At 35.8% G+C, this 70,655-nt stretch overlaps 6 protein-coding genes and 4 long non-coding RNA genes across 24 annotated transcripts; 6 read left to right on the top strand and 4 right to left on the bottom strand.

Moving 5' to 3' along the window:
* Positions 1–2,660: 2,660 nt before the first annotated feature.
* On the bottom strand, positions 2,661–5,645 carry LOC131629803 (protein OXIDATIVE STRESS 3 LIKE 1-like). Its single transcript, XM_058900605.1, has 2 exons — positions 5,183–5,645; positions 2,661–3,317 (listed from the first exon to the last, which is right to left on the bottom strand). The coding sequence occupies exons 1-2, from the start codon at positions 5,422–5,424 to the stop codon at positions 2,837–2,839; spliced, it is 723 nt and encodes a 240-aa protein (XP_058756588.1). The 5' UTR covers positions 5,425–5,645; the 3' UTR covers positions 2,661–2,836.
* A 7,783-nt stretch (positions 5,646–13,428) lies between these two features.
* LOC131601753 (uncharacterized) lies at positions 13,429–16,063 on the top strand. 4 transcript variants are annotated; one of them, XR_009283823.1, is made up of 6 exons: positions 13,429–13,916; positions 13,987–14,370; positions 14,588–14,636; positions 14,795–14,938; positions 15,102–15,214; positions 15,891–16,063. It is a non-coding gene; the product is annotated as an uncharacterized LOC131601753 (long non-coding RNA). The 4 variants fall into 4 exon arrangements; XR_009283812.1 differs by having other exon boundaries at positions 13,987–14,075; positions 14,234–14,636; positions 15,891–16,060; XR_009283810.1 differs by having other exon boundaries at positions 13,987–14,075; positions 14,237–14,636; positions 15,891–16,058.
* A 283-nt stretch (positions 16,064–16,346) lies between these two features.
* Positions 16,347–17,727, bottom strand: LOC131655261 (F-box/kelch-repeat protein At3g23880-like). The gene is made up of 2 exons (XM_058925186.1): positions 16,633–17,727; positions 16,347–16,352 (listed from the first exon to the last, which is right to left on the bottom strand). The coding sequence occupies exons 1-2, from the start codon at positions 17,590–17,592 to the stop codon at positions 16,347–16,349; spliced, it is 966 nt and encodes a 321-aa protein (XP_058781169.1). The 5' UTR covers positions 17,593–17,727.
* A 1,883-nt stretch (positions 17,728–19,610) lies between these two features.
* LOC131629808 (pro-cathepsin H) lies at positions 19,611–23,326 on the bottom strand. Its single transcript, XM_058900610.1, has 7 exons — positions 22,981–23,326; positions 22,785–22,900; positions 22,259–22,332; positions 21,487–21,751; positions 20,280–20,411; positions 19,970–20,105; positions 19,611–19,877 (listed from the first exon to the last, which is right to left on the bottom strand). The coding sequence occupies exons 1-7, from the start codon at positions 23,270–23,272 to the stop codon at positions 19,840–19,842; spliced, it is 1,053 nt and encodes a 350-aa protein (XP_058756593.1). The 5' UTR covers positions 23,273–23,326; the 3' UTR covers positions 19,611–19,839.
* Positions 23,327–24,371: 1,045 nt separating this feature from the next.
* On the top strand, positions 24,372–25,061 carry LOC131601761 (uncharacterized). Its single transcript, XR_009283825.1, has 3 exons — positions 24,372–24,787; positions 24,889–24,934; positions 25,030–25,061. It is a non-coding gene; the product is annotated as an uncharacterized LOC131601761 (long non-coding RNA).
* Positions 25,062–25,334: 273 nt separating this feature from the next.
* Positions 25,335–26,618, top strand: LOC131655357 (uncharacterized). Its single transcript, XM_058925270.1, has one exon. The coding sequence runs from the start codon at positions 25,335–25,337 to the stop codon at positions 26,616–26,618; it is 1,284 nt and encodes a 427-aa protein (XP_058781253.1).
* A 4,116-nt stretch (positions 26,619–30,734) lies between these two features.
* LOC131601766 (uncharacterized) lies at positions 30,735–35,233 on the top strand. Of its 12 annotated transcripts, none has more exons than XR_009283852.1 (11): positions 30,735–30,837; positions 30,947–31,014; positions 31,302–31,343; positions 31,455–32,093; positions 32,180–32,405; positions 32,519–32,645; positions 32,770–32,953; positions 33,092–33,133; positions 33,211–33,573; positions 34,433–34,623; positions 34,729–35,233. It is a non-coding gene; the product is annotated as an uncharacterized LOC131601766 (long non-coding RNA). The 12 variants fall into 12 exon arrangements; XR_009283848.1 differs by lacking the exons at positions 30,735–30,837; positions 30,947–31,014 and having other exon boundaries at positions 31,098–31,343; positions 31,455–31,631; positions 31,754–31,802; positions 31,906–32,093; XR_009283840.1 differs by lacking the exons at positions 30,735–30,837; positions 30,947–31,014 and having other exon boundaries at positions 31,103–31,343; positions 31,455–31,631; positions 31,754–31,802; positions 32,007–32,093.
* Positions 35,234–45,184: 9,951 nt separating this feature from the next.
* On the top strand, positions 45,185–46,408 carry LOC131655559 (protein MAIN-LIKE 1-like). Its single transcript, XM_058925432.1, has 3 exons — positions 45,185–45,215; positions 45,451–45,647; positions 45,725–46,408. The coding sequence occupies exons 1-3, from the start codon at positions 45,185–45,187 to the stop codon at positions 46,406–46,408; spliced, it is 912 nt and encodes a 303-aa protein (XP_058781415.1).
* Positions 46,409–48,185: 1,777 nt separating this feature from the next.
* LOC131601810 (uncharacterized) lies at positions 48,186–49,322 on the top strand. Its single transcript, XR_009283866.1, has 2 exons — positions 48,186–48,362; positions 48,882–49,322. It is a non-coding gene; the product is annotated as an uncharacterized LOC131601810 (long non-coding RNA).
* A 1,302-nt stretch (positions 49,323–50,624) lies between these two features.
* LOC131601802 (putative F-box protein At1g58310) lies at positions 50,625–52,366 on the bottom strand. The gene is made up of 2 exons (XM_058873699.1): positions 51,446–52,366; positions 50,625–51,032 (listed from the first exon to the last, which is right to left on the bottom strand). The coding sequence occupies exons 1-2, from the start codon at positions 52,355–52,357 to the stop codon at positions 50,856–50,858; spliced, it is 1,089 nt and encodes a 362-aa protein (XP_058729682.1). The 5' UTR covers positions 52,358–52,366; the 3' UTR covers positions 50,625–50,855.
* Between the last annotated feature and the right edge of the window lie 18,289 nt (positions 52,367–70,655).

Below are 70,655 nucleotides of genomic sequence, written 5' to 3' on the forward strand. Positions count from 1 at the left end.
AGGCAGCGAGCTTTATCTCCTATGATAGAAGAACTCGAAGTAACACCATATATATCAGATAGAATATCCTATTAGATACCTGAATCATCTAACATCATCTGCCACCTCCACTTACCCAAAAAGGCCAATTTAGCCAACCGGAGATCATAAACACCAAAACCCGCAAGTTTCTTAGGCTTACACGCATCAGAACACCTAACCTACACGATCTTAGATCCTCCTCTAACATCACCCCAAATAAATCTCCTTTTAATTTTCACAATCTTCTTCCAAACCTTAACAAGCATCTTTATAATATATATATATATATATATATATATATATATATATATATATATATATATATATATATATATATATATATATATATATATATATATACACATATATATATATATATGACATTACGAAGAGAATTGAGAAGGATCACTCTTTCTCCTAAGCATATATACTTATGCCTCCATGAGTGAAGTCGTCTAGTGATGAGATATTAACAAAGAATTCCCACGTAGAAGACACACATGCAAATATATATGTGTTTGATGACGCTTATTACTTATATTAATACATGTTCTGGACTGGCCAAAGGCCCAATTGACCAAGGTCTAATCCATCTCAAATCCATTCAACTTAACCTAAAGTATAAAACAGTTCACATGCTAAGAGCAAGGTACAATCTTTGATCTTCAATTTTATTATATTCATATTGAACAGACTTGGGCGTTGGAGCACTAACAATGCATGTCCAGTTCACGTTATCGTAAAGGAGATCAGAGTCATTGTTCAAGATCACGACTAATCCTACTATCTACCTTTCTAGTTCCTAAGCGGAGCTAGAGCATCCATTTGTGGTTCCCAAACAGAACAAAGGCTCCATATACGGGAAACGACTTCTGATTCGTGTATTTTCCACAAAAATCATGTTTTCTTCACAACACCATCGAGCAAAATCGATGCTCTGAGTCTAAATTCTCGCGATTTCAGATCAAAATCTCCAATTTACCAATTCTTAACCTCCATAAGTTACCGAATCAAGAATAAATTGACTTTCAATTCCTACATTCTCGCCAAATCTGAAATTACCTTTTAGTTTCATTGCTCGTAGCCTTCTCAGATCTCACAATCAAGGAGCGCTCAGAAGAAAAATCAAATATCTATCTTAGCCGATTCGACCGACCATATTCTCAATCACGACTCTTTGAAATCCGGATATTTAATTTTCTCAAAAACTCTGCAAAGTGGCAAAAGGAATGATATGAAAGTAGGACGTAGGGTTGCTTTGAGACCCGAAGGCTATGTCTATGAAGATCGCCTTTAAAAGATGATTTAAATGCTAGACTTCCACCAGAAGACACTTCCCGCCCTTAAGGTGCAATACGAATGATGGACTTCCCCTAAAAGATCCTTGTCTTTCTAAGGGACAATATAAATACTAAACTTGGATAGGAATATTCCCAATAGAGTGAAAAGCAACAACTTAGAATCTCGTCTGAGGGATTCAACTTATAGTCTCTCCTGAGGGACTCAAGTTTAAGTCTCTCCTGAGGGACTCAACTTAAAGTCTCTCATGAAGGACTTAACTTAAAATCTCTCCCAAAGGATTCATCTTTAAGTCTCTCTTAAGGAACTCGACTTAGAGTCTCGTATGAGAAACTCAACTTAGAATCTCGCTAAGGGACTCAATAATGAGTCTCGTTTGAGGGACTCAACTTAAAGTCTCGTCAAAGAAACTCAGGCTAAAGTATCACTTGAGAGACTAAACTTTAAGTCTTATCTAAGAGACTCAACTTAGAGTATCGCCCAAGAGATTCAATTTAAAGTATCGTCTGAGAGACTCAACTTTAAGTATCGCCTAAGAGACTCAACTTAAAGTTTCATACTTCATAAAGACTCTGTGCTTGAGGAACTGTGTATCTATATGAGTGTAAAGTCTCCCCCCCCCCCCTTAAGAGGGGACACCAGAACTCTCGCAGGATAGGCAATGTGGCATGTCGCCCATGCGAGAGATTCCCTAACTATCCATTTATCAGAGCGGGCACTTGTTTCTCGGTTATATTGTTGTTCCCAGTATTGCTCGCCTAATTCGTGAGAGCATGAGGAGTGATGTGTCCCAATCCACAACGGTATAGGAGAGGGAGTCAAAAGAAAAAGAAAAATATTCTCTTGAATAATAGGAAATTAACTGTCCACTTCTCACATTTTTTAGAGTGGTTATTATTCTCTCAGAGCCTAAGGTCCAAACCCATGAATTTCTTATCAGTACCTCAAACTTGAAATTAAAGGGATCCAATTCGTTACAAAAAATACCACATATTGAGTTTCTCACCATCCTTGTGTGAATTTGCTCTATCAGCACAACAATCCTAAAAATCTCAAATAGTCCGCGGTAAATAATTTTAGCAAGTATATTTCTAAATTCAAATGTACATTTATGGTGTCTTTTTACAAGCCAATAGCCAACACCACCAATATCACTGAAGGATTAAAACGTTATTGAAAATTTAATGATTTGAAAGCTACTACAAAAGAATCAGCAACCAAGAAAGATTCAACCACCATAAAGGAGGAAGTGCTACTTTGCGTTTTGCCATTATCTTCAAGATCAAATTCGTTCATGTTTTGAATGTTGTAATAACATATTTGAATGGCAATGAAACCAATTAAGAAAGTTGACATAAATTGTCTATGTTAATAAGTAGGCTTTTCAGATTCATAATATACAACACCCTACTCAAAAGTATGTTTATGGCGAGTTCACATGGATAACACTCTCAAATACAAAACAAATTCATAAACTCCATTGCTAGCAACTAAAAAGTGAAATTCCTATCAAAATTCAGTGCACTTTATTGTCTTTGTTTCCACTACAAATAGCCAAACCAGCCAAATCATGACCCTCAGCAACAGAGTTCAGATCAGACCAAGAATACGAGCGCAAAGGCAGATCCCGCTTGGGAGGACTAGGACGAGGACGTGCAGCATTTGCTAGAGGATGACGAGGAGGAAGTGGACAAGGAGGAGATATTGACCTAGAATTTGAACTCTTCCCCTCATCACTACTGTCAGCGTTGGAACTCAGATTGAGACAAGATGTTCGTCGGCCTAAGTTAGAAGTTCGCTTTGAGTTTGATATTCCACCAACATTCGCATAACTGCGGCTCCTTCCGATTAATAAGTTTCTTGCTAGTGAATCCTTTCGTTTTTTAGCATAAGGATCTTCTGCTTTTACTATCTCTTGAACACATGTTGCACCTGCTGCTTCTGCTAAGTTTGTGAATGATTTTGATTTGCCAATATAAAAGTTGGATATGCCTTTCCTGAATCACACAACAGAAAGATGTGAAAGTTGAAACACAAATGTTCTTGACTAAAATTGTAACTTTTTCTGGTTACTTTTATCGGTCAAATTACTAAATATATTCAAACATAAATTCTAACATTTCATAGAAAGGAGACACGTTGTAAGGAGAGTAAAGACCTATGCAATGGTCCTTTAGATAATTAATTTCTGTCTGTCTTTCTGCATTTATTGAACCTAACACAAATGACAAATCTATATGGCAGCAACCACCATATGAACGTGTGGACCTGTTCTATTATCAAACTTCTCATATTTAGAGGATATCCATATCCTTAGGAATAAATAATGAAATGTATTTGGATACAAAGTGTCTAGATGCATTTGATCAAGAGAAATGCAAAAGGTGAAGAAGGAAATGTATGAGTATTTAATATAGAGTCCAGATGCATCTGTTTTCAAAGTATTAGTCCCTACCTCTCAAATATAAACCTCTCATTTGAAAAAAAAAATTGTATCTTATATAAGTCTCTATACAAATTACTACTGCATATATTTATTTTTTCCAAACACATCCCTCAGTAGTTAGTATTCATTCATAAATGATAGATGAAAAGTTAAATTAGAGTTTTTTTTTTAAGTTGTTGATTTATAAATATCAACAATTTGTTTATACTCATTAATATACAAATATAAATAAATGATGCGCCAAATACTGAATTTTTGACCGACATTTTAATCTCATTTAATTCAACTATGACCGCTAAAATTTATGTTCAAATGTATTTTTGGTCTTATTTTTAAAAGTTTAAATTTAAATCACTCCATTTTAGAAACAATGTTTAGACGGACAAATTTAATAGAACATGTCAACAAAACTGTTCCTAAAATATGACATCGATATAATTTCTCCACTTTCATGTCTGCAAAATCCACTCCAAAATAAGTTGGAATTAAATCTCATAAAAAATTGAAGCAAAAAACAAATCCTTAAAATAAAGATATAAAAACTTTAATTTTGTGAAAATAGAAAACCAAAACTACATTTAAACTTTAAATTTAGAGCCAAATATTAAATATGAATGGGCAAGTTGGATATCCATCCTTCCTATCCACTCAAAGTTGAACAAGTTGAGTAAAATTAATGCAGTCAATCCACTTGCAAGCCGTCAAAATTAACCGTTTTTCACCCGGTGGATTGGACGCGGTTATGGGGATCGAACAGTGGTCTTTCCTACTAAATTCAGTCAATTACCACTAATCCAACTAACAATGGATAGCATCATTTATTTTTCTAAAGATAGTTTGTCAAACAAAACCTCTCTTTATAAAACTCAACTTGATTTGTAATAATGAATGATGAGTAGTAGTAGTATTAATTAAAATTCTCCTAAGAAGCATGTGTTAACTTGCTTTCTTAAATAATTTCAATATAATAAAATTTATACAGAAATAGAAGACAAATGGATCTACAAGCTGCCCCTCAACAGAAATAGAATAAAAATTTGAGACACAATATTTCAGGATCTAATAATAGAGAGGTTCCACAACTTGATGGAATTTTTCTTATATTAACCAAAAGTACCCCCACAATCTAGATGCTTTTTTTCTGTCCAATAAAAACCTAGATACTCTTTCCCTTAATCCTCCCACTAACACCAACAGTAACAGGACAACAACATGTCATAGCTAATCAAAACAAAACACATAACCTAATCAACAATTCCTATAAACCACAAGTAAATAACCGAACACCCAGGGGTAAAACAGTAAATCCACAAACCATATTTTGTAGTACTTCTGATTATTTCATACTTCATGAAAACAGATGCTAATAAAATCAATAATCCAAAAAAATCTAAAAAAAAAACAAAAAAAACTTACTTGACTGGTAAACCTTCCTCCAAATCATTCATAGTATCCAAACCGCTTTTCTTCTCAACTTCACCGGAATCATCCAGTTCCCGGTCAGAACAATCTTCCGACGAGTCACTGTTCCTCCCTAGCGAAGAGTGCGACGATCCACAAGAATCAGAATCAGAATCCTCCTCCGGGAAATCCTGATCGCAGATCGATCCATAATCAGCAAAGCTGGATCTTCCGATGGTATCAAGAGACAGCGGCATCGTTTTGTGAGAGAAAGAAGAAGAGTATTGGATTATGCTGTGTGAATGGAAATGAAGATGAAAAGACGCAGTAACAACAAAAGAAAGAGTTGTGGTTTTGTGGATATAAATATCTGGTTAGTGGCACATGGGTATCGGAATTTTTTATTCTACTGTAGCTAAAGGGAATAGTGATTGGTGAATATTTTTTTAATGTAAAGTTTTTGGATTAAATTTTATAGGAATTGTCGTGGGAAATAGTTAAAGAATAAAAAAAGAGGTGGGTGGCAGGACACCTTATCCTCATTGAATTTAATATTTGTAATTGAATGAAAGTAAATGAAAATGGTTTAAAAGACAAAAGATTATCTGTTTGGGAGAAAACAATATTTTTTTTATCTTTTCTGTTTTTCAGAGTAGATGTTTCTAGTGATGGCTGATAATTGAGTGGCTGTGGACCGTTCGATTGGAGTTGATGTTAAATGGGTTTGATGGAGAACCCGCACCTATGGGTTTCTCTCCTCACCCACCACTTTTTGTTGTTAGTAGAAAGAGATTAGGGAAGTTGAGTTGAATTTCTCATTAGGTTTCAACATTTACTTCGATTTCAATATCTATCATATAAGAAAGTTAAATGTTCTTGAAATACCAATTTTACCCTTATTGTCAATACTCAACAATGAACCTATCCACGTGGACACCTCTGCTTTACAATGTTTTGAAAATGATATTTTTCTATTATTTGGGTGGTAACCAAGTAGACTTGCTTTGTTTTCTATCATATGTTTTCATTCCCAATGTTTCCTCTTGCTCAAAACCTCCTCTCTAACCACACAACTCTCTTCTACCATTCTCTCTCATCCAACAAATCTCATCACTTTCATCTCTAATACTCTTTCATCTCTCATACTAATTTTTTTAACAAATCCTCATCTCTAGCATCTCTCACTAATGTTTCTCTTAACTTAAATCCAATTTCTTTTTCTCCTTCATTTTGACATATTTTTCCCCTTTTGTTTTTTTTCAGGTCGAAGATAGATCTGAATATTTTAGGTGCAGATTTATGTTCTTGAGGTTTAGTCTTTCTTCATCATAAAGTATGATTTAAGCGTCCAATTTTATTTTTTTTGGTGTTGGTTAAAGTTTATCTTTATAGAATTTGTTACAAATTTTTATATCTTTCTCTTTCAAAATTTAAAATTGATTTGATATTTCATTAATTGAAGCTCATGTCTTTGTATGTCTTCTATTTTCTTCTTCAGATCTAGAAAATATTTTGCATGTGAAGGCAATAATAGATCTCTCATTTCGTAGCTTGTCTTCACCTGTGTTGGCTTTAGAGAAGAATGAGTTTCTCCTTTTGTAACAACATTGTACTATCAAGAAAAAGAAAGAAAATTAATTGAAAAATGGTTTCATTTTCAAGATCATAACTTTTTTTTAAATACATTCTGTCTATTTTTCATTTCACTTCTATCTATTTTTCATATTTGACAAAAATGTAAATATTCTTTATTAGTGAGATTATAATATCATATTAATTATATTTATTTATCTCTCATTAATATATATAATTAAGAATGATATTTCTAAAATGTCAATGTCACTACAGGGAATTGTCTTACACCAACGATTTCTTAATTATAGAGACAACAAATAAATATGTAGGTATATATCACATATAACTACATGATCCGAAGGGTGATCAGAAACAGAAAGTGGACCAGGGACGTCTGCATGGTGTTGATAAAGAGAAGGGGGTGTATCTGCAAGGCACTCCGACGAGCAAGTAAGTAGGAGCACAGATACATGAGAGTGTTTCAAGGGTTTAAAATTTTGTTACCTGACCCTCAAATGAGAGGGTTTTTATATTGTCCCCCAGCGCTTGGCCGTTGGTCCATGTTTTGGGCTAGATTGTGGATTTAGGCCCAAAATACATGACTGCCCGGATTCTAGGAGTATGTCTAGGAATCCTGAGAGGTTGCCTAAAACTAGTTGTTGATCGGGCAGAGATGTGTTTCTGGTCGACAGGGAGGCTTAACGAGCAGGATCCTACTCGTCTCCTTGGAGCAGAGCATCTGCCTTGTTTCAGGCAAGGAGACCGAGCTGGTCGAGTGTAGCGAGCTGCACCGTCCTCGGCACAAGAGGGGGAAGGAGCCCGACCGTAGGGAAATGGAGGTAACTTCTTCCATGCCCCTAGGTGATTGAGCCAAGACTATCGGGTGGTCCTGGGAGTAGGAGCGAAATGGGCCATGCCTAGTCATTGGGCCAGTCCGAAACAGAAAAGAAAATGGACATCAAAAGGGAAGTCAAATTTCCAGAATTTGAAGGTTTTGATTGGGGGAAAAGGTGAGAGAAGCTCCAAAGGTAGTGATCAAGGCAACAACACCAAGAGAAGGGACAAGAGTAACTTAAAATGTTACAATTGCCAGAGATGTGGTCATTTCACAAGAGATTGTAACGCAGAACGAAAGGAAAGTCAAAGCGATCAGGCTAAGGTTGCTCGACAATAAGTTGATGATGATAATACGCTTCTTGTGATGATCACAGAGGAAAATTATGGTAGTAGTAAGGTTCTGGACAGTAGTAGTAGCAACTGTAAGATGCAGGGTAGCAACTGCAATAGCTTGAAAGTGCTGCAAAAATGTGTCGGGAGCAAAACATTATGGTAATGGTTCAAGATGGATTCCAAGTCAGTGATGAATAATACTTGGATTCTGGTTATTCAACACACATGATAGGTAGAAAGGATTGGTTTGTCAAAATCAATCAAGCCACGAAGAATAAAGTGATAATCGCGAATGACACCACTTTAGTGGCCGACGGGGTCGGTGATGTTTTGATCATGAGAAGGGATGTTGTTCATTCTGTGATCCAAGATGTGCTATACATTCCTAGAATTAAATTTAATCTCTTGAGTATTGCCTAATTGCTTGAGAAGGATTACACGATTTGCATGGAAAATAAGATTTTGCGCGTTTTGGACCGAAACGGGGTTTTAGTCCTTAAAGCTCTTATGGTTGCCATTAGAACCTTCAATATGTAGTTGAAGGTGATGGATCATAGGTGCCTTGCTACATCAGCAAGTTGTTAAGAGTGGTTGCGGCACTACCGTCTTGGACATCTAAATTTTTGAGACCTCGACGCATTACATAGGATTGGTATGGTAACCGGGTTGCCAAGAATTAATGTTCCAGCTGAGATGTGTAAAAAGTGTGTGCAAGGGAAGCAACACAAAGGTAGCTCCAGCAAATATGCGGGTCATAGGACCAAATGTCACCTTGAGGTGGTGTACTATGACGTGTGTGGTCCAATGCAAGTCAACTCGTATGGTGGCAATCGATACTTAGTCACGTTTATCGATGATTTCAGTAGGAAGATATGGACCTACCTTATCAAGAGGAAATGAGGTGTATGATGTATTAAAGAAGTTCGAGTCTATGGTTGAGCGGCAAAGTGGTCACAAAATCAAAATTCTCAAAACAGATGGTGAAGGTGAGTATACCTCGAATGAGTTTGCGAATTATTATGATGAGGAGGGTATAGTGCGTGAGGTTGTGCCACCTTATACGCCTTAAAATAATGGTGTTACTGAGAGGAAAAATCATTCGATATTGAATATGGTTTGTAGCATGTTGAAGGGTTAAAGCTTGTCGATGGAATTGTGGGATGAAGCCGTTTTCTACAGCCACCTTTTTGTTGAATAGGTGCCCTACAAAGAAGCTGGACAAAGTGGCTTCAGAAGAGGTATTGAGTGGATTTAAACCAAGTTTAAGTCATTTGAAAGTTTTCGGTTCAGTTGCGTTTCGACACATTTCGGGACAGCTTCAAAAGAAGTTGGATGACAAAGGAGAATTGATTCTGCTTGTTGGCTACCACCCTACCGGAGGCTACAAGTTGTTTGATGTGAAGAGTATGAATATTGTGAATTATTTTGGGACAGTGAGATTAACAATGATGGTGATCTCATTCACTTTGCACCTATGGTCGAATATGAGGCTGTTAGCACGGAGAAGACATTAAGCGATCTAAAGTGGTTGTGTGCGATGAAAGAAGAGCTGGAATTGATCGAGAAGAATAGCACTTGGGAGTTGGTTGATTTACCATAATGAAAGAAGGCAATAGGTGTGAGATGGGTCTATAAGGTGAAGGCAAATCTAAAAGACGAAATTGCCAAGTATAAGGCTCGACTTGTTGCGAAGGGATTTTTGCAAAGAGAAGGTATAGACTTTGATGAAGTATTCGCACCAGTTGCTAGGTTGGAAACTATTAAACTAGTTGTTGGCATTGCTAATTTCAACAATTGGTCGATGTCTCAAATGCATGTGAAATCCACATTTTGAACGGTCCACTTTGAAGAGGAAGTCTATGTAGAATAACCATCAAGTTTTGTTGTTACAAATCAAGAGGGAATGGTCTACAAGTTGAAGAAGGCACTCTATGGTTTGAAACAAGCTCCAAGAGCTTGGAACAAACGCATAGATGGTTTCCTTATCGATGTTGGCTTCAAGAGGTGTGTTTCGGAGCATAGTGGATATGTGAAGATGGATGCGAGCAAAGATGTGATAATACTTTGCTTATATGTGGATGATTTGTTGATCACGGGAAATGATGAGTTGAGCATTTCTAAGTTTAAGAGTGAGCTTATGGTGGAGTTAGAAATGAGTAACCTTGGTATCATTACTTACTTTCTTGGCATAAAGTTCCACAAGTCAAAATTGAGACTACTTATGCATCAAAGAAAGTATGCACTTGAGATATTGAAGAGGTGTGATATGGATCATTGCAATGCTGACAATACACTGGCTGATGCAAGGTTACACTTGTCTAAAAGTGATGATGATCAGGATGTGGATCCAATGCAATATAGGAGATTGATTGGATCGTTACGTTATTTATGCAATACACCGCCAGATTTGGCATTTAATGTCGGTATTGCGAGTAGATTCATGGAGAGCACGAAGGTTTCTCACTTGACAGCAGTTAAGAGAATTCTAAGATACGTCAAATGTACTCTTGGTTGCGGTATTTTGTTTCCTGCAGCTGACACGGGCAGAAAATGTGAATTGATCGGTTACACAAATTCCAATTGGTGCAAAGATAAGGACGATCGAAAGTCTACGAATGGTTATGTCTTTATGTTCAGAGGAGCACCAATCTCTTGGTGTTCTAAGAAGGAACTTATTATAGCACTCTCTTCTTGCGAGGTCGGGTATATCGTGGTGTCGTTGTGTGCGTTCAGATTGTGTGGCTCGTGAATCTGCTAGAAGAGTTGGGAAACAAGGTAGAGGAAATTGTCATACTCTTGGTTCATAACGTTTCAACTATTAGTCTTGCTAAGAATCCCATAGCACATGGGAGAAGCAAGCATATTGAGACGAGATTTCATTACTTGAGGGATCTGGTGTGTGTAGGCCAATTGCAATTAGGATACTGTCAAAGCGAAGAACAAGTTGGGAATTCGTTAACGAAAGGTGTAACAAATGTGGTTTTCCAGAAGCTAGTGACAAGTTTAGGCATGAAGAACTTTGAGCATTTGAATTAAGGTGTTGTATTGAAGTCCTTGATAATTCAAATGCAATGTGAAAGCTTTTGAGACCGTTTTGTGAAAAGCAACTTATTTGAAAAGTACTTCTAGAAATCTGGAAATTCAAAGTTGCGTTGTGGAAATCGATTACCCAGTTTGAGAAAATCGATTTACTAAAGCTTTTTCAGTTTTCTGGTTTAATTTTTTTGTGGAAATCGATTACACAGTTTCGGGGAATTGGTTTCCTACGCGACATTTTGAAATTTTAGTTGATTTATGGGTCTGTTATGGTTCCAAGTTGTAATGTTTTAGTATCCTATAAATACCCTCATGTACTTGGTTTGAAGCTAATGCCATTTGACATAATTTTCCTCAATTGCTCTCTCTACCTCAGTATCTCATATTTCTCCATCTTCTCAAATTCTCTATTTTCTCCATTGATTCACCTACAAGTTTTGTGCTTGTTCTAACATAAATATATGGGAAAAACTCAAATGTATGAACAATCTTCTAGAAGCCATTTCGTATTCACTCTTCGAATATATGATATAAACGAGTTGTTTGGATCCATCTAACGTGCACCAAATTGTGACTTATTATCTCCTTTTTCTGTTAGAGCATTGAACAACAAGTACAAGGTATTCTAAATTAAACCTCATTGATCTCGTTGGGAGTGAACGTCTTTCAAGGGGTGGCTCGATCGGGTACCGATTGAAAGGAACTCAAGTGTATAAAACAATATGATATTATAAGGGGTAAAGATGTTGCAATATATAATCTATTCCACTTCCTAATTTCATGATTAATAGCGAATTTGGACCGGAAGCTGTTCAATTCGCATTTTATGTTTCTAACACAAAACAATAAGGACAAGTATATTTTACATGTTTCTTTTTTTTTTATATTAGCAAGGGCTGAATTGAGAGAGTACTAGGGATACTCTAACCCGCTTACAAAACCGAGAAACAAAGCTCGGGGAACCTACCAACTGAAACTTAGCGAATAAACATCAGAGGATCTTTACAGAACTCGTAAAAGTTACATTTGGTAGTAGAAATGTTTCCAATCTAAAACCACCCCTTTAGCAAGGTTTTGAAGGTTCCGTGTCTGTTAATTTACAGTGTCATGTGGAATGCAACAGAGAGTTGGCAAAAAGCCTCTCTAGAATTCTTGTAGCTACTTTTAAAATTTTGCATTTTATCCCAACTTATTTTACTAATTCACTGTTTTTAATTGGTTAAAATTCATATAGACCTAAATAAATTTATATGGGATTGGGATGCACCTTATTTGTGAAGATGATTTGTTGGGGATGAATGTGAATTTCAATTTTAATTAAAGAGACTATTTCTAAAGTGTTAGAGAATTTTTATCTATTCATTTGGATGATTAGTATTGGAAAGTTCTTCCAATTTTAGAAATCATTCAATTACAAATGGATGCATTAAGATATAAATGTTTCTACTTCTACTAGCAACTATACTAAATTATAAAAAGAAAAACATTAACAAGGAGAGGAAGGTGGCACGTTGCTAGTTGTGGAGTGAGTGCAGTGGGCCGGCAAGGCCTTTTCCTTCATTTAAGAATAAGAAACACATGGATTATGCCTCGTGTCTTGCACCGTTAAGGTAACACATACACATCCACATGTTTTTCTCCCCGACTGTCAACGCGTAAGATGTAAACACATTGTATGAGCTAGAAAGAGGAAAAGTGAAGTATGCTATGGAGTAATAAATTTATAGAGATAGACTAAAAATAAAGTGTGAATAGATGTAAGATAATACTATAAGATGTACACATGGTTGTTGCACGCTAATAAATGGTCATGAACATATGATTTATCTGTCAATGACAATTTCACAACCAACTACTCCTATTCTCAAGCTTAAAGTTTCTTGAGATGGAGAGCTCAGCACCAGGTATTTTGTTTTCAACATAATTATTCAGCACAAGGTATCAAACATTAACATGGTGACATGACAAAACCTCTAACAAATAAATAAATAAAAGTAACTAGAATTTATCAAACTGTAGAATCAATCAACCATTAATTAACAATGATACGTGACAGCACCCCATTTGCATAACCAAGGTGATACCAAACTCTCCACACAAACTTCTGAGGTGTAATTAGAATTAATAGATCTAAAAGTACCATTTATAAAATTGTAAGTAATAAACTCGCACACACTACTAAAAATAAGACATTTGGTTAAAGGAATTTACATCAGGTTTTAAGATATATGATGTGAAAAATATTTATTAAAGAATTTTACATCATATACTTATTTCCAATGATGTAAAAAGTATTTGATTTAGGAAAAAATATAACAAGGTGGCAGTTTGGTAAATAAAATGAAATTTTGTTATAAAGGATTTTACATCGGGCCTAGATTTACACTGATGTGAAAAGTCCATTAATGAAAAAATAAAACACGGTGGCAGTTTGGTAAATAGAAGAAATTTTGTTATATTTGGACCTTTACATTGGGCTTTTACTAAACCGAAGTGAAATCCCCCCCTGTTAAACGAAAACCCTAAATCATGAAATCATGTTTTCACTGTTTCCAAACAGAAGAACAAAAGCTGCGTCGATTCGAGAAGACGGACCAGCCACCGCACAAACGCTGCGCCGATTTCGTTTTTTCACTGAAATATCACGTCCGATTCCGTTTCAGACCACAGTTCCGACGACAGACCAGCCACCGCTAAAACGCTGCGCCGGCCACCCTCGTCATCGATTTCATTTGCCGACACAAACACCGCCGCGAACCCTTCTACGATCCCCACACCAAGCTGCAGATCCGACGGGCTTCTCACACCATCCAGATCGTCGACAACCACTGTGATATCACCGTAGAACTGCGACCCTCTCCGTCTCCTTACACGACGTGAAATCCAGCCTCCCACGGACGCTGACGTAAATCCGACCCGGATCTCCACCAATTTCACCGTAGAGCTTTTGTCGGTCACGTGCACGCAGGTATGCTTACTTTGTAAATTTTACTTTCCAATCATAATTGAGTCTCAACTAACTCTTGTGTAATTTACAGAAACGCGTATATAATTTAAAATTAGATCCTTGCGGTGCTGTTCATACAATAATTGGTGATGGAGGGAACAAAGAAGGCTTAGCTCATAAGTAAGCCTGATTATATTCTCTTAATCATTATTACACCATAAAAGATATTGAGGTTGCTTTCAAATTCAACCTTTGAGTTTTCTTTATCCCTTTTATTGTGCCGTTTAAGATTCTTAGATAATTCTTAAGATTTGTACGGCTGTGTCGTTGATGTTTAGCAGGTATATAGATCCACCTCCAAAGTGGTCAGAATTTCGTGAAGCAAGTTTTGGTCATGGTCAGAATTTCGTGCACTTGTGACACCCTTAAATCCTTTGATCTTTATTTCCTCAACAATGGATTAGTAAAGAGTTAGGTTGTGAATTTAAATCATGCAAAAAGTATTCAGATTAATATATAGTAATATCAGTTTGAGGTTATTTTAGAAACTCATTAGCGCATAATATTGCTTTCCCCAAGAAATATTGATGCAGGAACTCAAAATCTACCTACTATTAAAATGGGGGAAAGTAGTCAAAATATTAACTGATGTTCTTTATTAAAACCCCTGCTTTATGATTTTGCATTTTCAGGATAACATTGGCGTCATTATGGACCAAAACGGAAAACTTCGCTCATAAGGTAATTCAGAAGCCATATGCTTTAGCTCTGCTGCCAAGATTTGTGGATATAACTAAATATATGGTGTCAAACGTTGGTTATCAAGAATAAATTTCAGACTATTTTTTTTGTGGCAGAGGTTGTTCATCTATACACTTTTTGTTGCTTGCATTATGCAGGTTCGATCTCTCCGAGGTCCATATCCATTGATATGAACAGTAGTTTTTTGAAATGTACGCCATCTTCACTAGAGCAATAATTCAGTGATTATTGCTTTAGAAAACACAGTTCATGGCCTCTTTCCTGTTCCTCTTGGAGTCCAGGTATTTGCAATATGATCGATATTCATAATGTGGTATCTGCTATTGGGTTCTAGTGCAAATAAAGAAATAGTACCTCCTTTTTCAATTTTTGGTTATATATTATACACATTGTGTTTTGTTATCATATCACATGTTAAAGATTGTATATACTATTTCATTGCAGATTGTCTAATTAACAGCCACTGGTAACTTCAAAGAAGCTTTGTCATTGTGCAAGCTCCTTCCACCTGAAGAATCAAATCTTCGTGCTGCAAAGGAGGGTTCAATTTATATAAGGTTTATAGCCATATTTTATTATTTTTATTAATGAAAATGAAACAAACAAGACATTTTTCCTTTATTTTAATTTTAATTCAACATATCTCTCTGAACTAGTTAGGTGGCAATGTGAATTTCATACTTAGTTTTATTTATTGACAGAAAACTTAAAATGATAACAAATTGATAGTTTAGTTATCATATAACTAGGGTGTGGACTTGTGGTTATGCAACGCATGGGAAATTCTTACTGCTCCAAAGAAATATCTAAGTAATTTCTACCATTGTAATTTCAAGAGACGAAAGGAAATGATTGTATCGATTTCAAGAGAATTTGATATCTTGTCATATTGTGACAACTCACAAGTATTATTTCATCATACATTACATAGTTATATTATAAATATTAGAAACTACACTATAAAATAATCTAAAAACTAAAAGTAATAATTAATAACTAATATAAATAAAACTCTCAGTAAAACTATAGCTTTAGTGTTGAAATATTGTAGTGTCATGTATCAACAAGTTAAGAACCCATATTGCTTTATAGATTTAAGAGTATAAATAAGATATTGAAATATGAGACTGTTGGAGAAAATTGTCAGTAAAATTTGGAAATTACTTCAAATATTATTATATTTGTGATTATTTAAAAATTATTGAATTTAGTTGTGGTTTTTGCATTTTGTAGGATTCTCTAGTTGAAGAAGCTGAAAAAGGTGTCTTTGTTCCACATGGAAGTAACGATATCTTAACAGCAGTCATTGTAGTAGTAAACCGTGTAAACCTTTTTTTATCATTTTGTACACTTGTGTATCCGAGATTAATACTTTTGTATATTTTGACAAATATATATATATATATATATATATATATATATATATATATATATATATATATATATATATATATATATATATATATATATATCTTAGCTATTTGGTGCAATTAAATGTGGTCAGTGTGTTGTTGGAAAAATATACAAACTAGCGACCTAACTTTGGTCTATGTTATTTGAATCTTATATGGAAAATTAGGTAGAAAATAAATTACAGGTTAAAATAGGAAAAAAAACAACCATTATATACTTAAAAGCAGTAAACGTATTACATCGGGCATTATTAAAACCGATGTAAAAGCAGGTCTATTACATCTGGCAAAGTTGAAGACCGATGTAAAAACAATCTATTACATCAGGTGTAGACGAAAACCGATGTAAAATATGGCGCATATTTTTTAATAAAAAAATTGTATTATTTTTCACATCAGACATCTGATTCAACCGATGTGGTATGTTAATTTTTCACATCAGGCCTTGAACCGATGTAAAATGTCTCAGACTTATTACATCGCCTGGCTTTACATCGGGCCCAAGACCGATGTAAAAAGTAGTTTTCACCCGATGTAAAAAGTAGTTTTTGCACTAGTGACACCGGCCCTTTAGCCTTAATGAGCACTTGGTCATCTTCAAAACTACATAGTATATCAACTATGGTATAACATCTTATAAGATGTTTATCAATGGTGAACAATTTAGTCCAAGACTCTTCGTTACCATATTCCTTTATAATCCAAATATCACTATTTGCAATGATGCACAAGCTATCTCTCATTACACCTAAGAACAACCGACGTGCATTTACAACTGGAGGTAGGAAAATCTTTTGATAGGACTCCTTTCTCAAATCAAAAGAAACAATAAAGTATGTGGTCAACCAATTTATGGTGCCACTGCCACTCACAAATCTTCCCTTTCTCTCAACGGGGAGACCGTCGGAAGGAAAGTCAGGAATACTTTTCCAAAAATTGGTACCTAGTGTATGAACTTTTCCTTTTGTTTTGTTAATAACAATAACTTTGTAAGTATCGGCAAGAGAATCATAACCAAAGCCGATTGAAGTGAAAGAAACATCCCTTGTCCTTTCCAAAAGGGGTAATTCTTTGCCTTTTTTAACAGAAGGATTCCACAATATAACCAAGTGCAGACAATAGTCAGCCAGACAAAGGATTCCGTCGCAAGAGCCAATCAGTTCAAATTTAACTCTTTCATGAATACCATAGGAAGGGAATATTAATGAAGTGAAGTTTGGGTTTATGCGTGTAAAAACGGATCGGAGTGGGTTAGACTGTATAGTATAGTGGTGTGAGTAACAGTTGGGGCGTCTTAAGCAGTGGAGGTTGTGAGTGTTTGACCGGTTAAGGTGTTTTCTGACAAATTGATGGTCGGATATTAGAGAATTCCAAGATTTACAGACACACTGTAATTGGAGAAGGAATTTGACAGGTAGCCTAGAGAGTATATCGGGAATGAGGTCGAAAGGAAGAGAAGAACAAGACATCATGTTAGGGTTAGGGTTTGTTCTTCCGAATCTTCTCTCAACATGAGATTCCATTCTATACTATACCGGAATCAATTGCAACATAGCAATATAAATAGGGAAAATTCTTATATAGACACAACCCTAATACATGGATTTACCTACAACCAATCACATTTTTTTATTAATTAAAAAGTTGAAATAAAATTGTCTCTCTCCTCCATTAAACCAACCACCCCCATGATAGCAATTAAAAGAGAAATTAAATTTTTAATAAATTTTATTTTTCTCTCTTTTAATTGGTTGTTCCTAAAATATAGATTTAGGTACGTGTCCATGCAAGTATTTCTCTATAAATAGTGCTGTTGTTATTCAAAAACAAGGTTTTTTTTTAGAAAAATGTCAATAGCCAATAGGTTTTATTCAAATATCCTACATAATAGCTCTAAATATCATCCTACAAAATACGTGTGGTTTCAATTAGGAATGAAAATACCACATGCAAATACGTTCCTGTTAGTATTGAGTACGAAGTTTGCAAGATTAAAAAAATCCATGCCTTAAAATTTGTGATATTGTACTTGAAGCCAAATCCAAAAACACAACATAAGAAAATAAAATATAAACCACCGAAAATAGAATTACTTAAACTATGTTCAATGAAAAGGTCTAACAAATTGCACATATTATTTGTAATTTTAAAACATAATTAATCTATAATTATACAAAATTATATTTTCTCTAAAATATACATCGAAAAATTGTCTTGCAATATCAAGTTATACCTAACCTAATACTCTTTTTTAATAGTATTTTTACTGTGATTTTGTATATTTTTTAAAAATATTGTGATTTTTGGATTTTTTGTGAAGTTTTTGAGTTTTTATTGGATTTTTATGAAATTTTTTAGTTATTATCGAACTTTTGAAAAATTTCATTAGTTTTAATCAAATTTTTGAGAGAACTATGATTTTTTTTTTATTGAATTTTTAGGAGACCTATTAGTTTTTATCGAATTTTTGAAAAATTTCATGAGTTTTTTTTATTTTTCAAAAATATTTGATTTTATACCGAATTTTATAAAAAAAAATTTAATTATATAATTTATATGGATTTTTCAAATATCTAATATTAAATATTTATAAAAAAAATACAATTGTGTTAAGTTCATTTTTTTCTATTAAATATGAATTACCAAATTTTCAAAAATTTAAAAATTTTAAATTTATCAAAAAAATTGAGTAGTGTTAGTTTCGTTTTTTATAAGCCTATCCAATATGAATTACAGTATCAGATTTTTTAAATGTGCAATTAGATTTTTTAATTTTAATGTTTTTTTAGAATGATTTTTTTGATTAAATATTATTTTAAAATAAAATAAATAATGAAAATGACATTTGGGTACATAAAAGAAATATGGGGTGCCAGATATAATTGGAGAAGCCAAAAGGAAATGGGAGTACAAAATCTGAAAATTATGTTAGAGATGGAGGAAGTTTCTTTCAATTCCAGTTATTTTTGAGCCAAAACTTTCCGTCTTACCCAAACACACTGGGAGACGTTTCGTGTAAGATATCTCTTAGATAGATACTGACAAATGAGTCTTGATCAGATAAAAGGAGTGATGGGAGCATAATTTTTGGTTTGGCAATTGTAAAATAAATAAAATAAACTCTTTTGTTTTTTAATAAGAAACCTTATTTGTTTTTTCCACATAAAATAGATAGATACATAACTCTATATTTTGAAAAACTATTGATTGGTGTTTCGTATTAAACTCGCACAATAATATCTTAGAGGACCAGGTAAACACACAATAACAATGACATCACATTTTTTTTGTTTTAAATAAAAGAGTACTCTTACATACAAAGTATTATATACGAATGACATCATGTGAGAAATGAGATTTGTCGTTGATGAAGTTTTTGTGTTCGTTTTTGTTCTGACATTATGCATCCATATTTTATTTTTATCTTACTTATATCATAAATAGAGGAGTTTTGACCATTTTCAGAAATCATAAATTATTGATCATCACAAAGAGCCTAAAACTATTAAGTAGTGAATGATAAACACACTGCATGACATCCTTTAATGAAATTATGTCTCTATGTAATAATGATACATGATTTACAATCTTATTCAGTAATGTCGTATATGAAAAATAGAAGAAATTTTGCGTCTCGATTCCAAACTTATTTTACATACTAACATCAACAAAGATAGGATGAACATGTTTAAGATGAATAACTACAAAGATAGCGTACAGGAAGGAAGTCTCCAAAGCATCCTTTTGGGCATCATATCCCTATTTGCCATTTAAGCCACAACAGGATAGGATGAACATGTTGCAACACCTGAAATTAACAAAGAGGATTAGCAAAAGCCAGTAACTAACTGAGAAATGATTATCTTCAGCTGAACAAATTCAGATCCGGTGAATCCTTACCGCACATATTCTTTCCCATTTCCATCTTGAAGTAGCCATGATCACCCCAATCACCTCCCCACGAATTTTTAATGAGCCAATATGGTATACCGTCTTCAATTCCATATCCAACAGCAAGAACAGCATGATTCACATCCTGCACGGCAAATTTAAATTTAGTTAAGTTCGAGTGAAGCATGATGCTATGCCATAAATAAGATATATGCTATATCAGTGCAGTAAACTAGTTGTGAAGTATTTTGTTCTGCAAATGAATCAAACACGGGATTGAGAAGGATCAGGTACTATCTTGCTATTGCAGCATACTCACCGTGGGTTTGCTGCCACAAGTTGTACTAGAGTAAACTCCACTCTTGTATAATTTAAAGTCACGCACCACCTCAAATGCCACACTAACGGGCCGAGCAAAAGCAACTGCGTGTTTCAATTCATCCTCAGCACCCTACAACCGAATCAAAATTAAACACAATTAGAAAATCCTATATAGATGAAGTTGAGGTCTGAGTGATCTGATTCTGCCATGCCTCTACAGAGCAAATGCAACACAACATTACATTTATCCATATGACCACATAATGTGAATTGATGATCTAACAGAGAAAATAAGGGGAATCTGCAAATGAGTGTTGTGCTCGGAGTTGCTTCCGACAAATCAACTTCTAACTAAGAGTAATATAAACTAGAGATGGCAACGGGGAGGGTCGGGGACGGTTATTACCTTCCCAAACCCAAACCCGAATTCCCAAACAATCCCCGTTCCCCGCCCCAAACCCAATCGGCGATGGAGAATTAAAACCCAAACCTGACCCAATCGGGTTCGGGGTGGGTTCGGGTATCCCCGCCCCGCCACCATCCATTTAGTGAATCAATTTTTTTAGGGAAAAGCTAAATGAGATATTTATAGAGATATTTTTTTGGAACGCGTGCATTCAATGTATCGAAACTTTAAATATGACTTTATTGCATTTAATTACTTTGCACTTTTTCTAATTATAGTATCCTTAACATGTGCCCTAAGGGCACATGTTAGCATGACCCATTTTTTTAATAGAAATACTTATTTTTTTCAAAATTAAATTACTTTATAAATAATAAAATAAAACAATTTCAAAAAAATTCATACATACATTTCAAATATTCTAAATAATAAATACAATTCAAAATATTAAAACTTTCGCCACATATTTAATATTCTAAATTATCAAAAATATATAATAATATACACAATGAAATAAACGGGGCGGATTTGGGGACGGGTTCAGGGTGGGTACTAGTGTCCCCATTACCCGCCCCGTCCCCATATTTTATAATCGGGGAAAACCCAAACCCAGCCAAAGCAGGTTTTCCCCGTCAACTTCGGGGCGAGTTCGGGTGGGTACCCGCGGGTACGGGTTTTGTTGCCATGCCTAATATAAACTTAATTGCTAAACCAACAAAAGTAATTAACTTAGCCATGGCTAGCTAGGGTAGAGCTAACAAACATCAAGCAGTAAATTAATAATCAAACGTATTATTACCAAGGTGATGTTGACGGAGCCAAGGACTTTAACAGCAACATTTTCAGATGAAAATTTGCAGAGACCATTGCTTCCAGTGTAGGGATATGCTTCCTCTGTCTCAAGGCCACCATTGTATTTAATGTATTCAAAGGCTTGGGACGGCAACCCCCCGTTGCATCCAAAGTTATTGAAAGCACCAGCACAATCCACTAGCTGCTGCTCAGAAAGAGAGATATTCTTTCCAAATGCCTGTGCATAAGCTGCTTCCAATGCTCCGGTTGTGCTGCAGAGGACAATGTTACGGTTATAGATATGATAACATGGAACTACTTGCAAGCCCTTGTGGGTTGAATTTTAAATGCATCAAATTAAGAAAGTGATGAATAAGTAAATATTTGGCTAAAAGTAACTAAAATAAAGTAGGACTTAAAAGTAAGATTTTGTGGGTTCATAAATTTTTTAAAGTGATACACGCGTACTTGTTGCTATTACTTCCACAAGATTATTAGACACTTTAAAAAGGCTACAATCGAATCAACAGTAAATACAATGAAGTGAAAACATAAAATGAGGAATTGTTAAAAGCAAGTACTAAAAAGACACTGAACCAAAGAAATATTGTTAAGTTTGCTTGAATGATTTCTAAAAAACAGCTAGCTTATATGACCAAATGACAGGGTTTCAAGAAGTTAAGATGTAAACTCCAAAAATCAGGCTTTAGAATTTTCAAATAAACCTACACACAGAAGATTCTGTTAGTTACAAAACAGTTTCACAGTCAGAAAGCAACCTGAATGTCCAGCATGATCCACAGTGGCCTTGATCTTTAACTTGGGTGACTATACCTTCTTTCCTCCAGTCTTTCTGCACACAAGAACAAAAAGAAAACAAATTCATACAAAGCTCCTCCGATAGTAATTGAGGAAAGATCAAACCATATCATAATCTTCTATCAAAAATCATGCTTTTATCCATCTCATTAATCTCAATACACTTATTCCAACCACAAAGTAACCAAAATCTAAATTAATTGGTGTTAGAATTGAAACTAACCCAATAAGCATTTCACATTCAACACATGTTCAAAGTAAAATAGCAAATACCAACAACAGCTACAATAGAAGTAATAGTAGTTTATATAGCATCAACTTCATATCAAAGGTGTGTCACATAGACTATCCCATAGACATATACTACTACACTTACACTGACACGTCTTGACACGTCTATACCGATAATAATTTGATAAAATACAATAATTGAAACTTATATTAATTCAATTTTCATAGAATTGATAGTAGTTGTTGCTGACATACCTCCTCAGGAAGATTAGCATCAGTAATCTTATGATTCCCCTTGAGAGTAGCAGAGCAATTCTGAGCAGCACCAAGTCTATGCCTTCTAAACTCTTCCCAAGTCCAATCAGCAAAACCTACAACTCAAAAACCTCAATCAAATCCAAACAAAAACAAAAAACAAAATCAAAGTCAAAGAAAAATCAACACCACATACGATTAACACCGAGCTTGTAACTGAGTCCTCTCTTATTAGTAGACCTGATAACTTCAAGATTCTCCGAAAAGATCTTAAACCGAGCCTTCATCTCATCGGCAGTCTCGTATCGCTTACCGTATCGGTTAGCAAAACGGGCGAAAGAGACAGCGTGACGACTTTCTCCGATCACGCGAAGTAGTTGCTCCTCTGTGTCGGAGACCATCCGGATAGGGTTGGAGTCGTGGAAGGTGAATCCGGCGGCGGCGGTGGCCGCGCAGAAGAAAAGGATAAGCAACGACCACTGTGCCATTTCACTCTCTCCCAAAACTCTGCTATGAAAAGTTTCTATCTTCTACTCTTCAATCACTGGGTCTCGATCTTGGTATTTATACTATCACTGTTTCGATTTCTATTGGATGTTTTGTAAGAAAGATAATTATTGGTGCTCATCGCTAAGTGAAATGACGAAATTATCCTTCGTTTACTTTTCGTTTCTTTTTTTCATTTTAGTTACCGTTTTCTTGATGACTGACGTACTATACTACTATTAGTTACTAGTACTTTTTTAATTCATTAAATTAATATATAAAATATAACAATTATTCATAAATTTTAAATTTTTTATGATCAAAGAGTATTATTTTTCTTTATTATATAAAATAGAATCTTAATATTTATTTTTCATTGGGCTAAAAGTAGTTGACGTGACTAATTAATTATCAATATCAATATGCATTATTTGTTTGAGCTATTTTAAATACAAACGTTATTTCACGTGGATTTTGATTTATACATAAGATATTTTAAAAAGTTGTTTACTTTAATTAATTAATGCTAACATGTGAAGAGAACACATGGGTGTATCAGTACAAGACGGATATAGATTCTTTAAGTAATGTTATTATTATTATTAATTGAAATTAATTTATCATTAATATGGATGTTAGTGTGTAGAGGGCTCACAAAGAGGGAGAATTGAGAATTAGAAATTTAAAAGGTTATCAACTTTGCACTCTTAGGAGTTAGGAAAATGGGATTGAAAAATAAATTTATGAGGAGAGACATGTGATATAAAACTTTAGTTAATAAATACGAGAGACTTTGTAAGAGTGAATGGGACAGAGATTCTTGTAGTGGGTGGAAAATCATTTATCATCCCGATAATGGAGAGTGGTATTAAGAGAACACTTACTCGGTTAAGGAACTGTATAAGAGATTTTTTGTCACAAACCACCAATCCATCTATTTCAATTTGGGCCAAGGCGTGACACAAAGTGATTCCTCAAGAGAATCTATCATATAAGAAAAGTCTACCATTTGGGACTTTTTTAAGCTATCCACATCAGCAACTCTTCTCTCAATTTTCCACGTCACTTTTCTCAATTTTATTCTTCAATTCTTTCTTCAATTTATTCTTCAATTCTTTCACGTTAAACTTCCAGCGATTACGTCCCCTCATTGTCTCCGCGGTTACGAAACTGATTTATCATTCAGCAACGACTTCCAATCTTCTTCTTCTACAGCGGTTTCGCAAAAACCGTTTCTCTTTCAAATGCTATTCTCTCCCTTTTTCCCATTATCAATCGCATCGCTTCATAAACCCTAATCCATAATTTGTTTCTGTTTCTGTTTCTCACTCGAATCTTTTCTCTCCATATTCCATTCAATTGCATAAGGTGAAAAACAAACCATGGAGCACGGTTGCGACATCAGATTCACGAACAACAATTTGCGGATCCGTCAACAAGCTTCCATTCGCACACTGATTGCTGATCGGTTTTGCTTGAATGGGAAAATAGAGGGAAACAATGTTGGAATTTTGAAGGTGAGATTAATTTAGGTATGAATTGGTTCGTTGATTTATTGTTTTTCTTATTTGATTGTGTTTGTGTTTTTGTTATGGTGCTATCCCCTTTTTTTTTGCAGAGTAACTGTGGATAATTCTTCCAGTAGAACAACCAATTTGATAAAGGTTTGAAATTTAAACATCATAAGGTCTTAATCTTTGTTAATTTCAGAAGGGTCATTTTGGTTTACCGATTATTTTTGATGTGAATTGTGTGGTAGGTTGATAGTACTAATAAGCGTGGAAGTTAGTTTACCCACGTGTTTCTAGTGAGAGAAGCTCTAACCTCTCTCTAAAAACTTATCGTGTTTTCTCCCCTCCTCTACCCTGTTAGGGTTTTGCGCGGCGGTCTTTCACCTTCCAGTCTATCTGGTTTTTTCACTCCCAAATCTATTTTGGTTTCCCCCCATCCGTTTTTTGGGGTGTCTCTTTGTAACCCTTGTGCGCTTCCGGATAGGGCTTTCAGAAGGCCTTTTTCAGTGATTAGTGTTGAGCTGCCCGCGTGTGGAGAAGGAAGCTGATAATCATGGATAGATGGAAGAACATCCAACTGTCAAAAGAAGAAGAAGAAGGTATCACTGTGGAGGTCGAAGAAGGATGTGAAGAAGAGGTCTTTCAGCGAACATTGGCAGGGAAACTTTGGTCTGATAACAACTTCAATTCGAGGGCTTTTACCAGTACAATGATCAGTGCTTGGAGGCTGAAAAATCCGGTGGAAGTCCAAGAGCTGAATAAAAATCTATTTCTGTTCAGATTCACGACGAAGAGAGATTTAGAGGGCGTCCTGAGGAATGGTCCCTGGAGTTTCGACAGAAACCTCTTGGTCCTTGCTCGCGTCTCAGGAGACGAACAACCGTCAGATCTTAATATGCACTTCGGATCTTTTTGGGTCAGAGTTTACGAGCTGCCATTGATACTCAGGTCGGAGGCAATGGCAAAGAAGTTGGGTGGTATTCTGGGAGAGTTTGAGGAGATGGATCTGAAGGAGGCTCACAGAAACGGGAGGTTCTTGCGCATTAAGGTGAAAATTGATCTCAAATTGCCTTTAAAGCGGGGTACGGTGGTGAGATTCAAAGAGAAAAACCTGCGAGTCCATTTTAAATATGAGAGATTACCAACTTTTTGCTTCGTGTGTGGTCGGGTAGGACATCAGTTAAAAGATTGTGAATCGGTTGGAGACCTTAGTGAAGAAGGATTTGAAGATTTGGAAGAACAGGAACTATCCTATGGGGTCTGGTTAAGGGCGTCGCCGTTACCTAGAGTCCAGGAGGAGTCTCAAAAGAAGGGTTCTACTTCGAGTTCTTGCAGTAAAAGTCTGTTCAACATATCGTCGGGGCAAAGTAGATGCGAATCCAAAGAGAAAGACAAGGAGGTAGAAGAGGGTGAAGTGGAACAAGACAAGAGGAAAACAAAAGTATCTGAAGGAAGGAAGGGGGAGGCCTCAAAGGAGATAGCAGTAGGTTTGGTTAAAGGAAAGAACATGTTGGAGATAGAAGCCATGGCGGAGTCGTTAGGGGCTGTAGACATTTCAAATGTGGGGGTGAAGGAAAAAATCACCAAAAAAGGGGAGTCAGGAAGGAAGAAGAAATGGATTAGGAGGCAAGTTGTTAGGAAGGGGATTGGCTCTATCGGAAAGAAGTCTGAGTTAGAAAGCGGGAAGAGGAATTTGGTGGACGTGATGATCCTTGATGGCACTATTGAGGAGTGTGGTAGCGGGGAGAAGAAGCTGAAGAAAACAGATGATGCAAGAGTAACATGCTTACCTGAACCAGAGGTGGTGTTGGAAGACCAACACCGCCTGAAACAATGAAAATATTAAGCTGGAACTGCAGGGGGTTAGGGAGTCCCCGTGCAGTTCGAGCCTTGTTAAGGCTCTTCCGTGTCGAAAATCCCGATGTGGTGTTTGTTATGGAATCGAGGTTAAAAAAAGGGGAAGTGGAAAGGGTTAAAATAAGGAGCGGTTGTGATTTCTGTTTTGCTGTGGATTGCAACGGGTTGGGGAAGGAAAGGGCAGGTGGACTCATTCTGTTTTGGAAAGAGGTGGTGCAAGTTAACATCACTTCTTTCTCTCTTAACCATATAGGAGGGGAGGTGATAGATGGTTTTGATAATCAGGTCTGGCACTTTAATGGTATTTACGGTTTCCCAGAGGAACACAATAAGAGACGTACTTGGTCTTTAATTCAAGATCTTAGAAGTAGGGGAGGATCCAGAGCCATATTTTTTGGAGACTTGAATGATGTGGTGGTGGATAGTGAGAAATTAGGAGGTAACTCCAGAACGATGTCTCAGCTGTCGCATGGAAGACATACTCTGGATGCGTGCGGGCTCCTGGACCTTGGTTTTGAGGGGCATAAATTTACATGGACAAATGGGAGGAGAGGGGAAGAAAATATCCAATGTCGTCTCGACAGATGCGTGGCTACAGAGGAGTTCATACACAGATTCTCGCCGATAAAAGTTCACCACCTCTCTCGTTTTGGTTCCGACCACGCGGTTATCAAAATTGATTTGGAGTCGGACTTAGGTGAAAAAAGGAGGCGTAGGAGTCATATTTTCAGATTCGAAGAAGCATGGAGCCAGGATGCTAAGTGTGAGTCTTTGATCAAAGAGTTGTGGGGTAGCCAAAATGGACAGGTTGTGAATAAGCTGAATGGAATGCAGCGCCTTGGGGATTCTTTCAAAGAGTATAGAGTGGGGGCTATCAGTAAAGAACTAAAGAGATTGGAGAGTATGTTAAACAGTGGTGTGGAGTGGGATACTAACGAGGAGTCCGGATTGCGGTATAAGGCTTTGTTGGCTCAACGTAATAATTTGCTGAAAGTGGAGGAAGTTGTTTGGAGACAGAAGAGTAGAGCTCTTTGGCTGGAACATGGTGATAAAAACACAAAGTTCTTCCACAAGAAAGCGGAACAAAGAAGAAAGACGAACTCAATTTCAAAGCTAAAAGACAAAAACGGAGTTTGGCGTAGGGGGGAGGAACAATGTGAAAAGCTGTTAGTCAGTTACTTCACTGAGTTGTTTACTACGTCGCTGCCCACTAATATTTCGGAGGTTTGCTCGGTGGTAAAAGGTAAACTTAAACCTCATCACATCAGTTTGTGCGAAGAACGCTTTACAATAGGAGAGATTAGAGAGGCGTTGTTCCAGATGCATCCGCTAAAAGCGCCTGGCCCCGACGGACTTCCCGCGCTCTTCTTCCAAAAGTATTGGAATCTTGTGGGTCCGGATGTGTGTAGTTTAGTTTTGGAGGTGTTGAACAATAATAGGGATCCGGGGGAAATCAACAGTACTCTCATTTCTCTTATCCCTAAATGCAAAAACCCCTCTTGTCCTAAGGATTTTAGACCGATAAGCCTGTGCAATGTGGTGATGAAGATCGTGACGAAATCCATCGCTAACCGCTTAAAACGATGCCTGCCCGAAATAGTTGATGAAGAACAAAGCGCTTTTGTTCAAGGGAGACTCATAACGGACAACGCACTTGTGGCGATGGAGTGTTTCCATTGGCTTAAAAAGAAGAAGAAAGGGAAGCGTGGGGTGATGGCTCTCAAACTCGATATGTCTAAGGCGTATGATCGGGTGGAGTGGCCGTTTGTTATTGGAGTTCTCTCCTCTATGGGTTTCCCCTCACACTTGGTGAATGTCATTCAACGCTGCATTTCGACGGTTTCCTACAAAGTTCTCTTGAATGGGCAGCCGTCGAATAGTTTCGTTCCCAGCAGGGGTCTCCGGCAAGGAGACCCTCTCTCACCTTATTTATTTATTTTGTGTGCAGATGTTTTATCCGGCTTATTGCGGAAGGAAGCTCATGAAGGCTCTATCCATGGCATTAAAGTTGCTCGTGCTGCCCCGGTCATAACCCACCTCTTTTTCGCCGATGATAGTTTGCTTTTTGCAAGAGCCAATCCGCATGAGGGTGACAGAATCATGGCCATTCTGCAAAAATACCAAGCCTCCTCAGGACAGATGGTGAACCTTGACAAGTCTGAGGCTTCTTTTAGTCGAAACGTGCGGGAAGATGAGAAAGATATGATCCGCTCAAGGATGGGTATAAAGACTGTCAACAGCCATTCGAAATATCTTGGTTTGCCGGTTGTTTTTGGGAGGTCAAAAAAGGAGGTATTTGCGATGGTTGTGGAGCGTGTTTGGAAGAAAATTAAGGGTTGGAAGGAAAAGTTTTTGTCCAGGGCAGGGAAGGAAGTGCTGATCAAGGCGGTGGCTCAGGCCATACCTAGTTATATAATGAGCTGCTACAGGCTGCCGGAGTCTATTTGTCATGAGATCGAAGCAATGTTAGCAAAATTTTGGTGGGGGGCTAGAAATGGCGAGAGGAAAGTTCATTGGTTGCGGTGGGAAAATTTGGCCAAGACAAAAAGAGGGGGAGGTATGGGATTCCGGGGGCTGAGCGATTTCAACTCGAGCCTTCTTGGTAAGCACTTCTGGAGGTTAATGTCAAATGAGGAGTCTCTGGTGGGTAAAGTCTTGAAGGGAAGATATTTCCCAAGGAACTCCTTAGAATGTTGTGGCCCAGGTTTTCAGCCTAGTTATTCATGGAGAAGCATTATTGGCACAAGGGATCTGGTACTAAAAGGGACTAGATGGAGGATTGGCAACGGGGAAAAAGTTCGCATTTACAAGGACCAGTGGCTTCCAAACATGCCTGGTTTCAAAGTGAGAGATACGGGACTGTCCCTTGGAGAAGAAGCCAAAGTGAGTGATCTTATTGAGAAGGACACTGGCAGTTGGGATCGACAACTGATTTTCTCTAGTTTTGAACACACCACTGCTTCAAATATTGTGAGTATTCCTCTATCGGCGAGAGGTATGGTTGATAAGCGAATATGGCATTTCGAGAAGGACGGTGAGTATTCTGTAAAATCTGCGTACCGTATATGTTTGCAGGAAAAAGAAGCGAAGAAGCCGGGTCCCTCCTGTTTGCCATACCAGGACCTTTGGAAAGAAATCTGGCGTGCCCCTGTTTTGAACAAAACTAGGAACTTTCTGTGGAGACTAGCGAAGAACATTCTCCCCACCAAGACTAACCTTTGGAAGAGAGGTATCAGGTTAGATGTCAGCTGTTCCTTTTGTAATACTGCTGCTGAATCTGCTGAACATTTATTTTTAGAATGTGATTTCGCGAGACAATCCTTCTTTTCTTCCATTCTGTCCTACCGAGTACCCTCAGATGTTGCTATTGGGGACTGGCTGTTAGATGTGTTCCGTTGCGGTGATAGTTTCAGCATTCGTATCATTTGTGTGTTGCTTCACAAAATCTGGTTGGCCAGGAATGATTTGCTATATAAGAACAAAAAGGCTTGTCCCGTCCAAAACGCAAAGGAGGCACTGGAGTGGTCTGAAGACTTTAGTAGGTGTGTGGTTTTGAAAGGGAAGGAGCAGAAGGATTTTCACAAGGAAGAGAGGAAATCCTTGGCTACGCATTTTATGCAGGTTGATGCTGGAGTTTTTGATGAAGATGTCGTCGCTTTTGGTTGCGTTGTCAAGAATCAGTATAATGAACTCTTGTTGTCTGCCTGCAGCAGACAATTCATTTCGGTTGAACCGGCCATAGCAGAAGCATTAGCAATTAGGTGGGGGCTGTGGCTTGCAAAGAGTTTGGGGATGAACAATTTCATGATTCAGTCAGATGCTCTCGCAGTCGTTGATTGTATCAATGGAATCACAAATTATGCTGTCATTGAACCGATTGTCTCTGATTGTAAGGAAATGTTAGATGGTTTTTCGTTTTCGTCAGTAGCTTTTATTTCTAGAGACTGTAATGTTTTAGCTCATGACTTAGTAAAGTGGGGCAAACTGCTAGGTTCAAGAACTTGGTTAGGGGGTTATCCTGATAAAAACCCGCCTGAGTCTGTTGCTTGTTTTCCTCATTAATGGAATTGCCTTTCATATCAAAAAAAAAAAAAAAAATAAGCGTGGAAGTTTGTTGGAAGTTGTTCAAGTTCTTACTGATAAGAATCTCATTGTTAGAAGAGCGTATATTTCATCTGATGGAGAATGGTTTATAGATGGTATAATATAATCTTTACAATAATTCTTGATTTCTCATCAATTAATTGGTTAATCACCATTGATTTTTTTATTAAAAATGTGTTTTTTTTTTCTGTTGATGATTTTCAGTTTTTCATGTTACCGATCAAAATGGGAAAAAGTGTCTTCAAGAAGATGTTGCTGACAGAATTCAACAGGTAATAGATATGTGTGTAATACTAATTTGATATTAGTTTTTGGTTTAGCTTCTGTTTAATTTTCATTGTTATGAGGTGAGTTTTGTGTTATGGAAGTTTGTTACCGATATTCTTATGGTTTTCTGATTTTTCTCATATAAATTGAAATCGGTGATGGTGATTATGGAGAGAAATGTGGAGATATGTAGTAGCTTTGAGTAATGCACTTAGTCGGTTACAATCAAACAAACCTCTTAGAGAACTGATATCTAATAACCTCTACTTTCATTTTATTGTTATTGTTATAGAGCTATGATAGAGTGTGGTAATACAATACAAGGAATTTTGAGGTAATTTTAATTGAAGTAGCATGTGTTGTTGTGCGTTATCACTTTATGCTATATTCTGATATCTAAAATGTGATTTTAATTGAAGTAGCATGTGCTGTTGGAAACTTGCAGTTAATGTTTATACAAGGTGTATGGCAAGGAAGCTTTCAGACCGACCAGAAGGTCAAGAAGATTATATTAACTGTTAATGCCCAGGTTGGATAAAGACAACTCTCACAGGTTTTACAAAGAACAATACTGTTGAGGAAGGTGCTTGTACTTAATGAACGTGCTCTTAAAGTTGCTGAGGTATGTGAGACTACGACTACATAAATTGTGTGAATGTTTTTCGTGTTTGAATTATATTGTATCTACACGACATTGATGAATTGTGTTTATGTGGTTTTGGTTGGGCAAAATTGGATTTGAAGAACAAGCCAAACATGAAGGCCTCAATTGGGTTTCTGTTTTTGGTTTATTGTAAGTGCGAATGTATAAATGATGCAGGCTTATTCTACTGTTGGTTTATTTATTACTTTTGCTCCTCTTGCAAAAATATGTCTAATGAATGTATGTGTAACAGTCTTCTAACACAGAGTCTTTGGGTGAACGTAAAAGCTTGATGACATCACAGAGATGACTTTTGAGGGACACAATTTTATTTTCAATGTATCTCTCTTTCAGGTTCCAATTTATCGTGAAGTGGTGCACAGGTTCTCTAGCTGTATTTAATTCTGACTATAGTTCATGTCATTGCACAAACTCGATTGGGTATGTATAAGATACCTGTTTAACCTGTCAACAATAAAGTTTCCACTTTATTATTTGTTTAATGGATGTGTTTATTGTTTCTTCAGTACAAAGGGAGGGTCCTGTTATCCTGAATTTAGCACCAGAGTTAGCTGTTCAAATTCAACAAGAAGCTATGAAGTTTGGGTCACAGTCAAATATTAGATGCACATGCATATACGGTGGTGCTCGAAAGGCCCGTCAAATGAAGCACACGGTTGATCCTGATTTACCTGATTTTCTTCTGCCACCTTCCTTTGAACAATGCTTTCCTAAGAGCACAAAAGAATCCAGGTTTACTTTGACATATCAGTTTACTTTGATTACAAATTATTTGCCTTTCCATGCTTTTTGTTAGAAAACAAGCTATGTCGCTGCTATGATTAATATATCGTTATGTTTACAAGGAAGTCGTTCATGAAGAAATGGGTCATGTGCTCAAAGTTCCATTTCGACGCATTCACGTGTCTGGTGATGAATCTCACTTTGGTAACAATGATACCAATGGTCCTCAAAATATAATTCCAAGGACATGTATGAAAATCAAGTTTTTTGTTTCTTTTTGGCTGTGACATTTTCTTTATTTGTTTAGTTTGTGGTACATTTTTATGACTACTGCTAATCTAATTGGTTTCTTTTCATGGATTTGATTATTAAGACTACCGAAATTGTGCAAAGAGTGGATTGAGAGGAGAGAAAAAACAGGTCCTCCAAGATTCACTCAGATGTACTATGCTAAGCAGGGATTCATTACCGAGGAGATGCTTTAATGTGCTGCTGGTGAGAAGCTCGACCCAAAGTTTGTGAGGTCCGACAATTGGAGTTTCTGTTTCATTTCTGCAGTATGCTTTATTTCCCTAAACATTTAATTTTATATTTCATTTGTTTATTCAAAATTGCAAATAACTGGTGTATCGTGGCTGCTGCATTTCCCAATCACGTAATTGATGCTTCTATCGTGGCTGCTGCATTTTATGCAGTTTGGAACCTATTTTCAGGATTCTTCATCGCGAGACCTATAAGTACTAACATTCACAAAGAATGTTTGAATGTATTTATATTATTATATGTATGCTAACTATTGTATTTTTGATAACAGAGCATTCCAGTATGGTGGAGATGGTACTACTGAGCATGTCCCGTTGCATGGACCATCTACGGATTGGTTGCATCTCAATTTGGAGATATAACTACTGGTATGAGGACTGAAAATGGAAAGACTGTGAAAATGTTCATTGGAGACTTTTATGTTATCAAACATGACTTCATAGGAGAGAGTACAATTGTGGTTGTCGGTATTGTTGTTCTCTTTGCATTACCCTTCATAGTTTGTTAGAGAACAATATTCTGTTTGGCAAGCTATACAGATGGACCCGGAATTCGCAAAGAACATTGGGCAGATTGTTCTGCTTGGTGGAGCTTTTGTAGTAAGGGAAATGTGAATCCAGCTTCTGAAGCAAATGTAAGTATTTCCATTTTGTATTCGAACACATTGAATTTATTACTTTGTTAAGCATGTACTTGGTTCCTTTGTGGCTGTTCTCCCTAATAACATGTTGTGTGTCAATATAACAACACTTTCTTTTAAACTGCAAAGTCAACATGGTTATTCTAATTCTTTGTTTCCTTCTGTATAGGGCTAAGCTCAAGCATCTTTGATTGGCTTTATAGTAATATATATTTTTCAATGGGGAGAAATGGTCCAAAAACTGATGGAGTTATCACAGCACATTATAGAAATTTATTAAATGATCCAAGTGGTTCTGTATTTAATAGATGTAAAATAAGTGAGAAATTTATTAAACTGATAACTTATTGTCCCTTTAACACTTGCGTATCACTCTGTATATCAAACCAAACAGATTTTTATAAGATGAATTCACAAACCTTAAAGTGAGAATATACTACACTCTATAAGTCTATAACATGAGTTATCATGAGACCAAAAGTCAAATAAAACGAAGAGTGTTTGTTTGGTATATACTATATTTTTGAATATTGATAAAGTAAGCAAAAAAAGATGCAGATTCCATGACAAAAATTGATTTAGCAATTCCACGTTAGAACCTGCTGGACCAATTAGAAAGGTAAATATGAGAACAAATAGTGCGCATCGTGAAAGCAATGGCTGCATGTGGTTTGGTCGACGTCGCATCATTAGTTCTTTTGTAGAAAAATATTAGTACTACTTTCAAAATAAATAAATGTGATTTATAGAATTTTTGTAGTAAATATAATTAGAGAATCTTTTGTGAGATACTTTCTCGGCCACCACTGAGAAAAAAACATTTGTTTTGATTCAAATGTCACTTCTCATATAGAAAATGAGCTACATGTTCCTCTGCTATCATTTTCTGCTATCATGGGAGAAACAAAATTGGTGCGTTAGCGGATAACCTTGCTGATAGACGTTGCAAGATATCGTTTAAAGCACCGATGACTCATGATGCAAAGAGGGAGGAGATTACTAAAATCGGCACTTCTGGTGGCGAAGAAACAGTTGAAGGAGGAGGTAAGATAATGCATGGATTAGTTGTTTCCTATTTATAATTTTTTAAATATTTATTAGTACATCTACCAGCTCCGCCATTTATATTTTTAATTTTAATTGTTGCAGACTCTCAGCATATTAAAAGCTTCATTGACTTCAACTTCTGTTCTAACAAATTGTCTCACCCTATACATAATGTAGAAATTCATGCATGAACAAAGGTCTCAGTCTATTCCTAAAGAGTAGCTCTTGGAAGCACAGTAGTCAATTACAACCATTGGATGTTGCATAATAGAGTTTTGAACATAGTGGTGTTGTTTCCCTCTGGCGGTATTCTAATATCTGATCGTTGCTCAACGGGAGATTTCTTTATATATCATTTACAACTTTATCTTCTTTTAATTGAATATATTAGTTATAGGTTATAATACTACCTCTGTTAATTAACAAACATGAAGTAGTAGCTATTTTGGTTATGGTAGTTTGCAGTTGTTATCAGTATGTAGATGATATAAGGAGGGACTCTATGGACATCATTTTCCTGAGAGTTTCAACATTGTTTGCTTGGCTAAATAGTTTAACTCAATCAATGTTTCATGTACTGTTGTATGTGGTACAGATTGAGATGACATCTTTGTTCGAGCATCATCTGCAGTATTCAGTGTTTTATTTGAGGCAAGCATCTTAAATCCTGCAGAAATGTGTCTGTCTCAGTTTGTTTCAATCATTTTGGATTAAAAAACAAGATGATTGGAAGAGAATTTGGTATATACTACACACGATCTCTTAAGAGAATTGAGTCGCTACATACGTTGTACCTTATTAGATATAAACATCCCATTAAAAGAATTGGGATTAATTTACAAGGTGATTGGAAGAGAATTGGATATAAACTTTTCTCTGCTATAGAATATTAAATTATTCATATAACAGAATTGGGTATACACCACACACGTGTGTAAACTCACAACAGTGTTATTCTATGTGGAAATCTTATTTTGGATATGATTGTAAAAGAATTGGGTACATAATTCATGTTATTATGATATACATGCTTCCAGGTTTGTATACTAATATTATAGTTCAGTGTTTAAAATGGTTTTTGTTAAACACTATACATTCTATGATAAGATAAGTTTATAGTTTATTTAGATAAGTTTATAATGAGCATGAATTAACTTTAAAGAATTGTTGTTATACTATCTCTCTATTGTAGTATTATTGTGTTGTTTCTTTTAACCAATGTTAGAATTGGATTATGAAAATGTAATGAGAAAGTGAGTTCAATGCTTCATAGTAGTATATCAGTATTATACATCTTTGTTGATTATGAAAAGTGTATAATTAAATTATTTTCAATTAATTATTTATTTGTATGGTTAAAGTATTTTCAACTATTATTTTTTAAAATATTTAATTACTAATTTAAAATATTATAGAATATGATAAATGATTTAATATTAGTAATTTTATAACTTTACCCATTTTAACCAAAATTTAGTCCTTTACTAATACATTTTATTATCCTCAATTCAAATGCACATAAACGACGGGTACCCGTGCGAACGCACGGGTATCAAAGTGACGGTTGCCATTGAACTGTACTGGTGGGTTGCATGAATTTAAATATCTATAGGATACAGGAACAAGCTCAAACGTTGGTGCCTACGCGAATCTTGGCTTCAGTAAGTAAATTTTTTAAACTGCGGATATAAGAACGGGTCCCTACTCCTTTCTGTTATATAATTTCTTTGTTTCTCCACAGTGCGGTTGCGGTTTAGATTGTGGTACTTTAAGTATAAGAAAACTCATAATTTAACGTTTAATATTGTTATGTATGTGTCTCTGTTGTTTTTAATTTTTTAGAATAGCTATATAATATGCTTGTATTCAAAGGGAGATCAGATTATTATTTGTATATTTGGCTGAGTAAAATTAATTGTTTTTTTTTTAATGGAGATTGGAGATCAAAGTTGCAACTCTTAGCACTTTAGAGCTCATAAAGCCTGATAGATTGCTTGGTAACTACTCAAATGATATCAGGAGAACAATTTCTTAATATGGTTTCAACTATTTAATCACCCATTTAAAAAATATACTTTTTCCAACTATTTAAATGTTTAAGCATCAATTCCTTTCATTTTTTTTTATGTTCAAATATATTTCTAACTCTTTTTTATTTTGAAATATATTCCCAACTATATAAATGTTTAAACTATTCCCAACTATTTTTTTTACTAAAATATTGTTAAACTTAATAAATCAAACTTAAATATATTTTCAATTATTTTTAATATAATATTTAAATAAATTTTTATCTTAAAAAATTTGATTAGAATAATTCATAGAGTTACCCGGGATATGGCTAAACTCACAAAAAAAAATGCACATATATTGCTTTCAATGATATGACATGGGAGACATCATATTCGATATTTTCACTATTATATAAAAAAATTTATGAAGTGACACGAGACACAACCAGTTAAATATAGACAAATAATTATGCATAAACATTGATCACAGTCTAAAATCTTAATTTTTTTCAATTATCTTTTCTTTCTCCAACCACAATGCGCGGACACGACGGGTACCCGTGCGAACGCACGGGTAAGACACTAGTTTTTTTATATATTCATTTTTTTTTATAGAAATTTTGCAAAATTTCTTTTATTTCTCTAGAGTTTGAACTTCGAAGATGCATTTTTCAACTTATCAAATTTAAAATTCGTAGAATTTTCAAAGATGCATTTTCGAAATAACTCTATTTTTAGTAGTGTTTTAAAAATCGGACCGAATCGGCCGGTCGGCCCGGTCAGACCGGGAATCAGAGGGGTCACCCGGTCTGGTCTGATTGTTGGACCAGATATGCTATTGAACCGGTGAGAACCGGCCAAAACTGGAAAAAACCAGTGAACCAGCGGTTTTAGAAAACCGGTGGTTCAAATGCATACTCTTTTTTTCGCACAAAACGATGTCGTTTTCATGATTTTTTTTATAAAATATATAATTAAAATATAATTAGACTTTATTCAAACCTTATTTGGAACAACTTTTCCCCTGTTTGCAATTAGACCTGATTTAAAATTTATTTAAATTTATATTTTGTATTATTTTGGTGTGAGGGATGATTATATTTAAAATTTGAATGTAAAAAATAAACATGTGAAATTATGATATTTTAAATTTGTAAAATTTTGTAGGTGTTGTGATATTTTTTAGAGACTAAGTCATCAGGTTCGACCGATTTAATAAATATATAGTAATGCAATAGAGACTGGTTTATTCAACCGAGTTATCTGGTTTAATCCGATTTAGTCATGCGGTTCGACCAATGACCCAGTGGTTCAACCAATAAACCCGTGACCCAATACCCTCACCGGTTTGATGACCGGTCCGATTTTTAAAACACTGATTTTTAGTGTTGAAATTATTCGAAGATGCATTTTCGAAATAGCCTAATATATATATAAAAAAAATTAAAATCAAAGTGAATCAATTGTATTAATTAGTATTAATCAAAATATATAACTATATATATATACTATTATAATTAAGATATAATAATAATATCAACGCATAAAATATTTAAATCAAGATATTATTTTCATATAAAATTAATTAAAGGAAAAAACTAATATAAATTAAAAATTATAATGCTAATAAGAGGATATTTTTAACATTATAATTTCATTAATTATAATGTATATTGTTGTAATCATTTAAAAAATAATTATTTTTTATAATTTTAAAAAAATTGTGACAAATAAATTATTACAAAATTAAAATTTTATTTAATCTCTTTATTCCTTATTTATAACAATTTGTATTTAAGTTATTCTTTTATAATAATATTTCATTTTAATTATATTATAAATAAATTATAAATAAATATATTTTTTAAATAAAATCAAAAGAAATTTGGGATATCAATTAATTCGGATATGCATATCCGAATTAACCGATATCACAAACTTCTTTGGGGTGAGTTCGGATATGCATATACAAATTTAACCAATATTCCAATTTTATTTTGGGCGCGTTCGGATACGCATATCATAAGGATATTTTAGGGTTTCTAGGGGTGTTTTTCACCATATATGGGTATATATAAGTGTAGAGAGAAATTCTCTTTCGTCAAAAGTTTCTTGTCTAGTATAGAGAATCTTTCAAGACATAATAGCTACTAGAGATAACTTAACTTGGAGAGGTGTAATTAGTAACAGATCATTTCAATAAGAGTCGATGGCATATTTGAGTGTCAGTTTTTGCAAGGGTTTAATATGTTTTGTATCGATGGTTAAACATATCTTCGGTTATACACAACGATAGTATATCGCAAATGAAGCAGTTTGAGGATTGCTAAGGGAGGTAGAAATGCCTCTAAGCAGGCCCAAGTAATTTGATTTGTGTGTACGTGAAGTACTTGGAAAGTATGGAACGAAAAACTATTCCAAAACAAAGGTATTGAGGTTGAAAATCTAGTAGAGAAGGTGAAAATGCATGCATGGAAATGAATGAAAGTTAAATCAAATGACATGGAGTTCAATATAACACTATGGTACTTGAATCCAAGGGCATCACTTAGCTTTATAGAGGCCTAATATGGTATTTCTCTTAGTGTGATATCCAAATGAATAGGGAGAGTAGATTATAATTATGTTTGAAGAGGTCTGTTTTCGATAGTTAATGTGGTGATAGATTTTGGGAGCAGCAAGGATTGAGTGGTAGAAAGGTTATTTGCCATGTTTAGTTGTAGCATGTGTTGTAGTAATTTTCTTTTGATCATATTTCTATTGCTAAGGTAGTGTTTTTGTGGTGCTTAGATGGTGTCAAGTGTTGCAGAGTGTTGGGCACTAGTTTGGTTGGTTTGAGGTTGTAGTAGTCTTGCGGTGATCAGGGTTTATGATGTTTATTGTGATCCCATTGCAACAAGTTTGTTATTGAATTGTTGTGGTGAATTTATGCAGTAGAATGCCACCACTTGTTTGGGTTCTATTGTGAGTTTATAGGTCTAATGGGTTGTAATCATAGTTATAACTCCGAGACTATGCCCAAATGATATGCATTACCTCGAATTGGCGGGTTGCTATTTTTTGAATTCCCTCATCTCTGTCGTTTTTGTTTAGTGTGGTCAGAAGAAAGATCTACATGCTTTAAGCATGGATTTAGTGTGGAACTTTGTTTTGCAGGTGATATGATTTTAACAAGGACATATGCGTTTAATTATGACAATTAATGTATTATGATAAGTCAAGCATGAACAATTAAGTGGATAAAGATGCAAATTTTATCATTAAGGTTTGATGGACTTGAATATCCTATGATGACAATAAAATGGAATTCAACTAATGTCTCATCTCAAGATACTCAAGCATGTGTCAATAAAAAGAGAAGTATCTGACAAAGTCTTGAAGTAATGTGGTAAACTCCTAATTTAGTAGTGAGTCATCAATTGTTAAACAAAAGGGCATTTTTCGTAAAAGCGTAAGGCTAAAGTAGACACACATTAAACTATTTTCAAAATGTCTAGAGTTGTGTCAGATGAATTGGGAACAGTCAAAATAGCTATAGGCGAATTTTGACTTTTCTAATCGATTAGGTCTAATCAGTTAGATATGCACAAACTTAAGGCCTAAGTTATTTTGAAAGCGCCTTAATTTTGTGCAAAGACTAGATATCTTACTCTTCTTTTTTGAGAACTTACAAACGATTATTTTAACCATCTATTATGTTAGATAAAAGCTCTAATCGATTAGATTTCCTTAAAACACATTGAATTGAATTTCCTTTTTAAGCCAACCTCAGGCCTATATATAGAGATTTCATTTCTCACTTCAAACCATCTAGAATTGTGTTTTGACACTTTCAACTCTCACATACTATCTCTCTCTAAAATATTCCTCAATTTTCTCTCACTAATATTTTAGCATAAGCGCTTTTGTGAGTGAGGAATATTTGTAATTCTGGAAAGGGTAGAATTGTAAATTTACCAAGGAAATCTTTTGTATACATCTTGGTTGAATATTGTCCATTTATGGATTTATTTGGGTTAGAAGCTAAACACGTTAAAAGCTTTGGGTGGGATTATGTGATTCAGTCCTAGTTTATGTTAGAGATTTTCCCGTGTTAAAATCTCTTAGGTTCTAGGTCAGCCCGATATTAAAACCAAAATAGGTTGAAGCTTAGCCCAGTATTAAAAGCTTCACAGGTTCGAGATTACTCTAGTGTTAAAATCTCACTAGTTATTGGTTATCTTGTGTAAAACCAATGTTTTGAGTTTAAGGTTTTGTTTGTGGAGAGAAGACTAACCACTTCAATCCATCATTAGGAAGGAAGATTGGCCACTTCACTCCTAGGTTTATTCTGAAAAAAGACGCAGACGTCCATATCTATCGTCTTGTATTATTTGGTTGAATATCAACCATTATTTCCTTGCATAAGAGGGTTTGTGAGTCTTTCCTACTAAAAAGTCTCAACGTATATTGGAAGCTCTTTGAGGACATGACTAAGTCATTTTTTTACTGAACTTGTATTATGAATCTTGGTGTTCTTCTTCTTCTTCTCTTAACTCCTTTAATTTTCGCAATTTATTTTCTGCATTTTATTTTCCACTACTAAGTTTTTCAAAAAAGCTTTTCAACTCTGATTTTATTTCACATAGTTTTTCAAAACTATAATTTTCCAAACCACACTATTTATCCTCTCCCTTGTGTGCGAAATCTCAAGTCCAACTTTTAGAACAATATTTTTTTGTGGTTTGGTATAAATATAATTGTACATTCATCCCGTTGTTCTTGATCAAAGATACATGGGCTGATTATGTGTTGTAGTTAATTGATCGAGAGTGAGGTGAAAGGCTTCAGCGGAATAATGGTGCAATTTTGTTATTGCATTATATATGTTTATGACAACTAGCAGAAAACTGGCATCAGGCCCGGCCCTAGGGGTAGGCAAACAAGGCCACCGCCTAGGGCCTCACTTTTTTTAAAAGAGAGTACTACTTTGATTTGCATAGCATATATATAATTATATATTGTATCATTATTTTGGCTAGTTACTAATTATCATTACTTTATCAAAAATAAAAAGAAACAAAACATAATTAGAAATTTGAAAATAAAGAAAAATAAATGAACACTACATTTCTTTATCTATAAATTTTTAATAAGCACAATATATATATATATATATATATATATATATATATATATATATATATATATATATATATATATATTAATACTGGTTAATATATTTACACAATTATGATAATTTTATAAAAAAATATTATAATTTATGAAAACATAAATAAATTGTGGACTTTTAATATTTTCACTAGGTTTTTATAAAATATAATATCTTATCTTCTTTTTTATTAATATAAAGAAAATTTTACCATCAAATAAATGAAATTTATCTAATTTAAACTATTTTTAATAAATTTATGTTAGATAAATCTAAAAAAATAATATTTAAATAAAAAACTAATAATTTTACTAAATTAATATTAACGTTTATTGAAATAATTTTAGTTAATTTGCCTCGGGCTTCCAAATGTGTTGGGCCGGCCCTGACTGGCATCAAGAGATCTTTGGCGCATTCACTGCAATACTATATTGTTTAGACAGTGCAATATTCTTGCAATTGAGTGGAGCATTGGTTCGTATTTAAAGTGAAGGTTCACCTTGGCTTAGGTACCGATGAAGCTGAATTTTATGCGAAGAGGTGAGAATGTCGAGATTTAGATTGGGCTGGAGATGGGGTCAGTGTTGAAGCCAAACTCTAAATATTTATTTATCAGTCTCAAATGTTTTGTATCTAGTGCGTTGGATCTTCTACACAACAATGTGGCATGTAGAAACTCTTAATCTCAAGTCTTAAGTGTTGATCAGGGTGCATGCGGGTTCAAGTGTGGCTTATTGAATTTATATTAGTAGTAAGAGATCTTCGGTGCGAATTTAAGTTGAGACTCGTGTCGACAAGAGACCATTCAACCTAAAGATATTATAGTGGCGCGAGGAGCTACTTTTGCAACAAAAAAAAAGTTGAGGTGTAGCGAGTAGAAATGACGGTCTCTGCATACTGTTGTTTCAATGTTGCGAATTTTGAATCTTTTACCAACATACCATGTTTATAGAAAATAAATCCCAATATACCATCAATTTCATTCCTATTTCCTAATATACCATCATTTCAAACAAAAAAATATTCTGCATAGAACCTCCGCCATTTGAATGGGCGGAGCCTTTACTTTTTATAGAACATCCGCCCAATGAATGGATGGAGCTGTGCAATTTTCTTTAAAAAAAAAACAAACTTTACATGCTTCCGCCAATGCATTGGGCGGAGCCTCTTATATTTTACACACCTCCGCCCATTCAATTGGCGGAGGTTCTATAACAATAAAAAAAAAAGTTTGAAAAAATGGTATATTGAGAATTGTGTTAAAAAGTGTGGTATATTAGGTAATACTAACTTCCAAAAAGATGATACAACAATACAAAATTCGCGAATTTTGATGTCTGCAGGTTGTTGTTTCAGTGTTGCACGTTTTGGTGTTTGCTTGTTAGTCTTGTTTTCTTTGTTTGTTAATAGTGTGGAGTGTCTTAATTTTTTTTAGTTGTTTTACTTTGGCTTGATGTTGTTTTTGTTTCCAGGTTTTTTTTTTTAGCGTTGTTATATCTTATGCCTATTATTTAATATATAAAAGTTTTGTCTTTTAAAAAAAATATGAATGTTGATTTTATCTTATTAACAATTATATGGGTGTTGATTTCGAATATAAATAAACGATACACAAATGTTCTCTCAGTCCTGAAATAAATATTAAATTTTAACAAATTATCTATCCGGGTTTTGATTTTCAATGTAATTTTTATTTTATTATTCTCTCATTTAACATTTATGAATATTAAAATAGACTAATAGTAAATAAGAATATTATGATAAATTTGTTATTCTCTCTTTTATTCATCACACTTGACATTTAATTCGAGACGGATGAAATATTATATATTAGTTATTCATATGACTATAAAAATAGTTTATTATTAAAAAACTATACCATAAAAATATATTTTGATAAGAAATTGGATAGCTGCATAAAATAAAGAGCTATGCTATATGTGACGAAAAAATTGGTCACGAAATTTCACGAATACGCTTTTTTATATATATCGGTGATCTAGCTTTCTTATTTTCATAACAAGAAAGGACTATGTTTATCAAGTTGAAATTCACCGCCATAGCTCACTCTTATTGTAAGTCTATGAAAAGCTAAAAGCTAGATCACTTTAACTCTTCTCTAATAAGAATTTTAAATATTGATGCATTTGCAATCATATTTATTCTTGAAATGTTTGTTTTGATATGCATCATTTTGAAAACAGAGGTTAATTAATTAAATAGTACAAATGGTGCATGCATATAATACATTCGCGAGAAATTCACGAAATGCTGTTTCGTGACATTAAGCATTTCTCTAAAATAAAACTATTTTTTGAATTATTACGTGTGATAACTTTAATAGAAATAACACATTAATTGAATTTTAAAATTAAATTTATACCTTTTTGGATGGGTTTGAAGGATTTTGGATAATGGATAGGGTAGTATGGAGATTGTGATAGAAAATTGTTATTTGTTGTCTTCGATGTTGTTTCAGGCTACTTGAATTTAATGCTTACAAGTTGTGGTTTGAATCGTTTGTGAGGTCAGTAGATAGTGAAATTAAAGGTTCCGTGATGGAGTTAAAATTAGTGATTTTGAGATTATTTTTTAAAATAGTTTATTTTAATAATAACTGTCAACAATGATAAATTATTATAATAAATATCTATTGGATTAGATGTCAATTGATTTAAAATAAAAATTAAAAAAATTCTCTCACGTCCATCACTTTCGTACATCCCCTCACGTCCATCACTTTTTTTAGACTTAGTGCGTGAATATTAATGGTGGGCGGTCCATCACTTTTTTAGGTTTAGTGCGTAATTATTAATGGTGGGCGGTCCATGGTTCGACCAATAAGCTAACATAATTAATCCTTACACAATCGATTGGTAAGGTGAAGAGTGTCTCTCTATATATAACTTTTCGATATTTTATCTCCAATCAACGTGGAACTTTAGAATTTTCCTATTAAATCTCTTTTACATGTTTTTTTATATAACAAATATAGATTTAAGTCTCATTTGTTTTTTTTTTAATTATTTGTATAATTGTTTCTTGATTAATTTAATGTTACATAATTTTACCAAAAAAATGTTTAATAAATTATTTTCTTCATTTTTGGTAAAAATATGTTTTGGGCCTAACTCTATTTTTCAGAATTATACCCTGTACCCCAACTTTTATCCCAATACCCTACCAAAAAAAATTTCGGACAAATTTACCCCTGTATAAATAGTGAAAATTATTAAATTTTTCACTTTTTTACTCATTTTCACGTTTGCACAGTGGTTCTGAAGAGGGAAATTTTTTGACCAAAAACCGGATAACCCAGCCTCGTGAGTTCCGGTTCAGCATTCATTGAAAAAGTAAGTTTTTTTTTAAAAATTCTCAGCCGGATAACCCAGCTATGGGGTTTCCGGTTCTGTTTGTTTTCTTACGTATATAGCCGGATAACCCAATGATGGGGTTTCCGGTTCATTTTGTCTCAGCCGGATAACCCAACAAGGGGGTTTCCGGTTCTTCTAGACCTCAGCCGGATAACCCAGCCTTTGGGTATCCGGTTCCTATTTTTTTTTTTAGTTTTTTTTTTAGTTTTTTTTTGTTTTTAATATCATATATTATTTTTAATAACATTTTATTTAATTGTTAACTATTTTATTTTTTATTTTTTAGTGGTTCGAAGAAGAGAAGGTGCGATCGACGGAATGCGTCAAAGAGAAAGACAACGTCGAGAGGCTGATGGCGAGGGACAGCAGGGAGCTGCTCCTGAGGTTGGTCCGCAGCATCCGGCATTTCCCGGAGGACCTACTGATACATCATTATTGGTTAGATATCAGAGGCACGTTGCATGTCATTTATGGTTGGGCGAGGTACGTAAATATTTTCTTAAATGTTTTTTTAAATTACATGTACTTATATATTAACATATATTACAAATTATTTTCAGGAGAGACGACCAAAGCCGGCCTTAAAGGTTGCTGCACATAGCAGCAAATTAATAGGATGGGTTCCGACAATGCTCCCAAGGGAGATGGAAAATTGGTTAGTTGCATCTGGCCTTTCATCTTTGCAGCATACTAGTTTGTCGAGGGTAGATACGCATCTATTATCTGCTTTTGTTGAGAGATGGCATCCTGAAACATCGTCATTTCATATGCCGTTCGGCGAGATGACCATCACACTAGACGATGTTTCTTGTCTTCTTCATGTATCGATTAGGGGCCAGCTGGTTGACCCCGATGTTGTTGTCACCGATTATGATGCTATCCATCTAGCTGTTGAGTTGTTTGGTGTTTCGCTGAGTGATGCAACTACAGAGGCTTCTGCTGTAAGGGGTCCTTACTATAAATTGGATTGGTTGAAGCAAGTTTTTGAGCAACAAAGAGCTGCGAATAACTTTACAGGCGCTATGAGAGCATACATGATGTTGCTATTAGGTTGTACCATTCTTGCCGACAAGACTTTTACTCTTGTCGAGGCAAAATATCTTCCACTTTTGAGAGATTTGGATACTTGTGGAAGCTATTGCTGGGGGGCAGCTGCACTGGTTACTCTGTACAGATACTTAGGGGATGCCTCATTTTATTCATGCAAGCAGCTTAGCGGTTATGCCTCTCTTCTTCAGGTTTAAAATTTTACTTATTATTTAATTATACTTAATATCTAATATTTTAGTTTAATTTAGTTTATTATAATTTAGTTTAATTTATAATAGTAACTTTTACTTTTGTTTCAGTGTTGGATTCATGAGTACTTTCCAACTGTTGGAAAGAGAGGTACTTCAGGTTATTTGGCATTGATAGTCCGATGGCTAGGGCGATGAAATGGGAATATAGGCAGGGGACGCAAAAAGTGGCTGACATCCGAGCTGTGTTAGATCAGTTGACTCCTCACGATATTGCCTGGCGCCCTTTTGAGGATCATCGGGTGCACCGTCCTTTTGATGATATCTGTTTGTATCGGGGTGGTTTGAAGTGGTTTGGTACTGTAGTTCTATATTTACCTGACAGATGCTTGCGTCAGTTTGGATACAGACAGTACATACCGACTGCTCCTCCTAATGTAGACACACTTGATGTGGATGTTGAGTGGGCTACATATAGGCAGAGTGTGTTGCAGGTGACCCGATCCCACGATGATCCCCCAGCTGCGTTTGCCACCATACCATATGAGACAGACGATGATTATTTGGCGTGATATTATACGGTGTCACATCCTATATTGAGAGCACCAAGAGGTGATCAGCCGATGGAGGTACCAGTGCCTGTCTATGACGAAGGACCATCAGACCCGAGATTATCATATATATCTCATGAGCTTCATCATTACTTACAGCGTCATCAGGCTGTTCCTGAAGACGAACAGTTTCTGGAGATATTTAGAGCACTCATACTTGCACAGGGCGGACCATTACCTAGGGAAGGTCCAATTACTTATGACCATGAGTCTGATTGATGTCACATTTTATGTTTATATTTATGTTTTAGTTTGAGACTTATGTATTGTTATGAGACTTGTAGACGTCTGTATTATTATAAGACTTATAGTTTGAGATTAATTATTTATAATCCATTTGGCAACATATTAAAATCCAATAGTACTAATGTTGTAATATCATAAAATCAATCTAAGCTGACATATTTTGGTAGTATAGGCATTAGCCGTTGCCAATGTTGTAACCGCCCGGCAAATCCTACCATCCAAGAAGTTGCATCTTTTGTGCGATATTTCGTCCAATCAGTTGTGACAGGTGGCAACGGGAATCCTTCATTCATGCTTGCCTGTTTTGATATCTGAACGAGCTATTATAACTGTCACTTTATTCTTGATTCCAACGTCCTTAATCCAACTTATCGCCTCTTCTCTTGTAGCAAATTTTTGACCAGTTACAAAAACATCAGTTGTATCCACACATGTTTGAGTTACATCGCATTTCTTCAAAGGAGGATCCACACCTAAATATATATAATTAATTTAGTTTAATATATAATTAAAAAAATTAAAAAATTAAAATTAAAGTAATTTAAAAAAAAAACGAAAAAAAATTAAAAAAAACAAGAACCGGAATACCCACAAAGGGGATATCCGGTTGGGAAAAGTTGAAACAAAACAAACCGGAATACCCATCCCTGGGATATCCGGTTGATGAAAGTTGAAAAAAAACAAACCGGAAAACTGCATGTTTGGTTATCCGGTTCAGACAACGTAACAATCTCCACGTCTCTCCTTACCGTCCGTACAAACAGTAACAATGAAAAAATAAAAAATAAAAATAAAAAATTAAAAGTAAAAAAGGATAAAATTGGAATTTTTAAAAAATTATCGGAGTATTGAAATAAACGTAGGGGTACTGGGTATAATTTTCTATTTTTCAGTTTGGTGCTCTTAAAGCCCGGACTCTACTTTTATATGCTTTTGTTTTGACAATAGAGCACAAATAGTGTTTTGACCATAACTCATTTTTCTTTGATATAAAACTCATTTTTAATCTATAGAGCAAAGAGAACTTTCTTGTTTCCAACCTTCTCGGTACGCTAAACACTAAGGATTAATCCCCTATTTCAGAATTTTATCAAGATCTTAAGGTTATTATATTCTCAATTTCTTATCTGCAACTTTATTCCTTTTCATCTGATTATATTGTCATTCTGATTGCTTAATTCAAATTTCAGTAGGATCGATAGAATTCAGTTTGACATCATTTTGATTCTTTAATTTAATCGTTGAATTTAATTTACGATGCTTGACCGTTAATTATATTTTATCATTCAGTATGATGCTTAGTCCAACCATAAGAACAAAATTTGCATAAGGTTTGATCAATCCTATAGTCAAACAAGAATAGAATCTCAATTATAATTTATACCTTCAAATAATCTTTGAGAAGTTTGAAAGATCTGAACTATTGGATTATTCATTTAACACACACACACACTTTTTTTCTTTATTTTTCCAGTTGTCTGAACTTATACTCAAAATTCAAAATTCCTTTTTTTTAATCGATTCTAATTTCGGTTATTTGAGTTAGAAGTCTGTGAAAAACTACTTCATTTGTCACCATATACTACATTTTTAACTCATATTTGACCTGTGTTCGATAACAGATTAGTGGAGGGAGAATTAAATATGAAGGGAAGTGGAACCAAAGTAGTAAGTACTACAAGGCCTGAACAATACTCTCACCAAACAATCAATGGAGTTCGAATTCAACGCCGGTAATAACCATGCATAATACAAAGTCTTGATTCTTGGAATGACTTACTTAAGGGAAAGTGTTGATTCTCAATTTGTAACCAGTCAAGTCATCGGTGAATACCAAACCAAATAGACACAACTAATAAAGTATATGCAGAAAGTTCAAAAACTGACGAAACATTTAAGTTTGTTCTAACCAAATAGTGCATGTTTTACTGACAATTTGCATATCAAACATCTTCATAAATGATAAGAATTGAAAGAAGATGAATGTCTCATTGTAGTTTTGTGTTAAAAAATATCTTCAACTAGGCCTGGCTTTTCTTCAAATGAAAGCCTCATGTATGATATCTTCTGTTTATGTGTGTGCACTTTTATTGTAATAGAATTTTCATGCAGGGCAGGATTAATAGTTTCATGAAAATTATCAACTATATGCTGCTAATTGCTAACATGACTATCAGACAAGGGCTGGTATAATCAGGTTGGTAGCTCGCCGAAGCTCGGAATGCCAATTTATTCCGCTTTCAAGGCAACTTTACGTACCTGGGCATCTTGGACAGAGAATACAATTAACACAAATAGAAACAAAACAAATGATCGGTGACAGGCTTCGCAATCTTTTTGGGCAAATCTTTATCTCTAGGAAATCAAAGAAACATACCTGATACCACCATCTCCCGTTTAAGTTTCGAAGCTGAATATCGCATGCTTTCTAACCTCACATGCGACGTTCAATGGCTACACTATCTCTTCAAGGACCTTCGCATTGAATTTTCCTAACCATCTTCCGTCTACTACGACAACAGATCTGTTGACTACATAGCACATAATCCAACTTTTCATGATCGTTCCAAACACATCAAATTAACTGTCACTTAATCTGAGAAAAGCTGGAATCTTCTCTCATCAAATTATTCCCCATTCCATATTCTACTCAAATCGCCAACGTCTCCAACAAATCTTTATCCAACCCTTCATTCTCAACTTTTTTCTGCTCAAGCTTGGACTTATCTCATTGCATAGTCCAGCTTTTAGAGAAGTGTTAGATAAAAATCTTAAGATTAATTAGATATATTTGTTTATTTTTATGTTGCTTGGCAGTTGCACTATTCTAGGGATTATTTTGCTACCTTGCAAGATAATGAAAATAAAGTCCTAAACTCTATAAGTAAAACTCTGAGTTGAGCATCAGATAACTTGAAGTAAAACTCAGTACAAGGAACCCACTGAGTTAGCATACTGTTCTATTTCAATAGAACATTTCAAATTAAAGTTCTATAAATCAAATTTAGCTAAATACTATTTAAATTTGCACATTTGAGTGTTGTCTAATCGTAAATCATATGGTTTGAGTTACTCGACACCAAATATTACGACTATATATGAAGTAAACATTAGAAGCTAGCAAAATGAATTAATCACCTATTTTATTTTTCTTTAGTTTAGCAATCAACATGATTAAAAAATATATTGACAACATAGAACAATTTGTATTGGTCTCAAGTGAATAGCCATGCTACATAAACAAAACTTCTTCAATTACAAGACAATATCTTTTCAAATAAATACATTCATTAATATTTAATATAAAGGACATGAATACGTGACAGTTTTTAGACTCGCCGCGATACGAAACCAGATTAGTCGGTTCACTATGTGTATCGAAACTGGTTGGCTAAATCAAAAAAAAAGAAAAGAAAAGGACATGAATAAACATAAGCATAATCGCAAAAAAAGAAAACTAATTCATTGACAAGAAATGCACCCTTGCAAGGGTATTAACCCTTTCCTGCAATCAAAACACCAGTTTTGTGACAGTCCAAGTTCTCCCCCATCATCTACTAGTAAGTAGTAACTCATAAGAATATCTACCCGAAGAGTCATGCACGAAAATCTATATACACTATGGCCGGTGGACATTTTTTAACAAAGCAGTCCACTAGACTTCTAACATTATCATCTAATACATTTGATGGATTCACTCTGAATTTCAATGACTTCAATTTAACAAAGTAAGGAAGTTGAGTTATCATTGAATCAGATGAGCGAAGTAGAACCTGCACATATAGAGCGTATGAGACATTTTTTGAAGAGGTTCTATTACAACGAGATTGAGTATTGGAAACACATAGAACATATTATGAGCAATATGAAAATCAGCACTCAATTGCATTTTTCGGTCCTTCTAGATTCACATTATACTCATCTTAAAATTTGGGACCAAAATATGGTGATGCGTCGAGTTATTTATTGAAGTGGCAATGGAGCAGTTGATATGGTCTAATTCAAGTCCATTGCTACATCGACAAATAATTTACAACATCGCCAAAGTTTTAATCGCAAAGTAAAATGTTAGACATGTGGGAAGCTCGTGAGACTAAAAACCCGAGATTTGAAAATTCGTGAGTGAATTATAATAAAGAGATTAAAAATGAAATTAAAAAAGGGGAGAACATATGAAGGAGTTTACCTTAAGGGTACTCCAAGAAAGCTTCAATATCTTAACATAGTTAGCAAGCACTTGGAGGCAACTAATTAAGCCTGAAAAAGTAATCTCATAAAACATATGATCATTTTCTTCAACATCAATATGGACTTGTTCAAGATAAGAGATATTGCATACAGAGATCTGGTGAATGAGATCACGCGTGAGCGTGATAGAATTGAGGTTTGGAGTAGAAAGCACAATTTTGTAACCTACTTCTTGAATAGTACTTCCTATTGTCAAACTAGAAAGGTTTGAATTCGATACACAAAGTAAATTTGCTCCGCGATGTAGATTACAACATTCGAGTACTAAAGTGTTTAATCTATGACAATTTGAAAATGGATCAGAAACGCCATTGTCATTTGCTGTAAAAGTGGCATAGACAAGATGCAAGCTTTGTAATGCAGGTAAATGCAATGAAGATGGAAGTTGTGTCATACAAGGGACGGCCCTAATGGAAAGCTTAAGATGTGTCAAAGATTGGCAAGAAAATATGCGAGTATGCAATGAGTAACCACGACTAAAACTCAAATCAACTTCAAGTCTTAAACTATGGACATCATGTGAGTTAGCATATGTCATGATCTTATCAATAAGTTCAGGCCGAATGCAACCATATCGCGTCAAATCAATATCATGCAAAGATACTGAATCATCTCGATGATATAGGACCGAAGATACGAACGAGGCGAAATAGGGTGTACCACGAGTAAAGTCGAAGAAATTCAATGTGAGATTTGTGAGACGACGCCAAAGATCCTTCCATCTCATAGACAATATACAAGTTTGCACAGCTTGTTTTGTGTTGATAAATTTCATGATATGAAGCAAAACATAGTCCGGTAAGTCACTGAGTCTATCCCTTTTCTCTTTTCTATCTCTTTTATTCTTCATCTTTCACTTCAACTTCCCTTTCCTTAGCCTTCAATCTAATGAATATTATCACCAACCAATGAAATTAATAAGACCCTTTTAAAAGAAATATTTATCTAAAAAAACAGATAACAAAAGCTATTTGATGAAAAACAACTCTTTTAAAAGTGAAATCTAAAACCAGAAACTACACACCAGCACATCTAAATATCACAGTGGAATAGCTCTAATCTTGCAGTGGCAGACACACACATTAAAAAGAAATTGCAATAAAATACAAATACTAGGGTTTGAGTTTCCTTTTGAAACAACAATGGTGTTCATTAAGTATGAATTGAATATCCAATGTTAAACTAAAACGCAGCACCTATCAATACAAAAACTAAAAAAAATAGCAGCATGCATAGGGAAAAAAACGCAAGATGAAGAATGATTGGTTTCAGAAGGGAGAAAGTTTATCAGAGTATAAATAATTACCTTGTAGGGTTTGAATCATTTGAAGTTCATAGTACTCAAAGCATTTTTTTTAAGAGAATAAGGAGCTAGTTACTTGTGAAATGAGTATGAACATATTCTAAGATATTGTTAATAAACTTTGTTTGGATAGGATCACAGGACTTGCTGCACCTAGATTATAGGGTTGATATGCCAACTAGAACTATCTTATAAGGGAAGCTTCACTCCCTCCATATATACTGCTACCAACAAAAATGTTACTTGAATGAAGAAGAAAATGTTTAAAATTATTTTTATTTTTGAAGTTCTAAATTTAAATTTAATACTTTCATTTTTTTAATATAGGAATCACATATATATATATATATATATATATATATATATATATATATATATATATATATATATATATATATATATATATATATATATATGAGAATGTGAGAATGAATCTGAACCATTTGATTTTCATTAATCTAACGACTTTAATTAACTTTTTATATAGAAAAATATTTTCAAAAATAATTAAATTAAATGATCAATTAAAACCGTTAGATTAATGAAATTAAATAGTTAAAATTTGGGCGAGTAGGACACATCTTTTCTCTAACTTCTCTCTAATAGAGGAACATCTTTTCCCACGACTGGGCGAGTAGGGCACATCTAGGACGAAATGGTCCCTAGATGCAAACGAAAAAGGGGAGTCGCCTCAGATAGGTGGTTGTCATCCTCCCACCCTAGATAGACCTTTTATAAATATATCTCTACATAGTCCCTCAAGCACAAATAGTTCGATAAATGGATAAGTTCTTTAAATGATAGAGTGTCGGGGGCCTCCTCTTGATGAGGCATTAAGTCTCCTAAGCAAGGTTGTATTTAAGCCTGTTTGAGGAGGCTCCATGTCCTTTAGGCAAGGCATTGAGTCCATTGGGTGAGACTTCGATCAAACTATTAAACAAGTCTTTAAGTTAAGACTCTTGGGCAAGAATTTCTGTGTTTGAAGGAGATGTCAAACTCATATATCTTGATCGACACCTTAATCATTTGTCCTTCCATGTTTGGTTCGTACAAGACCTATTTTAATGGGTTCTCTTTTCAAACTACTATTAAGTGTGCAAGAAAATAGTGTCACGAATTCCTCCATGTTGTTATTATAGCCCGTTCAATTTTCTCGATCTTTTGGCATCGCGTCTGGCGACCATGTAATTCCTTTGATTTGAAATACATTGGGTTCTGATTAGTACCCATTACTACTTTGGTGGAGACGATAAAATAAAGTGAAATTATATTTCTTAGGAGAAAAATGTTGGACCATATCTCTGGGACAACTTGTCCAACCCAGATAGTTTAGCTAATACAAGATGAAAGCAATAAAGAACATAATAATTGTTAATCCAATTTGGTGCAAATCACACCTACATTTAGAGGCATCCAACCCAAGAAAAAAAATTCACTCTTCTATAGAAGTATTATAGAGTATCTTAGATGCACAAACCCTTGTTTAATGCCCTAATTCTTAATTCTACCCTAGAGTCTTTCTATTTAGGACCCCCTAAATATGAGAACCCTCTCTCACTTTCTCTTAGTCACTATTTCCAAGTGATCAACAACAATAATGAAAGTTATCAATATTGAATTACAACCCAACTAAACAAACCAACTATTATGCCTTATGATATGAATGAAGCAATAACGTGGTGTAAAAAAAACAACAAACAATAGATTCAACAAAAACCATAACACAAAAATACAATTCTAGCGCACACTCTAAAACATGAGGTGAGAGTCTCCTTAAATAGCTATGTAATTATGGACTTTTTATCCTTGGATATTTGATCTGATCTCGGCCAGAATAATAACTAATATTGTTAGATTTGATTTATTTCACAAAAGTCTCCAACAAAAATATATGATTTATTTTTAACTTAAATTGATATTTAAACCTACATTTAAATAAATTTGATCTTCAAATAGTTATCAAACAAATCACAAAAACATTGATAAACAAATTTGATTGAAACAATCAGAAAATAATGTACGTAACACTTTCCACATTGACATGCTAATAAGGGGCAGATGTGGAACACATGCTGGGACATTTGTTCCCACATGTTTCCTTCTTCATATAAACAACTTGAACAAACTATGTTATTTTGCATAATGCAGTCAATCCAAAAGTAACAACAATCCCCCCTTTGGCAAATTTTGGTAAAACAATATTCTTCAAAAACATTCAAGATGTGTAACTTAAGTTGAGCATTAAGCACACCGCATTAAGAAAAATACGCACAGGTACACAGAGTAAACAACAACAACGGTATAAATCAAAGTAACAACAACACAAGTCAGTAGCATATTCAGAAATCACGAGGTTGTTACACATAATCAGAGCTTCATAAATTAATGCTACAAAACAGTCAATCATGCAATCACAAGGTCAATTAGTCATGCATGAACACAAAGTTAGTAGTCTAGTCAAAATCAACACATACTACTGTTAGCTGAAGATTTCGTTTCATATTATTTATCCTTCGAAGGTGTAGAAAATCGAAGGAAAGATGGTTACTGATGGCCATCCCTTAAAAATAAAAGAATGACTACTGATGGTCATGCTTCGAGAGTAAAGGTTTCTAAGTTCACTATGAAGATAATGAATACTAAAAGCTAGCGAAAAGTATGTGTCTTCGGAGACTTAGACAAATTTGTAAATATATTCAAGTATTACTACTTAGCGTGTTTTTTCGTAGTGTTTGTTTAATACACTGCCACGCGTCGAAGACAGACTCAGGCGGGAATATTTGAAATTCGAAGACGGTTTCATAACTGTCCAAGTAACAGATGGCATCGCTAGGAGTTTTTATGAGAAACGTGGCAGCAGATTAGTATAGGACCGTTAAGGTCGAAACTAGTATAAATAGGAGTCTTAATGTTAGGATTCTATGTGTTCATTTTGTATAAATCACTCACATATTTACTCAAGTATCAAGCGTTAAGAGAAAGAGTTCGCTGAGAAAATGTACGTATGACACCACCATTTTAATACATGTGTATTATCCTTTGTTTTTAAATATCTTCCAGAATTACTGCATTTCGTTTACTTCTTGTCATTTACATTTATGTATCTTTACTTTAATGTCATTTACTTTCGAATTACTTTTCATGTTATTTACTTTCAAAGTCTTTTACATTTCTGCAGTTTAAGATTCTTTACGTTTCAATAGTCCTTTTAATTTTCTATGTTATGTTACTTATCTTTTCGTTGAAGTCACATTTATATGTAACAAAGTGATTGTAAAGACTATTTGTTCTTTAATCGAACAACTCTTATTGAAGAAGACAAATAATGAATATGGTTCGAATAAACATTGATAACAATCTTCTTGACTATGTGTCCTAGGATCAATCTAGTCGATCCTGCGAGTAACCAAATCATATTTATTATAGTTTGGAAGACTAGCGGTTGTTTACCGGAAATCACCGTAAACAAATTGGCACGCCCAGTGGGACAGTGTCGAGCAGATTGTTTTAATCAAGTGCTTTATTTTTGTCTAGACAATATCAAGATCTTGTATGAACCTTAGGAACGGTAAATTAAAGAATAGTGCACAACCGATTCCCAAACGAAGGTACAACAAGAAAATGGTCGTTACGGCCAGTGCAGGGGGTGATCAAGATCCCCCACAAGGTTCAGGATCAGGAGCGGCAAATTCGACTTCTACTCAAGGAACACGAGATGCAACGGGTCCAAATGGATCGAGACCTGCAGATAATTCCCAGGCTTTGCCTGAAAATAATACAGGGCCTTCAGGGACTATTCCAGTTTCAGTGTCGACAACCGCACCCTCATCCACAAGCGCAGAGGACGTATTGTTTGCCTCGACAAATGCTGCAAATAATTGGCATGGTCAAGGCACGAATTCTGCTTTCGAATGGAGGCCAAATAGTTCATATGGGATGCCATACCCATATGGAACAGGCGTACGAGGGGCAGCATCTATATATGCCCCAACTAACAATGCGACATTTTCACCGAATGTTAGTTCAGTGGGTCGAAGTGCACATAACACTGGTTTTTCTACCCAGGTGCCTCACTTTACCACAAATAATCAAGCAGCATTTCGACAAGAAATGGATGCAAGCAATCTTGATATGGTAGGGGTTTTGGCCAGAGAATTGACTTCAGTTTTAAGCCCACTAATGGCAAATGTTACTACTACAAATAGAGAAAACATGGAGACTTTCCAAAAGATATCATCTCAAATGAATCGAATGGCAGAATTCATGGGAATAACACCACCTAAAAGGAAAGACAAACAGCCTTCGAATCAAGAAGAGAGGCCCATTTTAGAACGTGTACAAGACATAGTTCCGTCATCTAGGACAGCCACTAGGGATGTAGGCCCCTCACGAAGAACAGAGATGTTCGAAGGAACTCCAATAATTAACTTAGAAGCTTCAAATCAAAGAACCGTCCCCGTTCGATAAGAAACGGAGGAGGAACGACCCAGATTAAGGATTGTGGGTAGGAACGAACACCCAGATGAGGTTGTTCAAAGAGTCAGAAGAGAAAATCTGGCTACAGAAAACAATTTAACTGCCATGATAGAAAGGGTTATGGCCAATAATGGCCTTAGTACCGGACTTAGGCGTCCAAACTATACATCCCCTATATCAGATTATATCATGCAGACAGAATTGCCTAGGGGCACTAAGGTACCCATATTTACAAAATTTTCAGGCGAAACTAATGAGTCAACGGTGGAACATATTGCTAGATATTTGACAGAAGCAGGAGACTTAGCGGGAAACGAGGATTTAAGGATCAAGTATTTCCGTAGTTCGCTGACAAAAAATGCCTTCATTTGGTTTACTACTTTGCCACCAAATTCGATAGATGCATGGGCATACTTGGAAAGACTTTTTCATGAGCAATTCTACATGGGTCAAACTAAGATAAGTTTGAAAGAATTGGCCAGTGTTAAAAGAAAATTCACAGAAACAATTGATGATTATTTAAATAGGTTCCGTCTGTTGAAATCAAGGTGTTTTACAACAGTCCCAGAGCATGAACTTGTTGAAATGGCCGCAGGTGGTCTAGATTATTCAATAAGGAAGAAAATAGATACCCAATACCTTAGGGACATGGCCCAGTTAGCAGACAGGGTTCGGCAAGTCGAACGACTGAAGGCAGAAAAAGTTAGGGCGAATAAAAGTTATAAGAAAGAGAGAGTAGCGTACGTCGAAGCCGAGGATGCTGATGATGAGTCGTTCAATGACTCGTATAGTCCTGAAGAGGTCGAAATAGACTTAGCTGAATTGAAAGAAGCGCCACCTTACGCCTGCAAATTGCTAAATCCTGCCAATGGAAAAAACCCAGTAGAAAACGATAAGAATGATAGGTTCCCTCAGAAAACTTATACATTCGACATTACCAAGTGTGATGAAATATTTGATTTATTGGTAAAAGATGGCCAAATGATACTACCTCCAAATTCAAAAATTCCTCCGTTGGAACAACGGAAGAAAAGAGGTTTTTGTAAATATCATGGGTTTTTAGGCCATAAAACTTCTCAATGTTTTCTTTTCAGGGATCTAATTCAAAATGCTCTCAATGATGGAAGGTTGAAGTTTGCTGACAAGACCAAGAGTCATATGAGGGTCGATACCAATCCCCTAAACATTGCTGACGCTAGCCTCTGCGAGGTAGAAGATATCAACATGGTGGAAGCTTCTGAAGTTGAAGTTGTGGAGACTAAAGCAATGTTCAATGGAAAGCAGGCTACTGAAAGCCTAAAAGGTGAAATAGTCTTCAACACTGTCGTTGAAGAATCTTCCAAGTCAGAAATAACTAAAGCATCGAAGGAAGAAAACCGTGAGGCCACTGAAGACCTCAGGATGAAACTCCAGAAAATCCAGATCTCTGAAGTTCCTACAGCAGCGGTTAACATGGTCAGCGCCAGACGACCAGTGTCTGAATTTGGCGAACTAGAGACATGGCTGACGAGGCAAAATGGGGGCATCGAAGTTCCTCCAAGAACCGAAAGCCTCAAAGAATATCTCTGGAATTGCCACGAGAGAAATGGTGGTAAGCAATGGATGTGTCCAAGGTGTTCGATCATGCTAAACCGAAGGGTCGAAGCCAACTTTAAAAGAGTTCGACGCGAAAGGTGGGAACACCCAAGAAGAGATCCAAATACCCTACTACAACTGTACCCAAAGATGGAGGAAAGCTTGGTAGGATTTTTGGTCAGATGCTACAAAGAAAACACTGAAGTTGCTCTCTGCCCAAGATGTGGGGCAGTCTATGACGAAATGCTAGCACGATCATTCGAACGTGTGTATTGCTACATGAGTCAAGAAACTCAGGGGTTGCGTCCCAACCTGTACGATTTCGACATACGGACTCCAACAAAGAGGCCTGATAGCCCACACCCCAGAACTCGAAGGGTAACTTTTAGAATCCCTGCAGATGCGCCAAGGGATGGGTGGGTGCAAGCTGATGCAAGAACCAACAAATGGCGAAGTTGGGACCAAGGTGGAAGAACTGCAATGGCATATAGGAAACAATTTCAAAGACCAAATCGAGAGGCGTATCGATTGGAGAATTATAAAGGGAAAAATCCTATGTCTCGGTCCCAGTGGAGAAGGCATCAGAGAATAAAAAAGGCTCAGAAGGAATACATGCCAAGAGAAGCTGGAGAATCTAGTAGCAACCAAGTCCCATACCAGGGGGCAAAGTCAAACAAACCTCCGGTAGAACGCAGATTATTCGAAGCTGAAAAACTCTTGGATGAAGAAGAAAAGTTGCGTTCAAATTCCTGGAAAGAGGAAGATAGAATGACAAATGATTTTGATTCTGATGGAGTGTCATCTATAAACTTGAATTGCAATGTTATTTCCGTACTCCCTTACGAGTTTAATCAGGAAACTGAAGTAGAAGACTGTGAAGATGCTGATATCGAAGAAATGACAAAACACAAACCTGTGTGTTACTATGTGCTGAATAATGGTGCAGTAGAAGAACAGAATGCTTTCTTCGAAAGGCCTGATGAGGGTATGCGAAATCATTTGAAGCCACTCTATATCAGGGCTAAGATTGAGAACGTTGGCATTAATAAAGTCTTAGTTGATGGGGGAGCAGCAGTGAACCTAATGCCTCAATACATGCTAAAAAGAATTGGTATGTTCGATACGGATATAAGGCCACATAACATGGTTTTATCTAACTACAAAGGCAAAATAGGACAAACACTGGGAGTTGTTCAAGTCAATTTGACAGTAGGCTCAGTTACCAGGCCAACCATGTTCATGGTTATACCAGCAAAGGCAAACTATAACCTTTTGCTTGGTAGGGAATGGATTCATGGGGTAGCAGCTGTGCCCTCAACAATGCATCAGAGGGTGACAATTTGGAGAGAAGATGGTATAGTGGAGAATATCGAAGGTGATCAGAGTTACTACATGGCTGAGGTCAACCAGGTGAACAAAACCAACTTCGATAGGAACCTGGCAAACATAGGCCCTTGTCATGCTGCAGAAGAGATGTATACCCCAAATAAGAATGCATTGTACTATTTAACTTTACACCCAAATGGATTCCAATGGGATGGAGAGATCATGGATGGTCCACCAGATACAGCACCATTGGAGAATTATCCGACAGTATGGCCAACAGGCTGGGACGATGACATTAATCATGCCCGAGTCTTCGTTCTTCGAAAAGATTTCGGCCTATGTGGCCGAGAACAAAAGGAAGGCGGCTCTCGAAGCCGAACTATCAGATACAAAGATAGATGCAGTTTCAACCAAAGAAGGAATAACAGAATTGGAGATACGTGCGAGTTTCGAACTCCCTGAACACACGACTCCAGACGAAGAGATCATAAGAGAAGAACCAAACCAAAGGTTAGATGCAATATACGATGAAGAACCTTTGGGGTTCGAAAAAGACCCAATGGCGCCGAATATAAAGATGTTGGCCCAAGATCCACTTGAAGAAGTAAATCTTGGAGACAGTGGTCAAAAAAGGATAACATATATCAGCGCGAAACTAGAACCAGAATTGAAGGCAACGGTCATCAAAATGCTAAAAGAAAACAGAGATTGTTTTGCTTGGGACTATGATGAGATGCCTGGTCTAGGAAGGGATTTAGTCGAACTAAAATTACCAATTAAAGAAGGGAAGAAGCCCATAAAGCAAACTCCCAGAAGATTCGCGCCAGAGATTCACTCGAAGATTAAAGCAGAGGTCGAAAGACTCTTACGGTGCAAATTTATCCAAACTACAAGGTATGTTGAGTGGATTGCTAATATAGTACCTGTAATTAAAAAGAATGGCTCATTAAGAGTATGCATAGACTTTCGTGACCTTAATGCAGCTACTCCTAAAGACGAGTATCCCATGCCTATAGCAGAAATGCTAGTAGACTCAGCCGCAGGTTTTGAGTATTTGAGCATGTTGGATGGATATTCGGGATACAATCAAATTTTTATAGCAGAAGATGATGTATCCAAGACAGCATTTCGTTGCCCAGGGGCAATAGGCACTTACAAATGGGTTGTGATGCCTTTTGGTTTAAAAAACGCTGGGGCAACTTATCAAAGAGCAATGAATTCTATATTTCATGACTTTATAGAAACATTCATGCAAGTGTATATAGATGACATTGTGGTAAAATCTACCTCGGGTATGAGTCATCTCGATCATCTGAGCCAATCATTCGAAAGAATGAGGAAATATGGCTTGAAGATGAATCCCCTTAAACGTGCTTTCTTTGTGCAGGCAGGTGATTTCTTGGGATTCGTAGTCCATAAAAAAGGCATAGAAATTAACCAGAACAAGACGAAAGCCATTAGGGAAACCAAATCCCCATCCACGAAGAAAGAACTACAATCATTATTGGGCAAAATAAATTTCTTAAGGAGATTTATCTCTAACTTGAGTGGACGCACGCAAGCTTTCTCACCTCTACTTCGGCTTAAACAAGGAAAATTCGAATGGCGTGCTGAACATCAAGAAGCTTTCGATCAGATAAAGCAATACTTGACTTGTCCACCAATTCTATCTCCCCCAAATGGGAAGAAGCACATGCGCCTATACATTTCAGCATCAGATAAAACAATAGGCAGCATGCTTTCCCAAGAGGATGAGAATGGCATCGAGAGAGCCATTTATTACTTAAGTAGAGTACTCAATGATGCAGAGACTAGATATACTGATATAGAAAAACTCTGCCTTTGTTTGTATTTCTCCTGTATCAAACTTAAGTATTATATAAAGCCAGTTGATGTTTACATTTCATCTCATTGTGATGTTATTAAACATATGTTATCAAAGCCAATACTACATAGTCGAATTGGCAAATGGGCTTTGGCCCTTACTGAATATTCATTAATATTTCAGCCTCTCAAGGCAATGAAAGGTCAGATTGTGTCAGACTTCATTGTCGACCATGCAGTGGTTGAGAGTCATCAGCATTATGTGGACTTAAAACCTTGGAAGTTATACTTCGATGGTTCAACACATAAAGAGGGTACTGGGGTTGGAATATTGATAATTTCTCCTGATGGAATTCCAACAAAGCTCAAGTTTAAAATCGAAGGTCCATTATGCTCCAACAATGAAGCTGAATACGAAGCATTAATTGCTGGACTTAAGGCTTTGTTAGAATTGGGGGCAACCAGAGTCGAAATTAAAGGAGACTCTGAATTGGTCATCAAACAATTGACAAAGGAGTACAAGTGTATCAAATAGAATTTGATCATGTATTTTGTCATCGCAAATAGGTTACTCAAGAAATTCGAATATGTGGAATTAAAACACGTATCAAGGGTGAATAATCAGGAAGCGAACGACTTGGCACAATTAGCTTCAGGATATAAAGTATCAAAAGAAAAGTTGGAAGAATTGATTGAAGTAAGAGGAAGAGCAATGTTTACTAAACTTTCGCCAAGTGATCTAGAGAACTCACGATTGGGTTATGCCAACAAAGAACAATTCGAAGTACTAAATATAGACTCATTGGCAGACACAGATTGGAGGAGTCCAATTATTAGCTACCTAAAAGACCTTTCGACGGATACAGACAGGAGAATCAAATATAGAGCATTGTCATATTTTTTGATGGGAAATGAATTATTCAAGAAAACTCCTGAAGGGGTATTGTTGAAATGCTTGGGTGAAGCAGAAGCATATTTGGCTCTGTCGAACGTACATAGTGGGGCATGTGGTGCACATCAAGCAGGGCACAAAATGAAATGGCTCTTGTTTCGTTATGGGATGTATTGGCCTTCGATGTTAAAGGATTGCATAGAGTTTGCGAAAGGGTGCCAAGAGTGCCAAGAACATGCAGGTATCCAACACGCTCCAGCAAACGAATTAAGTACGATAGTAAAACCATGGCCTTTCAGGGGATGGGCATTAGATTTGATTGGAGAAATTCACCCCAAGTCATCTAAAGGTCAAAGGTACATTTTGGTAGGAATAGACTATTTCACAAAATGGGTCGAAGCAATACCACTGGTAAATGTGGATCAAGAGGCTGTGATTGAGTTTATTCAGAAACACATTATATATAGGTTTGGAATCCCAGAAAGTATAACAACTGATCAGGGATCAGTCTTTACTGGACGAAAAATGCAAGATTTTGCCAGAGAAATAGGTTTCAAGTTATTTACTTCTACACCTTATTACGCCCAAGCAAATGGACAGGTTGAAGCAGCAAACAAAATAATAATTGGCCTTATTAAGAAACATGTGGGAAAGAAACCTAAGAATTGGCATAAGACTTTAGATCAAGCGCTCTGGACTTGTCGAACATCTCCAAAAGAAGCCACAAATACAACTCCTTTCCAGTTGACGTTTGGACATGATGCAGTACTCCCAATTGAGATATGTTTGCAATCAGTAAGAATACAAAGACAAGCAGACATTCCTCCCAACGTATACTGGGAGTTAATGATGAATGAGTTAGTAGATTTGGACGAAGACAGACTTCGAGCACTGGAAATGATAAAAAGGCAAAAGGAAAGAGTGTCCAGAGCTTATAATAAAAAGGTGAAAGGTAAAACTTTTGTTAATAATGATTTAGTCTGGAAAGTTATTTTACCTATAGATCGAAAGAATCAGGCACTTGGTAAATGGTCCCCACATTGGGAAGGACCCTTTCGAATCTTGAAAGTATTCTCGAACAATGCTTACGAAATTGAAGAATTAGCAGAAGATCATAGGATCTTGAGAGTAAACGGGAAATATTTGAAGAGATATAAACCAAGTATGTACGAAGTAAGGATTGCAAAGACGTAGATACTCAGGGTACTACGAAAAGCCAAAATGGTCAGGCATGTGTCAAAAAATATACTTCACATTGATCAAAATGGCTTCACAATCAGAAAGAATTATGGAAAGAAAAATCAAAGAAGACACCAAAATATTCTTTTCATTTCAAGCATAGAAGTACATTCATTACAAAAAGATCCAAAGAATAGGATCTGAGGTTACAAAAAGAAAGGAGGGCATATAAATAAATAAAAAAACCTAAGGAAAAAACTAGCTAGTTGATCCTTTGGTCCAAGCCGTCCAAGGATAACACAGGCGAAGGTTCAGCCTCGAACATGTCCGTGGCTCCAGAGCTTCGCATCCGCCTCACTACACCTTTCTTCAGAAAAATGTAACTGAGGAGTCTCCCGTAGGGAAGACAAGTCACACTCCCTCGACGGTCAACACCGGCAGAGACAGCTTTAACAAGTCCTTTGAAGATCATTAAAGGAATGTTAATTTTCCTCCCTCGAAGACCACAGAGGATGAACTCCAAGTCTTCAACCATGATGTTGTTTTCATCGATCCGCCGGGGTTGGAAGTTCCCCACGAGCATCTGGTGCCAGATCCTGATGACTTTGGCACTGAAGCGATCATTGTCCATAAGAGTTCTCAACATGAGATGAGTAGTCATGCTGAAACTGTTGTCATCAAAAGTTTCACCAGAGTTATTGCATTTTATCAGGTTGGCAATAGTGGTGGGAGTAATGCTGAGACGAGCATGTCGAATTTCAGAATCAATGGTGGTCCTACCTTCAGGATCTATGCGTAAAGACGCATTCATCCAGAATTCTGCCACCATGTTGGGGTAAATAGCACCCTCCAAGACTTCTTCAAAATAGAAGTCCAGTTCTTGGTTGACAAACAGGGTTTCGATGTTGATGAAATGGCGAGTAAGTTCATCCTCAGAGAGTCTGAACTCGCCTCTGATGAGGGCTTTGATGTCGTTAAAGAAGAGAGGTTCAGCCATTGCAAGACAAGAAAGTTGTTCTGAAAGAGAAGTTGTGTGTTTTCTTTTTCTGTGTTTGGTTTGGAGAGAAAACGCATGAATGAAGAAATGAAGACAATATTTGACCCTTTATATAGACTGGGAATTCTGAAAGGTGGTTTTTAATTTTTAATGAGTGATTGGACTGCGGTTGGTTTTCCAAAGAAAGAAGTTATGGCTTCCGCCGTTTCCCGCCCTTGGAAGTTGAAAAGTAATCATGAAACGGATGCACGCACGTCTTAAACCGACGTTTTGGAGAAAGTGACGTCACTGTTTGATAATGATTATGGCTAGAGAAGGGGAAACGTCAAGTCTAGAGGCAAGGATGCTGCGAAAGATGTTCAGGATTCTACACGTTGCATTAAATAAAAAGCGCTGTAGAGAATCTAAAGATATATTTTGGCAGAAATGTTTAGATTCGCTAAAAGTAATGCTGGCAAACATTATAGATATAAATGGGAGTCGAGCATACAAATATTATGAGTCTACAATAGTTTCGATTACAAAACAAAGGTGCAACAAGTAACAGGACTGAAAGCATCTAGTTAAAATCTTCAGGGAGATCCGTTTTGATCTTCAAGTATTGAGTCTCCCACGAAGACATACGAAGCTCGATTAGTGCCCGTTGTTTCTTCAAACTTTCGATTTTTGGCACTAATTCCTGTGCAGTCTCGAAATGTCTAATGCCCGACTGCACCACTTCGAGCAAATCTTGTTGGTTAGATTTTTGTATGGCTGCCTGACAACGTTCAGCTTCTTTTATCTTACCCTCGAGTGCCTTTATCTCTTGTTTCCAGGAGTTGATGTTCTTCTCATAATCATCAAAGGCCTTCTGATTTTCTGAATGTTTGAGCTTGAGGGCCTCACCTTGTTTCGTTGCGTCTACAGCAGAGTTCCATGAAGAGTCATGAGAGGCCTTTGTCTCAGATAGCTCTTTTTCGACATTTTGCCTTCGAAGAATGTTGGCTTGGAGTTGCTCGAGTAGAGAGCCTAACAGAACAATTACCTCTGAAACTTCTGTGGAAACTTGAAGCAAATCTACCTTCTTTAGAAGTTGATTTAAGTTGTGACTCTTAATAGGTTCCCGGTTGAGGACGTCTACAAGATTGACCCCAAAGAATCTTTCTTTTATTTGTCGGAGGAGGCTAGGAATGTCTTCTTTATCACCAGATTCTACAGTTGCAACTGGAGAGACATTAAGCTCCGAAGGCAAAGAAGTATTCGCATCCATGATGGCCTTTAAGAAACTAAGAGGATCAGTTTGCTTAAGCTGTTCCAGCTCCAAAGGAGTAGGCTTCACAGGGGCAAGCGTCGAAGTTGTCTCAGGAATGGTTTTCGTCTAAAGAGTCGAAGTCCCTTGAGGATCTTGTTTTTCTGGTTGAGAAATTTCCTCCATAGCATCTCGCTCCGACGCAGTATCTTCACTGTCATGTGTTTGGGGGTTCACATTGTCGCTGCCTGAGAATGGGTGATCTTCTTCCAAATTTTTGTTTTGATGAATAGGTGGGGATTCGTTAGTGGAATGACTTTCTTCGACTGGTTCATTAGGCAATATGGTAGCAATTGGCCTAACGTCTTCAAAGACTGGCGAAAGAACATGAGTTTGATTTTGAGAGGTACCTATGTTAAACAGAGCAAAGTTAGTCATAAAAATAAACTTTTGAAGAGTTTAGTTAACGAAAGTTAAAGTTTGACAATTACTGTAAAGTTTGTCAACATTAATGGTAAAGCCATGGTCCTTGAAACCTGAAGTGGCAGTGCCAGCGTCTTCCTGCAATAACAAGGTAAATGTCAGTTTAATTATTTGGTTAAGATCATAAGATAATATGTGGGTTGGAACCCAAATACCTTGGTTGGGATATTGTCTGGACTTGAATTATGACTTTCCACAACGAAAGCATTGCTAGCAGCTTTCAAAGGAGACTCTTCAGAGGACGCTTTATCACCAGGAGAAACAGTTTTAGAAGGGCTTATCCTTTTCCCTTTTCTTGAAGGGGTAACATCTTTTTGTCTCTTCTTGTGTCCTTGTCTAGTTTGGGGAGGAGATTTATCTTCACCATCCGAAGCAGCTGTCGAGGAAGCTTTCCGCTTCGAACCTGTTGGGGGTTTCGAGCTCTAGCAAATAGATGATAAATAAGATGGATACTACTCACAGATTGTACGAAATCAAGAATATGAGATGAGTATATACCGTGGGCTTCTTGTCAGTAACGATGGAATCACTTTCACTTGGTCTTCCTCCTTCGTGCAACAGCTGTAGTTGAAACTGAAATCAGTATATCAGCAAAGAAAAGAAAAGTCATTCGAAAAGATTGCCTTAATCCAAACTTTCAGGTATTGGGGTCAGGACACGAACATGTTTAAGATCTATATGAAGATGTCCTTTGAAAGTATCCAAGGTGTGCTTAGTCGGAACCACTCGTTCAGCGCGTTTTTTGGTACTCTCTTGAAGAATTTTGAGAGCATTCCCACACACGAACCAGTCTGGGAAAGGAGGACTTAGAGCCACACCAAAATCAGCACTTGGTAGTGGAGGGAATTTTGGAGGATTAAGTTTGAAAGCCACTTCATAACGTAGTTCTGGTCGAACATACGAGGGCAATTTCAACTTATCCAGTTTGGCGGAAAACTTTTCGCGCAAAATGACTGCAGCCTCACGAACGGTCCGACTAAGATCATCAGGCCTGTAGATAGTTTCAAAGAACTTTTGAAAATCTTGGATTTCTTTAATATGAGTTGAAGTACCTTTTTGAAAATTCTCCTGCACATCAGTAAAAGCTGCAGTTAGTGCTTGAGCAAGGCTATCAGCATCAAAGATTTGGGAGCTATAATAATCCGTCCACCATTGATGAAAGTCTGGTGTAGAATAAAAAGCAGGTTCGAAAGAGACAGGAGGAAGTTTGGTGGTGCCAACGTATTTGTTGATTTTTGTTTTACATTCTTCTTCAGTCAAGTACAAGGTATGGAAACACATATGGTTTCTTTTCTCATATAAACACTTGGGTTTTATTTGAACCAACCCAAACTGTCTCGAGACCAAATTTGGTTGGTAGCACATGAGAATGCATTGACCTTTTGATGGTCGAAGGCGATGGGAAAATAACCTTGGAGTCAGAAAGGCTTCCCAAATTTCCATAGACTTAGTTTGTTGATCCTGAGAGGTTGATAGAAATTTTCGAGTAAACCATTCAGGACCTATTATTCTGTGTACAAAGGGAGCCATAGAAGAATCGAACTGGTTACGCCGGGCAAACATCATCGAATACGCCAAGAAGTGTTCACGAAGCTTTCCAATTTCTTCTTTTGGAGTTAGGTAAGCTAACCTGGTCCCTTCTATAGTTCGATTCTTGATTTTGCTATCCTCCTCATTGACATTTCCTCGAAAGGGAAGGTGAGTTTCGAATGTAGCATTAAGCCACAGTTGTAATAGCCAGAAAGGGCCAGCATAAAGTAAACTACCAGATTTAAAATTCTTGGCGAGGGATGCAGCTTCGCTGAGGTTTTCATAAAGAGACCCTAAAAGCAGTTGGCTGAGGTTGAGCTTTTTTCCAGCATGCAACTGATTAGCCATGCAAAGATATCTCTTTGCAACTTGAATAGATCTTGAACAGAAGGCACATCGTGAAAGCCATAGCGCTAGAAAAGCAATATGTTCTTCATCGGATACTGCCGTTTCGGTGGTAATATGATGCTTCTGGATGAATGCAGTATAAGTGACTTGTGAGTCATTAAAACCAATAGTATCATTATCCATTTCGTTAGGATCGAAGGTTTCGCCAGTTGGTCGAAGTCCTGTAATCGCAGCCACATCAAAAAGAGTAGGGGTAACCATTCCGCAGGGGAGATGGAAAGTGTTGTGAGAAGCATCCCAAAAGTGAACTGCTGCTACTAACATGGGTTGGTTGTATTCTAAACCTGTCTTGGACAGTTGAATCAAATCGTATATTCCTAACGATTTCCAGAAGGATTCTTTCTGTTTCTCTACTTTTTCTAACCAGGCATAGTACAAATCAGGATCCTTGGCCAAAGGGATTGATCTAAACACTTTTACAGAGTTGGTCATATAGTTTACCCTAATTTTCGCTAAAGCTAAAGGAGTTTCAGTGGGAGTTTTTTCCATGTTAGCAGATTTTCCTGAGGGAGAACAGCCATCTTCATCTATCTTAATTTTGCTAACTAATGGTCTGGTCTTGTAATAAGCGGGGAAGAATTTATTCAGAGATGGGATATTTTCACCTGGTAATGGACCCATAAAATCGAGAGATTTTCCAGAAAGTTCAAAGGGAATGATTACCTGGGAAGCGTAAATAGCGCGTATTTCTTCGGTGTTAGGGTTTTGAACGTGCTCTTGTTCCCCAGACCGTGTTGTTGATTGGAGCTTCAGAGCAGGTTGAAGAACATTTGAAGATGAAGCCATAGAGAAATTTCCGATTAAGAGAACGAGATTTTGAAGAGATTGAAGATGTTTGGTCTTTTTTGAAGAAAATGAAGAAATAGGAATGAAAGGTTGTGTAGAAGTGCAAGACCAAGTATTTAAAGGTTTTAACGGAAACCCTTTTTAAATCTTTTGGGTAAAATCCAAAGAACATGTGGCGGCTGGTGATTCAACCCAACGGCGGTCGAATAAAGCTAGCTTCACTCCTAGTATGTAGGAGTAATGATCAAGAAGTAAGGTTAAAACATGGGAATGTGAGTTATGAGAAGACATCTTTGAAAATGACAAGACGTTTCGGAAACAGGGTCATCAATGATTATGACGTTAGTCAGCAGTCTTGGAACTCTCAAAGATCAATAAAGAACGAAATCTTATAATGACAAGAAACGCCTATTTCTGTTGACTCTCGAAACAGGCATTTATTGGGGGCAATTTGTTAGCTGAAGATTTCGTTTCATATTATTTATCCTTCGAAGGTGTAGAAAATCGAAGGAAAGATGGTTACTGATGGCCATCCCTTAAAAATAAAAGAATGACTACTGATGGTCATGCTTCGAGAGTAAAGGTTTCTAAGTTCACTATGAAGATAATGAATACTAAAAGCTAGCGAAAAGTATGTGTCTTCGGAGACTTAGACAAATTTGTAAATATATTCAAGTATTACTACTTAGCGTTTTTTTTCGTAGTGTTTGTTTAATACACTGCCACGCGTCGAAGACAGACTCAGGCGGGAAGATTTGAAATTCGAAGACGGTTTCATAACTGTCCAAGTAACAGATGGCATCGCTAGGAGTTTTTATGAGAAACGTGGCAGCAGATTAGTATAGGACCGTTAAGGTCGAAACTAGTATAAATAGGAGTCTTAATGTTAGGATTCTGTGTGTTCATTTTGTACAAATCACTCACATATTTACTCAAGTATCAAGCGTTAAGAGAAAGAGTTCGCTGAGAAAATGTACGTATGACACCACCATTTTAATACATGTGTATTATCCTTTGTTTTTAAATATCTTCCAGAATTACTGCATTTCGTTTACTTCTTGTCATTTACATTTCTGTATCTTTACTTTAATGTCATTTACTTTCGAATTACTTTTCATGTTATTTACTTTCAAAGTCTTTT

The sequence above is a fragment of the Vicia villosa genome, linkage group LG1 (genome assembly GCF_029867415.1).
Source record: "Vicia villosa cultivar HV-30 ecotype Madison, WI linkage group LG1, Vvil1.0, whole genome shotgun sequence".
NCBI lineage: Eukaryota > Viridiplantae > Streptophyta > Magnoliopsida > Fabales > Fabaceae > Vicia > Vicia villosa.

What these genes read in the sequence shown, in the direction of transcription:
- LOC131629803 (XM_058900605.1), bottom strand. Translation starts at nt 5,424, where the DNA reads ATGCCGCTGTCTCTTGATACCATCGGAAGATCCAGCTTTGCTGATTAT. An exon ending in GAGGAAGGTTTACCAGTCAA is followed by an intron (nt 3,318 to 5,182) that starts GTAAGTTTTTTT and finishes TGTGTGATTCAG; the next exon opens with GAAAGGCATATCCAACTTTT.
- LOC131655261 (XM_058925186.1), bottom strand. Translation starts at nt 17,592, where the DNA reads ATGGAATCTCATGTTGAGAGAAGATTCGGAAGAACAAACCCTAACCCT.
- LOC131629808 (XM_058900610.1), bottom strand. Translation starts at nt 23,272, where the DNA reads ATGGCACAGTGGTCGTTGCTTATCCTTTTCTTCTGCGCGGCCACCGCC. An exon ending in ATGCTAATCTTCCTGAGGAG is followed by an intron (nt 22,333 to 22,784) that starts GTATGTCAGCAA and finishes TCTTGTGTGCAG; the next exon opens with AAAGACTGGAGGAAAGAAGG. An exon ending in GGATCATGCTGGACATTCAG is followed by an intron (nt 21,752 to 22,258) that starts GTTGCTTTCTGA and finishes TGTCCTCTGCAG; the next exon opens with CACAACCGGAGCATTGGAAG.
- LOC131655357 (XM_058925270.1), top strand. Translation starts at nt 25,335, where the DNA reads ATGGATAGATGGAAGAACATCCAACTGTCAAAAGAAGAAGAAGAAGGT.
- LOC131655559 (XM_058925432.1), top strand. Translation starts at nt 45,185, where the DNA reads ATGGGGTTTCCGGTTCTGTTTGTTTTCTTAC. An exon ending in GGTTCTGTTTGTTTTCTTAC is followed by an intron (nt 45,216 to 45,450) that starts GTATATAGCCGG and finishes TTTATTTTTTAG; the next exon opens with TGGTTCGAAGAAGAGAAGGT. An exon ending in GTCATTTATGGTTGGGCGAG is followed by an intron (nt 45,648 to 45,724) that starts GTACGTAAATAT and finishes AATTATTTTCAG; the next exon opens with GAGAGACGACCAAAGCCGGC.
- LOC131601802 (XM_058873699.1), bottom strand. Translation starts at nt 52,357, where the DNA reads ATGAAGAATAAAAGAGATAGAAAAGAGAAAAGGGATAGACTCAGTGAC. An exon ending in TTTCTTGGAGTACCCTTAAG is followed by an intron (nt 51,033 to 51,445) that starts GTAAACTCCTTC and finishes CTATATGTGCAG; the next exon opens with GTTCTACTTCGCTCATCTGA.